A 72,089-nucleotide genomic window follows, 5' to 3' on the forward strand; every position below is an offset into this window, starting at 1 on the left:
CATTTTTTAGGCTTATAACTCTTTCTGACTGTTGTCACTGATTTTGTTACTCCTGTTGTGCTATCCTTTTGATTCTCATTTTTGGTTCAGTTTTTTTTATGCATATAATAATTTTATTTCTTGAGTTCATGATCACAAATAGGATCCAATGAAAACTCTATCAGAGGATTGTATATGTCCACAGTTCACACCTCATGGTGCACCTTTGCACCAATTTATCAAATTGTTAGTGAACAATTTAAAATGTGTTGCTGTTTTTGTCTTGGAAAAGAAATTGCACCCCTTCCTCAGACAGTGTTACTGAATGCAGAGTTCTTAGGCCTGTCAGGTTGTTTTCTTTTTGTGATCACAGGTTATTTAAATGTTGGTTTTCATGAATACTTTTTTTTTCTCTTTCTTTTGACCATATTTGTCACTGATTTCTTTTATGAATTGGGATTGGGATTGACACAATGACACAGGTTCTTGCAATGTTTGTTTTCAGAAACACTTTTCTCCCCTCATTCTTGCAATGTTCTTGCAATGCCACTGATTTCTTTTATGAATTGGGATTGGGATTAGTACAGATTCTTATAATGTTTGTTTCATGAATACTAAGTATACAATGTTGTTTCATGAATACTCAGTATAATTCAAGTCATTCTTGGAAAAAGAAGACGGGATGGCACCAACAATTAGTATCTCTAGCATTCATTTGAATATCATATAAACTTTATACAGTTTTTGTATTGGCTTCAATGACTAGAACAATAGTATACATAAATAACAAGTAAGATCAATTTCAATAATCTGATCAAATTATAAAGTTAACCAGTTTCTTCATGAGTTATCTTTTCCAAAAGAAAAATTCGGGAGAATCCATTTTCATGAGAAAGTTACATATGGTCAATGTTTCAAGACAAGCTTATATAATAAAGTCAAGAGTTTTAGAAAGAAAGACATGGTGAGACACCGAGATGGAAATAAAGGTATAAGGGATTATAGAAACTCAAGAAACTCAATAACGTGTCATTTTACTGTTACAAAGATCAGAAATTAAGTTTGATGGGCTTTTCCTGTTATTCATCTTGGTTTTTCATTTCTTTCCTTTCAATGGTTTGCATACCATTTGTGCTCTTATATTTTCTTTGCATTGATAAAAATAATAAATCTGTCTAATTGTGATGAACATGTGATTCATTCCTGGTGGTGGACAGAATATCAAAGTTACCGAGGAGAACGAGCATCAATATTGATTTTGTTGCCAAGCATCACCTTCTTTCTTGGAAGGGTTCAATGAGTTGATTCCTAGGGAGTTGATATTGATATTCAATGACAACGAGTAACAAAATTATTGATCAGTGGACTTCCTTATATTGATTGTAAGGCTTTAATTGTTTTACATTACTTTGACAAATGTGATTAATGTTTATTTGCTCTCCCCACGTGCTATGGTTAGTGGTATCTGCTAGCTAGCTGCCTGCAATTATACCTTTAATATGATGGTGCTCACTGATATGGTTTTCAAGTCTTTCGGGTTATATAAATATTGTTTCTACAGGTACATGCGATATGCAAGTCTGATTTGATATAGCTTTAATATGATGGTGCTCACTAATATGGTTTTCAAGTCTTACTTAAGTTATTAGATTTTGAGTGGCATGTTTAATTTGATACATTATTTTTTCGGGTAAATTTGTTATATACTATTTGAGTTTTATATTATAAAATTTCAACTTCTCTCATTTTTGTTTTTCTTCTTTGATGGTTGTGTGGCGGTTGAGATTAAGGAGATCAAAAAAGAAAGTTCATTGTGGAGTTGCAATTTTGACAGATGTTGGAGTGTGGTTCACAATGATGGTTGGACAAATTTGTATTGGTAATTTTTTGCGCCTTAAAAGCTTAAGTTTTGATCTATTTGTTTGTCCTAGTTTTTGATTTCTTCTATTTATATGTTAATTTTTTCTCACCCAAATCTTGAGAACACTATCTTATGTGAGAAAAAAAACAATTAATAACAACTATCGGATCAAGATTAAAAATAATAAATGAATGGGATTAAAATATTTAAAATTTTTAATTAAAATTTAATATATTATCAAATTTCTAAAAAATTAACCAAACAAACACAACTAAAAAGATCTCAATTATCACTTCCTAAAATATTTCAATCATCATCATAATTGTTGTTATCATCACTATGATAACCACTGTCATCACCATCATTATTAGCTTAGCTGCCACCACCATTTTAGTTAACCATCATAGTCTTCCTTGTCGTCTCTATCACCGTCACCATGATTATTGTTGTAGCCACTATCATGATTTTTATCACCATCATCATCAACTGTCACTATTGTCATCATTATGATTGTCGTTATCGTTACTGTTACTGTTATCACCACCATCGGCTTTGGGCGTTGGATTTTAAGTAAGTTGATTCTGAATAATAACTCAGTAACTTTCACTATCTTTATAACTAACAAAAAGCCACAAAAAAGTATATTATTTTCTTTTGTTGTGTTTGCTATTTTTATTGTGAACCATTTCTGTTAATAACTGTGATTTACTCCTCCTGAGTAAAAGTGAGATCTAAGAGACGCCTCAAAGAAAATTTGAAGGAATTATTTTAAAACATTAATTTGAGCGATTGGCAGATAAAAGGAACAATACTTCCAAAAAAAAAAAAACTAAAGCTAAACACATCTTCAAATTTACTCAATAAATTAATTGAGAAATCAACTCATATCCTTCGGGCGTCCTTCTTAATGAAACCATGAAATAGTTGTTGCTCCTGAACTGAAAGCCAACTTTAAATTAGTGAAACTAAGAAAAAAAGACAGAATTCAAGATTTAAGAACACTTACAAAATAAATCACCAACAAGGTCCACGTTTTTGTGAATTTTGAGTTTGTTTCTTATGGACTGTAACAACCTTTATCGGTCAATTTTTTCTTTTTGTAAAGGCATCCGTTGACCATGTGCCACTAACAAAAGTAAATTGGATTTGGATTTGGATTTGCAGGCTCAACGTGGAAGCACAAGTTTGATAACACAATGGGTGTACTTCAGTTTCAAACGAAGTTGGTGGCTGCAGCACTAATAACATTCCCTCAAGTGGCACTAGAAGCTCCTGCAATACTTCGTTCCTAAGGTAAACTTGGGTTGTCAAAAATTTCTTTTCTTTGGCTTCTCAAAAGAAGAGTTAATTATTAGTTGATATAATTGGGGTTTCACGTTTATACTTTATATGTTATCAAATAATTGAATATCAATTGATGATGATTGTGAGTGATGTTGCTTTGTTTTGACATGCTCGGCTAGGCCTACTTCACCACCGTCACTGATTAACATTTGGTCCTCCATTTTTTTTAACAGCCAATAAAGTTTTAATAAAGATAACGAAAGCCACAAGTTGTACCTCGTTTAGGTTTTACAAAAAGCCTGGATCAAGGAAATAAACGGTTAATATATATTAACAGCCCAAATAAGAGAACATAAATATAGTATAACCGAAAATAACAGCCCCTCAAACCCTCAAATAGTAACAGAATAGCACGTAAATGGGGAATACATCACTCCCAATCCCACCACAAAATTAAATACTGATAACCGAAATGTACCGAGAATTAAAATCAGTTTGACATTCCTCCCCCAACAAGTGCTTTGATTGGCCAACAAAATCACGTCCCCTCCAGACAATACCAAGGTTCTGATAGCCAATTAAATCAGGAATAAGAGAATGTCTTAGTCTTACAATTTCAAATTAAGTATGTCAATGATAAAACGGATCCCAGAGAGTTGCTCATACAAAATCTTCAATGAACACACATTAGCAAAGCGCTACTCCTACTGTTAATTCTATTTTTGGGTTAGCGAGTAACGGGTCTGTATAGTTTTTTTCCTTTGATTTTAGTTCCTAATTTTGAAAATATTAACTTTTGTCTCTGTTTTTTCTTCAAATGGACAAATTTTGGTCCCCCATATAAAAAATAATGTTAGCTTCAAAGATTAAAATTTGAATATTTTACAAAGTACACGAACGAAAATAATTGGTTTTAAAAGTCGGGAAAAATAAATCAAATTTTGAAATTTTTTTAATAACTAAAAACACTAATAAATTTTATTTTTATATGTATAAGAGATATTGAACCCTCCCAGATAGCCTATGTGCAAAATAGGGTCAACTTCAAGCTCGAATCAAATTACATTAATCGAAGTATATCTTTATTAATTAAGTCCTTTCACTTAGGGGTGTAAGCAAATCACACCCAATTTATGAATCCGCTCAACTCAAATTAATCTAATTATATTATTGTGTGTTGAATTTGATTGAGTTTATTTGGAGTCATGAATTTGGAATTCAAAACACCATCAAATCCAACCCAATCATAATATGCACTAAATATATAACAAAAAATACTAATATTATATTTTATGAATAGTGTGAGTAGTTAAAAGTGGTTACTTGTTTATGTTTTATCACTATGAAGGGGTTATTTAAATAAATGACAAATTTATAATTTATTCTATAAATACAAACAATGTTTTATGAGTAAACATCAATGTTACAATAAAATATTGTATTTGACTTCCTCTCTTGGATCTCTTTTCAAAAAGTTGTAAAATAGATTTTAAAAATATCCCTTATTGCCTTTGAATTTGAGGTATTTTTTAATTTTATTTCAATAATTAAAGAGATTATAATTTTTTTAATGATTCAATATGATGACTCAACCCAATTAAAGTTGAATTGAGTTGAATTACAAAATAAAATAAGGTAAACTTAACCTAACTCGACGGTATAATTGAGTTGGGTTGAAAATTAGACTAAAATTAATTCATTATAATAATCAAATTGAATAAATGGATTAAAATAATCTATTAATTTATTTAGATTTACCAAAGTTTATTTAAAAAATTCAATTCATCCATGATTCATCTAATAAAATCTATTCAAATTCATCCATATATAGTTTTTATGTATAGATATTCAATCCATTCACACAATTAATATATTTTAAAAATTAAATTATTTTTTATTTTTGAATATTCTCTCCTCCACTCTCTTTCTTCTCTCTCTCTTGTTATACATTGATCACCTAGTCCAACTTTAGCAATATTGGACCTTAGATGATGTCAAGGTCAACTTAAGATTAAAATAACTAAAGCTTAAGCTTTAAACTTACCAACCAAAAAATATTTGTTTTGAATTTTTATAAAACAAAAAAGACTTCACTTATTAAGAAAAAGGTGACATATGTTGGCAAAAAAGCTCCTATATAATCCTCTTATTTAAGGTAAAATTATTTTTTAAAAATTTATTTTAGGTCTCACTTATTATTGGACCGACTTAGATCATGTTAACTAACTAGCGTTGCATAAAGTATTTTTTTTTTTTGTAATAGTGACTATCTAGCAATTAAAATTGATCGAGAAGCAACTTCTTAACTTAAGCAATCTTCATACAACCTCTTTCCCTCGTAGAAAACTTGTCTAGCCCATCAACTCAACCTCTCCTAATGCCACCCAAAGAGACTAATCTTAAAGTAAGTGTTTCAAGTACCAAGAATTTGGCCACATAACTTCTAATTGTGCAAATCGTAAAAAGCTATCACGTAATATCATTGAACGAAGGAGAAGTTCACGAGATATCTTTTGAAGATAAAGAGCCAATATTTGATGAAGAATAGCCTGTGCATGGTGAAGAGTTCACTCTCGCTAATCATGGTGAATCATTGGTATTTAAGTGAAGTCTACACACAACACTAACAGAAGAAGGGTCCTAGCTATGCTTTTCACAACTTTTTCGCTACCAAAGGCAAATTATGCTATTTTTCATAGAGAAGGAAAGTTGCGAGAATGTAGTATCAAACTACATGGAGGACAAGTTGATATTGCCAACATAAAAGCATTCACATCCATACAAGTTGCAATGGTTCAACAAGGAAAGTGAAGTAAAAGTTATCTTGTGTCTTTTTCAATGGGCAGGAAATATCAAGACATGTATGGTGTGCTGTTGTTCCAACGGATCCATGTCATCTTCTTGAAAGACCTTGACTATATAACTATCGTGCCTTGTATGATGATTTACAAATACTTTAGTCCTTTGGTAAAGATAGAGTGAATATCAAGTTAGCACCCTTGTGGCCCAATAAATTCAAATATTGTCATGCCCTGCTTTCTACTCCCCAATTGAAAGTTGTCAAATTTGAGACTATCAAGAACTTATACCAAGAATATGCAAATCTTGTTCAACCCGGCAGAGATGATAAAGGATGACGACGGGTCATAAACTATCACATTATTACTAAGGAGGGGCAGGGCGTGAAAACCATGAATCACCATCAGTCGTTACATACAATTTTTTTTATTAACAAATATTAATTATTAGTTTATTAATTTTTATTAGCAAAAAAATTCAAATTCATCACCATGTTTCCTCCCATTCAAACAAACCCTATATCTCCTGAGTTACAAACAACTCATTGATGCACTATAATAGAATTGTCTTGTAACCTCTACTGTTGTCATATTTTTTTTACTTCTTTTTGGAGGAAAATAATCCTAGCTATAAAATTGGAATAAGCAGGGCATTTCTTATTGTGATTTGCATCCGAGAATTAAATGAAATTTTTTAGTGTTGTCTCTGAATTTATCTTGAGTTTTGAACCAATCCTGCTATTCATATCTATTCATTGGGAAAACGACAACAACAAAGGTGGGAAGGTTTCATAAATGGTTTAATAATTGTATTTGTTGGGACGAATGAAGACTACGCATGATAGGGTGCCCAGCTTCGACATGTCGGAGATTCCACGAACACTTCTTCCACAATGCTGTCAATACTACTACTCCTTGTTCTTTCATTCTTCTACACCAAGCATCCACTGCATTTCTGTCTTTTTTCTTTTAAATATTTCTCTACCTTGGCTTTCCCTCCTTTCCATTTTTCTTTGATGAAATTACATATACAATTTTGATTCATGATGAAATATAAATTATATGAGCCATTAGATGCTCTCTCTCTCTCTCTCTCTTCCCCTTACCTGTAAATTGCACACAGGGTGTGCCATATAATTGTTGCCCTGTTTTTCTGGAGTCCTATCTTGTGACAAAAAAAGTGGATGGCGGAGGAGTTTGTTTGTTTCAACTTGTTTGCTTTTGAGTGTCCTTGTCATTTGGTGCCCATGAAGTCTCAACTTTAACGTGCAATTGTTTTCTAATAACCATAAGAATCTTTTTAGATATAAGACTAGGAGTGTTCTGGAAAGTTTTTATACTAGAAAAAAATTCTCAAAAACACTTTTAACTTGTATTCAAATAGAATTGTTATTATCAGGTAAAAAAAATTATATTTTTAATTTAAAAAACTCTCAAAAACACTTATAATTTGTATCCAAATTGAAAGCTTTTATATGGAAAAAAAACTTTATATTTTTAATGAAAAAAGTTCTCAACAACACTTCTAATTTGTATCCAAACATGTTAATGTGATAGTAAACTTCTCCCAAAGCAAAAGAGAAGAGTATTTTCTAGCTATTCTGGTGGCCTCACGTGTCCTGTGTATCGCAAAATGCCCTGGATCAGGTTGTCGCGCTCTATTTGCCAGCTACAGAAAGATCCTGGGGGCCTGGTAAGCTTCTAAACGTTAATTATTTAGTGTATATTTGATTTTTCATCCAACTTGCTGCCGTACGAATTTTGAGATAAATTCAACCATCCAATACAAACTGAACGCAAAAGGAAAGATGTAGGTGTTTTTACAAACGTCCTCTGTCCTTTTATTACCAACGTCTGTAACTAAGGCCTATTGGAAGTGAGTTGAGTGACTATCCATTTTTGACTTATTGGGCATGACAACTAGTAATATATGATAAGAGATTTTTGTCAAAAAATCTATCTCGGTTGGTTGAACAATAAGTGAGTTATTATAAATTTTTGATATTATCTTTAATTTTTACAGATAAAATAAAATGATATTTTGTTATCCCGTCTATTTTAAAAGATTTAATGTTCCTGCTGCTTTGTAACCATAAACATGAAATCTTTATATCAAAAGACAATGGTTTCTAGTAATTTGGCAAACATGCCTTAGACGTTACCTACTTACCTTTCCATCCTCACACACTTGTTTTTTGACTTTTCAACAAGAGAATAACTAATAACAATCATTACTATAGAATAACTAGTTAGTCTCTTCTTAATAACTTTTTTCTCTATCTCTCTACTTTTTTATTTGAAAATATTGAAGTTTTTGTTTTTGGGCTATAGTTATTTTTGTTATTTTGATGTTTTCGCATGGTGGGTATGCTTCAAAATTGTTGCTTGAGGTCATTTTTTGCTTTAACCCCTTTAGATTTTTTTTCTCGTTATAGGTTTTTGGTAAAAAACTTCCTGTTTTTGCCTTTCGGCTATGTTTAGGTTAATTGAAGTCAGATCTGGGATGATTATGGTTGTTCCCTATTTAATTGAGACTCTAATTTTAATGTTTGTCATTGAGGTTGTTCTTTGGGAATAATCAATAAATAGGATTGTAATTTGGGGGGGCTTTTACAACTATATTTGTTTTTGAATCATGCCACACTTTTCAAGTCCAAACGCATTCAACTAGGATTTTAAAGGTACAAAGTACCTACACGCCTCCATATTTTTTGTACTTGCATGAAAAACTATTTGTTTTCCACCTTCCAAGGGACATTTCAGACTTAGTTGTTCGTTCTTCCCATACCCTTTTTGGCCTTTATCCCAATTTTGTTCTTATCTAATTGTATTTGCTTCTGCAGGCTGTATATGCATGAAGTCAGCTACTGAGGTCGTGTGCTAGAAGCAAAATCAAGAACAATTTGATCTTTGTTCAATTTGGTGGATCATTGGGCTATTGATGTGATTGTGAAGCATAAGAAGCTTTTGTTAAAAATATAAGGGGTTTCTAAATGATGGTTAGATCATGTTGGAAGCCAATTGTTGATGGTGATGAAGGAGATGGGAGTGGGAGAGTTGATGGTCTTCTATGGTACAAGGATTTGGGGAACCACCTTTATGGGGAATTCTCAATGGTTGTGGTTCAGGCCCATAGTTCATCGAAGGATCGAGGTGAACTTGAGTCTAGACCCTTAAGCTCTAATCACTTGGGTCCTCAAGGGACTTTTATAGGTGTTTATGATGGCCATGATGGAAGTGAGGCTTCATAGTTTGTTAATGACAATCTCTTCTGCAATCTCAAAAGTATGTTTTTCATCTTTTATTATGAACATATATATTCAATTTCATTTAGAATATTGTTTTTTTTTCTAGATTTTGTTGTATGCATATTTTGAAATGGATTCAAAACTAAGGAAGCCAAGCCACTTATAGCATGGTTTGGAAAAATCATGACGACACCATGATTTTTGAGATAGCCACCATGATTTTAAAGGGTATCTAAACATGTTATTTGTCTATTATGATCAATTAATTGATCATGTATTTCAAACTCTCCAATTAAAAGCATTTTTTACACAAAAAGTCCTAGTGACCCTTCAACCAAAATTATAACTTGCTATGTATATCTAAGCCTCATGCACTAGGCCACAAGCCCTTTTATTTTCAATTTGTTACACCACTGAATCAGTTTGATGCATGATATGTTAACGAATCCAATGTAGTTATTAATTTAATATGCAGGCAAACAGGGATATAACAAGGACGGAAATATTTATGTCACTTGTTTGTCTTTTGGAGCAAACGGTGAAGGGCAACACATCTTCATCCAATGCAATTGATAACATGGAATGGGTCCAAATATTTATATTAAGGTATGCATGCTTTATCTATTAAGCTATGCTTTAGTTTTATCTATTAATGTATCGATCTATGTCATATTATGCATTCTTGTAATTAATATTGGTAAAACTGAAGAGAAAAGTTAATAGAAGGAGGTGAAATAATTAATTAACCAGTTCACACATCAAATATATTATTAAAAATTAAAATGACAAAAAAATATATTAAAATGGTAAGAATAAAAATACAAACTTATAAATTAACTAAAATAACATAATTCATAATTAAATTATAAGTTAGCCAAATAAATTTGTTTATTAAACAGTAAAACACTTTCATTTGGCCAGCTTCTTATATGTTGACATGTCGAACACATATTTAATAAATTCAGCCGAGCAAAGGTACTCAGCTTTAAGAGATTACATTTACACCGGTTGTTTTTATCCTTTCCTTTTTTCCTATGACCTCAATTCTTAGACACTTCATATAAATTTTAATTATTTCAATTATTCTTATACCCATTTTTAGTGTACCTCCATTATTTTTCGTTTTTGCAGGTTCCCTTTATAATTAACACATCACACTACGTAGTAAATAAACCGCATCTTGCACGTATCTTTTCCTCGCATAGTTCTATTATTATTATTAGCCACAACATTATATATACTAACAAGGAAAATAGTTGATATTAACTTTGGATAATTTATCTTGGCTTATCTATGCTTTGGATTTTAGTCATGTTTGATCAATTAGTTTCAATATAGTATAAAGATGTCTAAGTGCTTTTGACAATTATTATTATTTTAAAAGTTTTTAATTTTTTTAAAAAAAATATTCTAAGACGATTCATTAAAAAATCGTCTTAGAATACTCAATTTATTTTTAATTTTTTTGTTAAAAAAATTCTAAACGGTTCTTTAAAAAATCATCTTAGAATGTTTTTTGCATTCTAAGATTATTTTTTAATTTTATCAAAAACTATTTTAGAATTTTCAATTTATTGTTATTTTATTTTTAAAAAAAATAATTCATTCTAAGACGATTTTTTAAAATCGTCTTAAAATTATCAATTTTTTATTTTTTTAATATTTTTTTAAAAAAATACATTCTAAAATGATTTTCATTGAAAATCATATTAAAATGTCATCATTTTAAGACGGTTATTTTTTAAAAAATCGTCTTATTAGAATTATAACTTTTTTAAGACAATTTTTTGAAAATCGTCATCATAGATATGAAAATTCTACAATAGTTGATAACCGACGCAAAATGTGAAAAACAAACAAATCGACGTAAAATGTATTTTTTTTAATAGTAAATGATACACATGAAATCTTTATATAAAAAAACAATGGTTCTTATATATATCATGACTCTTATGTGAAAGCATGAAAATAATTAATAACAACTATCATATCAAAATTAAAAATAATAAATGATTAAGATTAAAATATATCATCATGACTGTGATTATCGTTGTTGTCAACACCACCATTGCAAGCGATGACAACGACGAAGACAACGGTCATGGTAGCAGAGACGGTGACAACAATGGAGGTGACAACAACGACGATCATACTATTGGAGATGGTAACAATCATAATGATAATGATAGATTAACTATAATTAAAATATTTTAATATATGATTTATTTGATAAATCTTTTAGAAATTTAATGGTTATATTAGATTTTAATTTAAATTTTTAAATATTTAAATCTCAACCATCTATTATTTTTAATTACAATCTAATGATTGTTATTAATTATTCTCATAAAAAATGTTCTCACGTATATTATATATATATATATAGTTGGTAATCCGAGATTACTTAATAATTTCCAATTCTAAATGTAGTCTTTGACGAACCAGCTATCAAAATTTTCGAAATATTCTACCCAAGTATATTTGCGTATGGATAAAATAAGAAGCATATAACACCGAATCAACACCAAGCATTTGGAAATAATCTGGATTTTAACTACTCGAGCGTCGCACATGGGTGGGTGGGGACTAATCTCGCGCTTAGATTCCACATGTAGATGTAGGGTAGGACATGCTCCAACCAACTGATGAATGTTTAGATACATTCATACTCTTCATGTATATATAAAACTCATTTCAATAATTTTTGTTTGTTTGTGTAAATTATTAAAGTAAACTCCTTTTAATTTATAACATTTCCTCACGTGATAAGATGTTCTTAACTAAATTGTTTACGTAATTAATACTACGCCTTTAACTTCAGAGTTCACATACTGGAGTCATGGGCAATATAATTGTATAACTCAGCTGCTGGTAAATTGTGATTGGAGTTGGCACTTGGCACGGCAGTGAATGGGACGCATGGGATTCTTCTCTGAAAACAGGAATCAGAATCTTGTTCAATTGAAAACTTCGCAGCCTAGCTATGGGAAACTTTACACATTCATGGTTGGCTTAGCTAGCCTAAGCTAGAAGAAATATAGAAGCTATCTAGCTAGCACTAATCATTCTTCCAAACAAGGTTAATGTATGACATAAATGGCATTAAAATGGAAATTGTTCCAAGTTAAAAAACAATAACTAAAGGTCCCATTACTGTGGGACTATGGATGCAAGGGTAGAAACATCAGACAATTTGCGCTACACGATCTCATGCACGCGCAAGCCTATTTCTGTTTTTAACTGCTTGTGTATGATCAAGTAACTAATTAAGGCTAGCTATGATGAGTGGAAATTAGGATTATTATTATTATTGTTATTATTATTATAAGGTCATAATCTTGTCTTCACTCTTAACACTAGCTAGCTATAATTGCGTCCTCTTCCTATAATGGAGCTTAGCTGTAAGAGAAATTGTACTTGATATTGATATATAAATACATACATTTTTGCAAATCTACAAATCAATGAGATTATGTTCTTTAATTGATGTTTTCAAGTGATACATAAATTTATTTTAATTCTAGTGATGTTCTACTTCTACATGTTAGTATATATCTTATTGATTCTTAAAGTCAATTTTGTTTAAAATCACCAGGCGATTTGAATCTATTGAATGATTTAACATGAGCCTTTTTTTTTTTGTTCCCATTCGTTATAAGGTGAAAATGGAATAACGAGAATAATGCAAACCACAAGGAGTGGTGGAATATGAAAACGTCACAGCGTACGTATACCCATTAAGTATCCGTGGGATGCATGGCTGCCTGGGCTCAATGTTGGTCCTCAGTCTCACATGTTTGTATAGTGAGGAGATAACAGTGTGTTGGTGAAAAAGAGGAATATCAATTAATACTATTCCAAAGATATAAAGATAACGTGTTCCTATTCTTACGGGTACACACACCCTTTTTTTGTTACATCGGAAATGTTCATCTAAAGTCATAATCTCTCCCAGGAATGTATGAAAAGGAAGGAATAGTGGTGATATGTCGTGTCGTGCAATCTCATAATTCCTCTGAACTTTCATTGCAACATATTCAAGAGGATCAAATTAAATTGTTATGCAGGTACAGGGTTTTCAATACAAAATTAAATAGTACTTATCTCATATTCATATTTGTTATAATATAGCCATGCAACTTTTGTACGGGTAAAAAAATAATAGGGCACGTCACCTAAAGTAACAATTTTTTTTTTATCAACATTTCTTTTTTTATTAAACAACTTAAAAAATCATCTTGTTTTATATTCTTTCCTTTTTCTCTCAAATCAAACATACCCTTAGTGCATAAGTCTCACCAGAGATAGATTAAAATTCCTCAAATTTTGAGTAACTATTCATACCAAATAGCTGACAAAAATAATAAATGAAAGAGAAATGACATATTCCAAAAGTACAAAAAAGGTAGGGGAAAAGTATATACAAATAAATATAAATGAGAAAATTAATTATGTTTTTTTAGTCTATGTATTATAAGTATAACCTTATAAAATGATAAATAAAAAGAAATAGATGAAGTTCTATTATTGATTTTGAGATGAAAAATAATGAAAATTATGGCACAAGCACATCACAAGTCTGAGTAGTGGCAGTGCATGCAGGCTTCCAAATCAAGCCGGGGTAGCAGATGAAAATGAATCTCGTTCCATGGTTAGCCTCGATCTGCAACTGCAACGCATGGGTCCAAATTGTCGGGGAAGGACTCTTCGAAGATGTGGCTAGGGGAGAGCATGGGAATTGAAAGTTATAACAACAAAGGGTTGGAAAGTGATAATAAGGACTAAGTGCAGCTGCAACAGTCGTGGACTACTTCCTACCATCTCTTTCTTCTTTTATAGTGTGTTTGGATTAGATTTATAGTAAAAAATATGTCATAGTGAAGATAAAATGATAAATAATTAATTTTAATTTCTCATGTACCACTATAATTTTAATTTTATTAAGGGTAAAGTTAATTCTTGATATTATCCTAACACACTATTAGTCAGGTGTGATTGTGTATCTGAACATGGAATCACAGAATTATTGGTATTAATTAAGTAGTATTCCAGTTTGTATATTATAAGTACAAGATAAAAAATTATACATAAATAAATAATAAATAAATATTTTGAATATATAAATTATGTTCCCTTATTCTTAATATAAGGTATAATTTAAAAAAATTAATGATCTTTTTTATAAGACATTTTATAATTCCTATGAGACATTTAATTTTTTTACTAGTTGTCATTATAAATACTTTAAGCAGTCTTAGAATTTAATAATTTTACATCATCCATAATAAATTAATGATTATTAATAAGGGTAAAATTGATACATTAATAATACTTTTTAAAATAAAAATCAATAAAATCAATGGTTCTTTTTTATAAGACATTTTATAATTCCTATGAGGCCTTTAATTTTTTTTAGTAGTTGTCATTATTAAATACTGTAAGTACTTTTAGAATTTAATAATTTCACATCATCAATAATAAATTATTATTATTAATGAAGGTAAAATTGTTACATTAATAATAATTTTAAAAACAATCAATAAAATCAATTGAATTAACTATTTTTATTGGTCTGTGTAAATTTGACCCAAATGCATTACATTAAGGACCAGCTGGAGAGAATATATTTTATATGTATAATGAATAATTTAATTAGTGATATAAGCTTACTTTTAAATTAAAATAGACAGATAGTTAAGAAAAATGTTAGCAACATTTCTATCATTTTTTTATTATTGTCGACTAAAATTTGTTGAAATTACAAAAATAGTGTAAGTCTCACTCTCTTTTTTTAATAAATATCACCCATGATTTTATAGTGTTTAATGAATTTTAATTGATAAGAGAAAAAAAAGGAGACGTGTTAAAGAGTGTACAACACTTCTTATAAGATTAGAGATCAAAGAAGATAATTTGAGATGATTGCGAGAAATAAATTTTTGCTTGCAAGAGTAGTGTGTGAAATATGTCTTTCAAGGAGACAAGAGAGTATAAATTGAGAATATCTATACCAAAGTGAGCACAATGGGAAAGAGTCTTTAGTAAAATTGGAGAAAAAAGTTTCCTTATAATTAATGTGTCTCTTTGATTATATCCCTTAGCAACATAATTAAGAAACCACATAGAATTAAGAAACAAAAACTTCACACAAAGATTAATATGCTCATAGCTAGGAGCAGAAATGGATGATGAATGGTAGTGATCGAGTTCTATATTGAAGGAGTCATAATCACTAATTCATATTAAATTTATTTGTCGGGGCATTGTTTTTCACTTTATCATACTTATTGGTGTTTTGTCGGGAAATAGTAAAAATATAAAATTAAAACTGAAAGCAATATACTTGAATATAAATATAATCCAAATATTTTGTAACAAAAAAGAACTTGAATATAAAACAGGTGTTTGATCTAGTACTTTTTTTATAAAGCAAAGGAATAAAAAAAAATACTATAAGGGGTACTCAATTGTACACTAACCTGAAAGTTTTAAGCACATGTAGATACATGACAAAAACCATTTTTTTATAAAAAGAATTAAAAAAAACCATTGCTTGCCCTTTTACATTAACAGCTTAAGAATTTCGAGACTCTGCCAGTTATACTAAGGTAGGTGTAATATCAAAATGTAACAAGGAATTATCTTGAATAATTTCCAACATAAAATATAGCCCACAAAACGAGTCTTTTAGCTTCCCATTTCGCGACAATATACCTAGCACCCTAGCTAATTAATTAATTACAGCCGGGGTATTATATTGAGTTTTTCCATATAATAATGAATTATGAAAGATTTTATCTATGGGGCTTTAAGTAGCCAGTGGGTTCTCTTAAAAAATAAAAAATAAAAAGCAGACAGTGGGAAGGCATGGGAAAGTGGCCTGGTGGGGCATATGGAAAAGGAAAAGGCTCCTTGAACTTGAACGATGCTTAGAAATTAGAATTAGTGTAGGTCGTTTAGTGCCTAATTTTTAATTTATCCAAACATAACCAAGTGGTTCTCTGGTTCTCATGGTTTTTTTTTTACGATAAATGTTGATTGGCCAAGTCAAGGAAATTTTGAATTCCCGGCCCATTAGGAACAGGAGGGCATATTTTTTGAGAAATACTAATATTTTTCACATTTTAAAATCTTTACACTGCTCTTATACCCATATTTTATGGTAAAAAGATTGAAAAAGAATTTTTATTAACTTCACTCCCATTTTTTTCTATAAAAGGAATGAGTGTGGGTCATATAAAAATTGAAGGGTATGAGTTGAACAATTTTCATTTTTTGGTATATGGGGTAAGAAACAAGAATAGGCGGGCATGTGATACTACGTACACTACCTATTAAATATAAAATTTTCTGGTATATAATCGATTTTTTTAATCTAAATTTACGTGTCAAATGATCATGCGAGAAACAAGATTTTCACTTTTATCCTATGTTTAGTTTGAGTTTAATTAGTTCTTGGATTTTTATTTTGTTTTCAATTAGATCCTGTCCTCCTGAATAATTGTTATTATAAAAAATTAACGGACTCATATTTGAGGTTGATTAATTCAACTCAACTATTCTTTTATAAACTTTCACAATTATTTGATTCTATAAAAGATCCTTAACTAAAGATTAATGGTAAATTATAATATAACAATTAATATAGTCATAATTTTAACAAAATAAGACCGATCATTGACATTCAAACGTATAAGTAACATAATATATGTATATATATATATATATTAATTATGTTATAAGTTTAATAATTAATTATAAAAATTTGATGGTAAGTTGATTTACTAAATAAATTTTAAATCCTTGGTTTAAGGTTTTAGTATATCATATATTTTTTATATTTATTTTAAAATAATTAATTTTGATTCAATTATATCAATCAAATCGATTCACTAATTTAATCAAAGTGGATCATTTGTTTAATCATTAAACTAATAGGATCAAATCAGATTAATTACATGTATAGTCCAATAATCAAACCAATATAATGACTTTCATATGATAGTCCAACTCATGTTAGATCGAGAAGGTCAATTCGAATTTTATAACATAAAATATATTGAAAAAATACAATTGGCTAAATAACAAAGGGGATTCAATTATAAGTAAAACTCGGGTACACAGACATGGTTGCATCAAAATTTTAGCTCTAAGAAATCAGTCAACTATGGTTACAGGAAAGTAAAATTTCCAATTAAAAATATAAAGAAAACAAAGGAAAGAAACTTTTCAGAATCGAACCCCGATGATACCCCTTACATTCGCTACTTATTTAGGCCAAAAGTCCTTTACATAGATACTCTTTCATTTAGCTCTCTCTATTTCAGAACAAAACAAAAGATAACCTAAATTGATGCTTCCAGTTTTCTATTATTTATAACAAAATTTCAAGACTAGAGCGTTGAGCTCAGCATGACCATGCTAAGCCTAGCACGACTGTGCTATTTGGGCGGCCAAATTTGAAATTCAAACTCCTACCTCTACTCCCTTGACTAGGACAAGGCTATGTCCGTAAACATTATAGTTGTGTTTGAAAAAGTGATTTCTTAGACATTCAAAACCTAGTTTATCAATACACCACGTATATATAAAATGATATCAAATTCTACAGTGGCTTAAGTTTCAATCACTATTATGTCATTCAATAATTTATAGTTGGATAATTTTATCTTTGAAACCACAGTTGTTGTCATCCATGTAGATTATATTTATAAAGTTTTATATTAATTAATATAAAATTATTTAATATTTCATTCATATAAATAAAATGGATGCAATATATATTTTTAGATATGAATAATTCAATTACTTTTTTGTTATTGTTTAATTTTGAAAAAAAATGATATAAACAATTAATTAAACTAATATTTAATTTAATGGTTATAAATATTATATTTTTTAGAGTTATTCATGATGTAATAATTTGTATTCTTTTCATCCCATAATAATTATTTCTTAAGAAGAAATAGTAAGTATCAAAATAAGTACTAACATTTTGATTTTTTTAATGTAATATTTTGTTAACTCATTGATAAACGCACTAATTTGTCACAAGTAGTAAAGTTAAAATAAGTTCGAGTGTTGAATTCACGTGATTTTTCTTTGTATTTGAGTTGATGAATACCTAATTTATAAATAAGAGATAAATAATTACAATAAAGAGAGGAAAGAAAGAATTTGAAATTAAAAGACAAGAATAATAAACAAAATTAAATGCGAATGACAATTTAAGAATTTAAATATGTTAGAGTCTAGCATGCCTAACTACCCTTGATGCAATATTAATATTTTTCTCTATTTAATGTCATCTCAATTTTCATCCACATCTACTGATATACTCAATCCTGATCCCTCACGATGAAGAACCTAAGGGGGTATTTGGTTTGCTTGTTTCTTGTTTTCATTTTCACTGGAAATAGAAAATGGTAATTAATGGAAATGTGTTTGGTTGAATTTTTGAAAACATTTTAAGTAAAAATATTTTCCCAAACGAACCAAAAAATGAAAACAATAAAATCTCATTTTCAATTGAAAACAGGAACCTCATTTTGGGTAAAATAAAAATGCGGTGGTAAGAAATGTAATTTTAAGCAAATCTAAAAATATATTTCCTTCCTTTCCTTCACACGCTTCTCTCCTTCTTCGACAAAAAATAAAAAATAAGAAGTCAAATCAAACATGTTTTTAGAATTTTAATCTTTTGAAAATGAATATAGGAAATGAAAACAGAAAATGAAAATGCAAACCAAGCACACCCTAATTTATCTATTTTCTTTCCCAAATCACTTTGCAAAGATAGAATAATAAATTACTTGAAGTATGGAGATGTATGCAGAGACAAAACAAAATCACTCTATCCCTAGCAATAAGTTGTTTAGATGTCATTTTCCAATTCTTTAGAAATTATCATTTTTCAATGTATAATGCCTAAAATAAATGCATGGATGATCAAACCATACAATAAAATGAAGAGTAGAAAAGGAACAATAGAAACATAAATTGCATTTAATAGATAGTAAAAGAAGTTACATTACAAGGGTGTTGGCTGCTAGACTGATAACTACTAAATAATAGTGAATTAATAGTGGAAAATCGGTCTAAAATTAACTTAGAATTAATTATTTAGCAGTTATTTATACTTTAATTTGGAAAGATTTAATTAATTTCGAATTTTAATTGCAGATGTGAAAAGGGGAGGTACAACAAGCAAAAAGGAGCAGAAATAAAGGAAAAAAAGAAGAAAATCAGAAAAAGCCCAAGCCCAAGTTTGCACCTATAAATAAGACGGTCAGCCTAGGAAAACACACACTTCCTGAGAGCTCAGTTTTCAGACCTCTGGTACTCAGTTCTCTCATTTTCCTTCCCTTTTCTTATATTATTATTATCTTTCTTTCACCCTCTTCTCATTGTAAAGCCCTCATGACTATGAGTGGTTAAACCCTCTAGCTAGGGCCTGGCAGGCTTTTTCCCTCTAGATAGGGCCTGGCAGGCCTAAAAAGCCAATGATGTATGGAGCATTTCAAGAGTTATCAATAAAAAGAGAAATTCCCTTCAGGTTCTTTATTTATTTACCGTTCTTTCTTTTTACATCATGTATCTCTGAACTTGCTTTCTGTTAGGGTTTAGTTCACTCGGGAGAGGGTAAAGCCTAGTTAGGGTTAAGGAATGAATACTTGAATCTGTTTTAAGGGTTAGACCACTCGGGAGAGGGTAACGCTTAAGAGAACACTAAAAGGAAGAAATTATCGGGTTATCTTTTAGAGGGTTTTCCTTCCAGGTTCTTTTATTTGCTTTTCTTTCTTGCTTATTCTGCATCTCGGACCTTGTTTTCTATTAGTCTTTAGGCCACTCGGGAGAAGGTAAAGCCTAATTAGGGATAAGGAATGAATGCGTGAATCGGTTTTAAGGGTTAGGCCACTCGGGAGAGGGTAACGCTTAATAGAACAATAAAAGAAAGAAATCATTGGGTTAGTATGACTTAATGCCTCAATGCCCATGCTTTAGCAAACATCTAGAATGTAATCATAATGCATCTTAGTTATTGAGTCTTCGCAAAGGACATTTGGAAGATAGATAATTAAGGTAGATTTGTCATCATGAGGCATCAGGAGCAAGTAGATGGATAGATGTGGGGCAGAATTAGTTCACTGGTATTGATAACAGACAAATCCAGATTCCATATATCTAGTCTAATTAGACTTCTCAGATTTTAGCGATTTTAATATATAGATTTTATTCCCTATTTTTATTGTTGGTTATTCTTAGAAGTAGTTATTCCTTATTTTACTGTTGGGTTTTAGGAGTAAGTATTTAGATTTAGTAGATTTAGATTTTATCTATTTGAATTTCGTAGAAGTAGTTATCTTTATCGCAATTTAAATATTTTATCTTCTAATTTTATCTTTTAATCTTATCTTTAAATCTTTTATCTTATCTTATCCATTATCTTTATCTTTTATTTTAAATTTTAAATTTCTTTTATCTTATCTTATCTATTATCTTTATCTTTTATTTTAAATTTCTTATACCTTGCTAGATTTAGATTATATTTACTAAATTTACAATTTATAAACTAAAAAGTATTTCACATAAGTGCAACAAAATCCCTGTGGTACGACACTCGGCTTATCGAGAAATTATTACTACGAGCGATTTGATACACTTGCCAAAGAGCTAACATAGCCTCCCAATAGATGGAGTTTAGTCTCTCATAACCATGAAAGGTTTTACACTTCAGGGACTAATGTAGATGAAAGAAAGGTTTGGATGACTAAAAGAAAATAAGGGAAAAATGGCTAGAAAAGGAAGGTTTATCCTATTAGAGATACTGAGACTTTGAATATCTTCAATAGAGAACTTTGAGACTCGATGTGTGTTTCTCCTTTGCTTCCTACTGCCTTATAAGGTAGTTTAAAATTCACCCAACTTTGCGCTAAGCGGGCCTTTTGGGCTTAGCGAATATGATGATGAACACGCGTTTAGCGTGGAGTTTGCGTTAAACACGTCTTTGAACTTCTTTGTGGGTCTTCTTCACTCTAAGCCTGATCTGACCACTGAGCGAGGAGATGCGCTGAGCCTGTCTTGCGCACTAAGCGAGCTGTCTCAATTTTTAACTTTTTCTTCAAAGTTTTTTCTTTACGTTTTTGTATCAATTTTCTTCTTTTGAATTTTGTTGGTAAAAAATTACAATGATATTAATTTCTTCATTATTTCATTAAAAACATCGTCAAAGTGAAGAAATTGTAATCATTCTTAGCTAAAATTGATTATTAATTTAACTCAAATTTCATAGTTATCATACACTTTATGTCCTATAAACTTGTCATTTTAATTTTTTTTATGCAGATAAAGAAAAACTAATAAATAAATAAATAAGTGATAATTTTATAAAATTAATCTTATTATCTTTAATTGGATTATTAATTTTGTTGCTCATAATTAGTATATTAAGGGATATAAGTAAAAAAATAATAATTTATTTTACATAAAAAAAGTTGAAATAATGATTATTTAGACTTTTTTTACATAATAATTATTATGAGACACAGAGAATATTAATTATTTTTTTACTCTATAAGTATTAATAATATGAAATAGAAACTATAAATAATTTAATAATCATATAATTAATTTTTCTAAAATTATTATTATTTTATTTGTTTATTAAATATTTTAAAAAAATTACGATGGCAATTGCTATAAGACAGGAAGAGTATAAGTTATATAATACGGGTGTAATATAGGAGTAGCCGCAGTCAATAAATTTGACCTAGAGCTTCAACTCCGGCAGCATTTATTAACACATATACGAAATTATTCATCACTCAGATATGGAAAGAGATTTTCTGGCTTCACTAGATTGCCTACAGACAACAGTGCCTTAAATTGACAGGAGCAGCTTCTTTAGTGTCATGTTCTCTCCATATTCGACCATCAACGTAAATGAGGTTCCGTAACTACGTACTTTCATTTTCGTAATTCATTCATAAGTACTACTATATATTAATGAACAACATATTCACTGCCTGCAAGTGTATATATATTAATTAATTAATTTTTCTATCACATATATTATTGTGTAACAAATAATTATAATTTTATTATTGTATAAACTATTTATCAACTTTGATAATAATTAATCTTCCTAAAAAAAATAGACTAATAATTTTTAGTGAGTTTTTCTTTTTTTTATTTATATTTTTTTCATTCAAAAGACTTGAATTTAAAATTTTATTTTTACGGAAATCAAATTCAATACCACTCAAATTAATAATTCAAATAATATGATACTTTATTAAAATGATTATAATTCTTGAGAAAATGATCCAATTTTAGTTAGCTTCTTGAAGGTTTGAAAAATAAATAAACTCCTGATTGTTTCTGTTTCTTTCTATCCAATATTTTAAAAATTAAAACACATATATAGTAAAAGATTACATATAATAATATAGATAAAAGTAGAAATGAACCAAACGATCAATTAGTAGATATTCTGAAACTTTATCCTCGGCCAATCTCCCGGCTACTGTAGTAATCTGTGGAAATAAGCTACTTCCTGTCATTATGTAATTAAATACTGAGGGCAGTTGGGGTGCAGTGTACTTAACACATTGCCATATGTATATATCATGCGGATTTTGCAAATATAATAACAACTGCATCATCATTGTTTAGAGTATAGGGAAGATTATGATCTATTGATACACAAAAGTCCAACCATCTCTGCTCCTGGTGCCAAAAATGATCGTTCGTACACACGCATCGTTGTTACCCTTTGTGGCCTTGTACAACACGATAGTAAAGCAAACCACTAAGCAATTCTCGACAGGCTTGAAAATATGCTGGTCACGGTGTTAATAATTATCAATTCGATCTTCCTCAATAATATATGTGACACCACTCCCTTTTTTTTTTACTCTTTTTTACGGTGTTAATTATTTTCTTTCTATTATAGTCTATTAACCCTTCCTATTCATTTGATTTTCAAACACCATTTAGGGCCTTTTAGTGAATGCCCTTTACCTGTGTTAAGAAATGAGGTTTGATGGTTTTTTTTTCTCCAAAATTACAAATCCGTTTCAGTGCATGAATTGGAGTAGGATGGAGAATGTAAAACATCCCCACCCACATTCCTGATACATATTATTATTGGATGCAAGGTCATGGTTATTCTTTCTAGTCTAACTCCATTTATTACCTTTGTCTTTTGCATCCATTCTTTCTCCATCCACTCAATGCTGTTTGCCTTCCCCCCTCTACTACTATCACCTTTTACCACTTAATTATCAGCTTTTCATCACTCTCTCACTCACTCTCTTTCTCTCTCTCTCTCTCACACACACACACTATATCTGTTTGTCGCTCTCCCCTTGTGACTCACTTTCAATTAGGGTTTCCTCTTTAGGAGTGCTCCATCCTTTAACAAATCTGAGGCTTATACCTCTCGTTGGCTTTAGGCTACTTTGTCTCGAGAGGGAAAAAGAGAACAGCTTCTCAAAGACCTCCAACAAGGGAAAAAAGGTACTTCCCTTTTAGTTCATCTTATATACCAAAGAAACCTACATCAAAAACAGGTAAAATCATGTTTATGTGTTGTGCTGCTTTCTTCTCTACTCCTTTTCTTTATGCATATATAGTTCTTTCTCTGTTTGTGTGTCTTTCAAGTAAAGTAAGTAAAACGATGCTTTTTTAGGGCTTTTCCATTTTTATGGTTTTTTTTGTATGCAGTCATGAAATACTATCATGGCTTGTTGCAGAAGCCAGATCCCTACTAGCTTGATCGACTTATTTAATATTTTCAGAAGGAAATTATGACTTGCTACCTCGTCATGCAGCTCAATTAATTCTTCAGCAGAAGAAACATTTATACAGATAAAGTGTTATTTTCACCGCAGTGTATAAACATTCAATATATAATGTTTCCTGAGATAAGGTAAAAATAAAGCAGAAGAAACAAACCCATAAACTTAAGGAGAAATTCAGAGTAACACTTTGAAGATAACATGCTTAAAATTAAGAATTCTTTACTGATTCTTTTTTATTTATTTTTGCCATGAACAGAAAAAGAAAAAGAAAAAGAGGAAAGAAGGAAAACACATCTTTTTCAGAAAAGGAAATAAGCAAGGATAAAGATAATCATATATAATATTTTATACTTGAAAGCGACAACGAATCTTTGAATTTATGCTAGCCAGCATATATAATCTTGTTGCATGTATATATGTACATATGTAAAGAAAGAGTGGGAGTTAAGGGTTGTTTGTCTGGGAAGATTTTGGAGAGATGAATAAAAGCCTCAAGGGTAATCACTAATGATATATAATAGGACTAATACTATTCCAATTGTAAGTCCTTAGAAAAGCTTTTTCTGACTACTATAGTATCACTGATATATGTATTCTGCAACCATAATAATGAAGATCCGAGAACAAAGAATAGTGGAATACATTAAGGCTTATATTAAAAAAAAAAAGTGGAATACATATTAAGAGGTGCAACTAAACTTGCATCAGATCCAGTTTTTGGACCATATTCATCTTTGATATACATTAAGAAGTTAGAATATAGAACTGCTTACTGAAGAACTTGAGATAGATATGAAGTTTGTTGTTTGTTGGTTTCATGCCAGTCTTTCTCTAGTGCAGGGAAAATGGCATCATCCAGCTCTTACAACTCTCCATGTGCAGCCTGCAAGTTCTTGAGGAGGAAATGCATGCCAGGATGCATCTTTGCGCCATACTTCCCACCCGAAGAGCCTCAAAAGTTCGCAAACGTCCACAAAATCTTTGGTGCCAGCAACGTAACCAAGCTCCTCAATGAACTCCTCCCTCACCAGAGGGAGGATGCAGTGAACTCCCTCGCCTATGAGGCAGAGGCACGTGTGAGGGACCCAGTTTATGGCTGTGTAGGAGCCATCTCTTTCCTTCAGAGACAAGTCCAAAGGCTCCAAAAGGAGCTTGATGCTGCAAATGCTGATCTGCTACGCTATTCTTACACTGACATCACTCCAGCATCACTTTCTGTGCCACCAGGACTTGCTTCATTTCACCATGTTCCCCAGAGGCAGTTTAGTGCAAGATTTGGCAACGAATTAGCAAGTGGGTTTTATCGCCACCAGTCTACTACTGCTACTGCTTATTCCTTTCCTTATGCTCTTCCTTGGACTGATACCTCCTCGGAGGATATCAGTGAGGGAGCAGGAGGAGGAGGTAATTTGTGAAAATTAAGTTTGCAGTATTAACCCTTCTAGGGTTTTATGCTTTTTGAGGCGTGGCCTGCAATATTCTGATGATGGTGTGGTGTTATTATATTATATGTGTCTATTTTGGACTCTTGGCTAGCTGTGTAGCCTTAGTGCTGGACTCTTCTACTTCTAGCTATGAGACTCTTAATTTTATTTGTTTCCTTTGATGACTTTGTATTGTTTAAAAACTTGTAGCCAGGGAGTTAGGTAGTCTTTTTCTTTAGAGCCTAAAATAAGTTGGTAGAACATGCATAGTGTAATGTATGTGGCTACTAGACCTCTTATTGTGTATTGATGCAACTCTAGGCATGTGCAATGTGAAGCTGAGTTGACATGTTTCTCGGTCATATTGTTTTTTATGATTAAAAACAAGTAAGCAGTAACATTAGTTAGTTGTAACGCCTAATAAGTAAAAACTATGGTTTAGACTCTTGGTCCAACTCAGGCTATATATTCCTGCCTGGTTTTCCTAGTCTTATTTGTGGACCACCCTTTTAATTATTTTTGTGTTTTTACATCTAATTAGTAATTACCAGGTTTATATAGGTGATTCTAACCTAGATTCGAATTCTTAAACCATCCGTTGTGAGTTCACATAAAATTATAATTTTCCTTGCCTTAGTAATTTCCCCAAGTATTAATACTGTCAAGACTTTTGAGGGGATCGAGTTAATTACTTGCAATATATAATAAATGTCACAGTCACTGCAGACACAAAGACAAGATATTAAGCTCCAGTTCAGCTATCATGTATGTAGTTTTCATGTAAAAGTATGTCTTCCTGATCATATAATCCAACACATCATCATGTTGCTAGCCAGCCATATCTTTTAGAATTTTGAAGAGATACATTGAGCTAGTAGCATCGGGTATGGTGTTCGATGAACTCAACTAACAGGAAAAACGAGCAGTGTTTTTTCTGAACTTGTGTCTCTGCTGTAATCTAAGCTAGTTTGAATTGTAGTTTTCATCATGTACTGAGAAAAAGGTAAGATGATGAATATCTCGGTCTAAAACATTGTCTTCCCGTGAGACTGAGGCTTAGCTCCATCTCCACTTTTCTTTAGTCATAAAATATCTGAAATAGTGAGCCACAGTCGCTGTCCTTGTTGGATCCAATACATAAAGTAATGCTAGTAGTAGTTCATACATCCTTAGGGTTTTCAGCTTTTCTTTCTCTCTCTCTCTCTCTCTTTCATCTATATCCTTCGAAGATATATATATGTACCCTGCAGGGTAGCCCTTCGAAACTGTTGCTATCCACCACCAACACCACCTCCAGACAATACTGTGAAACAGTATGAATGTGACCCCCTCTCCCTCTCTCTCATATACTGCAGCTACATTGACAACAACTTGCATGCATTCAAATTAATATAAATTATTTTAGATTGTAACTATATAGATATAAAAATGTTATGTACGTAGCTTCATTGAATATAATTGGAAAACATTAATTGCCTTTATACATCTTCATTGGATTGTTTTTATCTAGGCAAATGTTAGTTTGCAATTTGGCAGGTAAAATTCTGATCCGATCCTGGTGAGATCAGAATCCCAGAAGTTGCAGCATTAAAAAAAAATAAAAAATCTTAATCCCAGTGAAAAAATATAGCTAGGCATAGGGTTAGGGTTTTTTATTTCCACGATCAATTCAGTTCCCTGAAGAAAAGCAACGAAACCTTTCATCTTACCAAAAGAAAGCAAGCGGGTCATTCATTTAATCCTATATACGTGTAATTATAAATCATCAAGCTACAAAGTTAGCCTAATTGTATAGTTTTTATTTTCTTCCAAAGATAAGAAGAAAGAAAGAGGAGGAGAACTTCAATTGAAATCATGAAAATTGGAACAACCCTTCGATTATTTATCTCTCTCTCTCTCTCTAAATTATGAATAATATTCATGTGTCTTTGCAGTCTCAGTGGTAAGTACAGAGCTAAATGCTGAAAACATCTTCTGTTTCTCCCTTCAGTTTTTGTCAGTCACTTTATTTACACCCTCTCTCAGCACTCAGCAGACAGCACACAGACACTGTTACTCTCATTAAAATCAAGAAAAAGTCAGAAGCCACCCTCCTCCCCCCACCCTCTCTTCTCTTGTGCTTGAAAGAATATAAGGGACACGAGCGAGAGAGAGTCACATCCATATTAAGACCTCCAATTCATAACCTTCTCTTTCTTTTCTCACTCTATAATATATGATATGACTATGACTGTGAGAGTCACCCTGACCCGGCTTTCCTCCTCGAGATCACCAAAGGCCTCAACCTTTTCTTTCTTGGAATTTTTTGTGAAGCAAATCTAATCCCTGATCAACTTTCACTCAGAATATCTCCCCCCTTACACCGTCAAGTCCCTTTTAATGGGTATAAATAAGATTAGATTATAGCAATATTGCGGTTGGAACTAATAAAAAGTTTAATAAATAATTTTTTTTTTTTGGCGAATGAATAAATAACCAAAGGAAATTAAGGGGTGTGAATGTTATATATACATACACTGTTGTGGCTCAGAGAAAAAAGTGAGTATGGCTTTCTGAACTTGTTGTTTCTCTGAATGAATGCAATAGTTATAATTTCAGAATCCATCAAACCCATCAATCTTCTTCACTCTCTGCAGTACTAAGACGTGGAAAAGAAGCAAAGAGCAGGTGAAAATTTGCAGGGTGAAGTTATTAGAAAGGACAAGCAAAGCATGTGGGGAGGGGGGTGGGGGGGTCCTATCCCTATTTAAGCCCCCACAACAAATTCTTTATGTCCTCGTGCACCTAAGAAAAGCCCACAATGGGTCCAGGGACTTGTATCTTTCGCGTTATGTGGTTTAATTTCCACACACTCTCTCTCTCACACACACACAGACCCAAACATGTGTACTAATGTACTTCGTCATTCGTCACATTATGGTCAAGAGAGACAAACGAGTCTATTGTCACCCTAATAGTATTTACAGACAGTCGTTGAGACAAGTATACGTGCACATATGATGTGTCCATTTCAATTGTATGTACCAAAAATATTCCAAGGTCTGAAAAAGCATAACTCAAACTGCTAATTAATGAAATTGGTCATCATTCATAAGGTGACTGTGAGTCTTGATAATAACGTATATATCATGACTGGGTTTTATTACACTTGCCATCTTCATTTGAACATCATTTTCATACCCTTGTAATTCATTTCAAATTTATGCATGTGAAGTTTTATATACGGCTTGAAGAATGCATACCTTCAAAGTTCTTCACATTTTGTCCTAGTCATTGAAGCATCTATAAATGCTCATGAGTGTAAACAAATAAATCATCCCAAATGCATAATTAAGCTATTGTTGATGTAAAGATCAAATAATATTAATCCTCTACATATCGCCTTGTTTATATAAAAGGGCTGTTCATAATTAAGCTATCGCATTGTATTAGGTCATTTAAAAATGAAAAATCTTCCCAATCCGGAATAAATCTAGACTAAAAAACAAAAAAGGAGGTCTATATAAGGAAATTGACTAGTTTTACTAGCACATGATATACACATTTAGATGACATGATAGTTGCTACTTGCTATTGAAATTATGAAACTTTTCCATCCTTAGGTTAGAGCAATTATAAAGCTTTCCATAATGTTATGATTGTTAATGAAATTTATGAATTTTATTTACACAAACGTATCTAAGTTTTTTTTTATTTTTATTTTAAAATGGCTGAACTTGATTTAAGGAAATTCATATATATAAATTATACCCGTTTGGTTACATTTTTTTTTGGTTGTAAAAATCACTTATTTTTTTTAATTTTTTTTATCACTTTTAGAAGTTTTTCATAGAATTGTTTCAGTTTTTAAAAATAATCATAAGTTTAAAGGAATCTAAAAATGATTAAAATCAGAAACTATTTTAAATAGTTTCTCATAAAATCAATTGTTTTAAAAAAAATGAATTTTACGTGGTAAATAAACATAAATTAGTTTTTTTTAATCTCTAAAAAATAAATACTAGATTATTTTAAATCAAAATCATTTTTTTAATTTGTAAGAAACTGGTTCTTAATTTCTGATTTACTATAAATGAAAATCAAAATATTTATTGAAGGAGGAAGGGGGACGCCGAGATCATTCATATGGTACAGTTCTTATCACTCACTTATTAAGTCGTTAGTCAAACTTTTTTTTTCTTCTTCTCTGCCTCTAAGAATCAAACAGTAGTCTTCCAATAATTTATATCAGTGCAATCAGCCTATATGATCAGTCTGATGCACTTTTTCCCACTCTTGTATCAAGTCCTTATAAAGAGGGAAGGTTTGTGCGGCTGAAATGGGTGAGTAGTTTCATAATAATTGAAAGTGAAGGAAGGATTTTTTATTTTTTTTTTGTATGTGTCTGCCAAGAGAAGTTGTTGGCCAATCAAGGCATGACAACGGAGCAGTTAGGCTCTCAGTCTCTCTACTCTCCTTCACTAAGGTAAGGCAGGTTCATATTAAAAGAGGTATGTTTGAGATTTTTAAACTCAAATTTCATATCTATCAGATTTTATGAGGTCAGAAGAAACTCACCCGCCACAATTTTTTTAAAAAATTTTGATTTATTTATGCATTTTAAAATAAATTATTATATATTAATATATTAATTATAATTTAATTCAAATGATATATAAAAATTAATAAATAACAAAGGACTTAAAAATAAAAAAATAAGAATTATATTATAAGTTAAATCTATAATTTTACATTTATTATTTAACTATTAAAAATTATTTTATTTTTTAATAATTTTAAAAAATGAAGGCATAAGAAAAATCTTAATTCATATATGTCATCAGAACAAGTTTAGGAGTGGGGAGAGATCTTACATCTCTAAACCTGACATTACTTTTTACGAGTCATAGAAAACATCAATCTGAGTACCCATGGATCTAGTCCTTGAGATCTCTCTCTTTGTATAGAAGTTTGCTGGATTAATTGGTATGAAAGGAAGACCCCTTTGAACATTATTTAGTTAAATCAGCTTACAATTTTCTACTAACATATATGATATAAAGGAGTTTGCACTCTTCTCCTTTTATCTTTAAATTTTTGGGAAGAGCTCTATTATACTCAAAGTGTTTTTACACATTATCTTGGCGGGTTATTTTGGATAGGTTGCTAACTCGAGTTAATCTATGTAAGATGAATATTGCCTCAAGTGTAGGGCATATGTCTTGTGTGATGGGATTTTCTTTTGAAGAAGATAGTCATCATGTATTCCTACCTTGTCTATTGATGAATAAGTTTTAATTTGTATCATATTTATGCATGATTTAAGGATTCTAGGTTCTCGCATGATAACATATCTTTAATTATCATATCCAATTTAGTTTTTTTTTTTAAAGAAAAAAGTTGTTGTGTTTGTCATCTTTTTTGGCATGCGTCTACATGGACTACTTGTAACAAAATTGGGTTTCAGGGTGTTTCTTAAATTTAATTTCTATTATATTTTGAATTTGATATACATAGGTCAGATCGTGAATATGATTATCTTAACATTAAATATAATTATATCATAATAAAATAAGTATAAAAATACAATTAATGTATATTTATAAAATATATTTCAAGATAAATATTTTTTTACAGTTCAAGATAAATAATATTAGTATAAATAACATATCATATATACAAAAATAGTACAATATATATTAAGTTGAGAAATTTTATTATTAATATATACCTATTTATGATCACCCAAAAAAATATATATACCTATTTAAAAAATTATACTTTTTTTCCATATGTCATTGTGTTTAATCAGGTTGGGATTGATTTCAAATAAATGCCCTATTCGATACCAACCAAATGGTCTCAATGTGTGTTGCCTAGCAAAGTAGCAAGTTTGCTAGAGCTTCGAAGTTCGTGTTGCTCTTGTCCTCCAAAGTAGCTGAAGTCACTTGCAAAGACTCCAACAAATTTGATAATGATTCATACTTACCATACTTGTTCTACTTTCTTTTTATACTGCACTTCTTGTGAGGGGTGTCATCAAATGCATTGCTCATTAATACACTTTTCCCGCCTTTTATAATTTTTGAGAGAGATTGATATTTAATATTTTCTCATATTTTTTTGTGATCCATGTGTGCATCCCCTTAATGCTTAATTAATGGGTCAATATGCTTTAATAAATTTTGTGCCTCTTAGGTATTGGCCGGAACAAACCTATATAGTATATACAGTTTTCATAAATATTTAATTAATATTAATTTATACATAAATAAATAATCTAATAGAAGGATTTTTTTTCTTTTTTACAAACAACCAACTACAGTTGAAAATACTTGTCCAAAAAATATATATTTTTAATGTTTGATTGTATCTTAGAAAAAATATCTCGTAATTTTTTTTTCTGAGAACACATGTTATGAGCTTGAAAACTGAGTATGGAAGAATTAGGTTTGAGATGTAAAAATTATAATTATTAATTTCTAAAAAATATATCTGAAATGTAAAGTATTACATCCGAAACATGAAATCAAAGATGCCGGATGATATCCGGCCATTTATATTCTGACATAATTAAGAAAATGGGTCATTTCAACGTGGCTTGCACTTGTCTCATTTCACTCGTGATTGGTGACTATTATTTGGTCTAACAAAATTTTATACACAATAAAAATTAAATAAAATTCTCCCAATTCTCCCGTTAAATAAGGAACACTTGGTTTGGACATATGGGTTCAAAATCATGAGCTTAAATTTTGCAGGTAGGGGTTGATACCATTAACTAAAGAATTAGATGGATCAAAACACTGGACATTTCTTCTTCTAAAGTTGGGCCAAGAGCCTCTTTTTTCTTATATAGTTTCCTCTGTGCACTTTTTTTATACACGTGAATGTAGAATAAAAATTATCAGACTTAAAAATAAAAAATATTGTTTATTTCAATTTATATATCTTGTTAAGAATTTAATATAAAGTATTTTGATGTTGACATTAAAAAGAAGTAAGTCCTGAAGTTATCTGACTAGTTTTTATTAGTATTTCATTCGAAAAATATATACTAAAATATATTCTTTTTTATAATTATTGCGCGACCACTTCAATTAATGCAAGAAAAATGCTATACATGAGTTTAATTTTTGCATCCTGTAAAATTAAGAATAATGAAAATTTAAAATTAAAAAGACACAAAAATAGTGAATATGTAAACTCATTTCCTTATATGAATTTATATAAAAATAATATCGTTATTAAGATAAAAAAAAAATTAAGCTTTTGTACCAAAAACATACATTAGAGCACTTCGAATTATTTAGCTCTCCACAATATATCAAAATAACAATAGATGAATCATTATAAAAACAATAATAGATGACTCCGGTGCAGTGTATACACAAAGTAGAAAGCAAATTAAGTATCCAGAGATAACATTTGTTGTATATTATGACGGTTAGAATATGGACAGGCTAAGATTATTTAAGATAAATTTTCGAGCTTGTTCTTCTTTTTTCGATTTTTTTTTCTTTTTTTTATGAGCAATTTTTTGTTTTTCTTTTATTAACAAATTTTATTTATTAATTATTGTTAGTGATGAAAAATAATAAGACAATCATCTCATAAATACAAATTATAACATGTGAGTATAATGATAAAACGTAGAAGGTTATGAAACACTAACCTCGATTCACATTCATCCCCATGAGTGTAGCTTAACCATAGAAATCCTTGAAAGGATTACTCCTCACTTTCCACGGGAGAACGTGACTAAGAGAGACCGTCATAGAGTGTTAAAATTTTTTTTACTTAATTTTATAACAAATTTATTATCCTCTTAGAATGGATAAGAACCTCTCAATGAACCATTCTCTGGATGATTCGCCCAACTCATTAGAGGGTGTCAATCTTATCTTTAATTTCATCTAAAACAATATGTAATTCACATATATTATTATTATATCTTCAATAATTCATAATAAATATTTTAATAATTAGTACATAAAAGATTCGGGTCACATAAGTCTATTGCAAAAATATGAAAAGGGAAAGATAATCAACAATCCACATCCAACACAAACTATTTAGGTATGACTATATGAGATTTTATGACCAAGAAAACAATATATTTGTCTTTTCATCAAAGGACGGTATATATAATGCGGTGAATATATAAATGAATTTGCATGCACCGATGGATCAGCATTGTATACGTTCACTGTTGACACAGTGCAACGCTAACACCTTTCCTCGCTATCAAACGACATGTACCTCTTCCCATGCAAGCCTCCTCCCAAGTGTTCATCACCCTCTCCACGTGTCACCACCTTCCTCTTCCTTAAATTCTCATCACCACCCCTCTCTCGCTTTCCATACCCCACAATCCCTCTTACACATACATAGCTAGCTTCAATTCCTCCCATGGCAGACCCACAGCAACAAGACAACTACATGAAGCGAAAGCCTTCCAATTCCAATGTTCTCGTCCTCGCCGCCCTCGTGCCTTTCGGCGTCTCTCTTCTCATCCTCGTCGGCCTCACCCTCTCCGCCACCGTCATCAGCCTCACCGTCGTCACCCCACTCTTCGTCATTTTCAGCCCCGTCTTGCTCCCCGCGGCCCTATTCATCGCTCTCGCCGTCGCCGGCTTCCTCACATCCGGAGTCTTCGGCATCACCTCCATCTCTTCCTTTGCTTGGTTAGCCACCAATCTCCGCCGCTCACACTCACCGGAACACCCGCAACGTCCTCGGGACGACGCGGACCGCGTGGCCCAGAAAACCGATGAAGCCGTGCGTCAGGCCCAGGAAACAGTCCATCAGGCCCAAAAAGAGACCGCAACCAAGGCCCAGAAAGACATTAGTGAAACAAGAAAAGCCCACAAAGAAAGCGTAGCAACCTCGTGAGTGAGTTTGTTCGGTTATGCTATGGCCACGAAGGAGTCATGTTCATGAGGGAGGCTTTTGCTTAATGCACTCCCAAATTGTTTCCTGCACTTCCTATTTCATTATGAAAAGTTCATTCTGAAATGCAACTCCTATTTTGGAATAAGCTTTTCATAATACAACAGGAAGTGCAGGGAGTAACAATAGGAGTGCGGAAAGTTTTAACCCATGAAGGAAAAGAGGGTTTCCTTAGTGTAACTATTCTAAAGCCTGCTTTACTGTGGATTGTGATGTCAAAGTGTTGGTATTAGTATGTAGTAAACCTAAACCTAGTGTGTTGTATGCAATAGAGTTTAAATGCAATGCAATGCTTATGCTTTCCAATTACTGTTACTTAATTTGTAAAGTGTACTACACTTCAATTTCAATTTTAGTTGATTGAGATCAAGTTTTCACAAAATTATCAAAAACCTAAAACAATAGAGCTCTGCAGATATTTTATATGAGAACTTTATTTCATACAGCAATTTATTACGGTTAGAGAAATATAAAAAAAAAACTCATTATTGTTCACTTAAAATATGATCGAATAACCACACTAAAGTTCTATATATCTTGAACACCAAAATAAGTTTTTAAATGATCCAATCAGTTGTCTCACCCATCATTGATTTTAAATCCATAGCGTGACCCAGAACATATAGTCTTTCTATTCATTGAGATGATAACTTCCATATGTTGTTAATTAGGATTGTTTTGATTCTTTAGAATCGGTTAAGCATCCCATATTTGAACCCCAAGAGAAAATATTCTTATGTATGGAATGAGAAATTGCACGGCCGAATATTTATATTTGAACTATGACTTTTTTATTCGTTATACATATACATCAAGGATAAATTTTTCATTATTCTCCTTGTTGTATGGCTGATAGTCTATCTATTAACTGTATAAAAGTTTCATCAGTATCCAGCATGCTAATTCTTACGTATTTTGGGCTAGCCCCAAAGTGTTTCCCACTTCTTGATATAATTTTGTGTTCTCGAAGCAAGCTTTCGCAGTCCTCTATATCTCCCTCACACTTCAGCCATATGAAAGCTGCAAGGTAGGTACAAAATAATTAACAAAGGAATAAAAAATCACATCCACACATGAAAATACATGGTGAGACAAAGTTTCTGAATCAAATTTGTTAATTTAATTACCTGGTTGAGGCTCCGTCTCCTGACCAAAGAAGGTGCAGAATGCAGGAGAAAATTGTGGCAAAGTGAACAAATCACCGGCCTCAACTACTGCTCTCAGTTGCTTCCATCTTTGTGACATTATGTTGTAGCTGTACATGAAAAATGATTCCTCATATTGGGAGTTTTCATGTTCGCAGCTGTCAGACACTGCCTTTAAAACTTTGGCAGCTCTGAGTTGAGAATCCTTCGAGACACCGATTGTACTTATCTCTATGAATTTAGTCATTTTCTTTGCTACCCCTTTATCTTTGACAAGAGCCCACCTAGAAAATAAATGCGAAAATTTTAATTAAGAAAATTATTTATATCATCAATTACATTTCAGTTTAATTTTGATAAAAATCTTATGCACTATTATTTAAGCATTTGTCATGTTTTACTTCATCATTAAACAGTATATTCCTAGGGGCTAGGATGAGTATTATTGTATTACTATTATCATAGTCAAAAGGTTTTAAATGAAAAGTATTTTAATGATGTAATAACAATAATTGTGTAAAACTATACCAGATCTTTACATCGTAATTTCCACCAGATCCTAGTCATGCCCAGATGGCTATCCTTAATTATCCTCTTTTATGTTATTGAGTTAACTTCTAAAAAGGAGTAGTCCACATGAACAATTGAGGCTGAAAAAGTATTGTTATCAACTTACCCTATGCGCATTCCTGCATGACCAGTGGATTTTGAGACAGTGAAAAGAGTGAGATCATGATCTGAAGGGGATGATATTGGAGTGTATTGAGGCCAATAATAGGCAAGGTCATGAATCAATAGTCCTTGGCTTCGGTTGACCATAGCTTCCCTTCTATGTCCATCAGGGTTATTGGGAGAAGTAACAAGCTCAATATAAGGACCCTCTTTGTCAAAATTCTCTGCATCACCAGCCCATTTGTAAAGGCCTGATTTCTGATAATCTGCCATTGATGGGTAGGACTGCAAGTAATTCAATACAACATTAAACCATGAACTTATTATCAAACTAAAAACAAGGTAACAAATTTACTTTTAATATAGAAGTAGAACACTCTTAGGATTCTCCAAGGAGTTTTGCTATGTCTTCCTAGCTAACAAAACAAGTATAATCCAAAACAAAATGGAAGTATTTAATTGAGATGTTAAAAACATGAAAATATTTAATACTACCTTTATTGAATTTTAGAAAGATTGATTACGAAAATTTAGAGTTATTCGATCTTCTGCAAGTGCATGTACAAAATCAGAAAGAATAATTTTGAATGGTGATAATCAATACATAATCATTCCCCTAAATATAAGTAATAGAAATATTGAACGCTTTTATGTTGTCCCCAAATATTAAATGCATCTAAATTTGCCACTTGCCAGTCATATAAACCTTTTTTTATTAAAAATTCAGGGGGTGCATATGCATAGCTTGTTACTTTCTAAATAATTAATTAGCCAGACCCTTTTTTATCCTTTACGTACTTTATAAATTGCAAGAATGACCGTTTAGTTTGGATTCAAAATATCTTTGATAGTCTGGTAGCTAAATTTTACTCCTTTTCAGTTCAGCACATGCGACTGTTCACCACAAGTCTTCATGTGATCAGATTCAGGCCCATGCGAGAGATAGAGAGAAAGGGAAAGGCATTGGTGAAGCAAACAACGAGAAGGACCAAAAGTGGAGGCAGATTTGGTATGAGCACATGAGAAGCAAACAACTTCAAAATAGTAACGAAATACTAAATTCTATCAAACACTTTTTCTTTTGCCAGAAATACAATATCTCTTAGGTCGATAGTCGAAGACTAATTCTTCAAACTATTACTGAGATCTATTTAAACAATTCATCTCTCTTAATATTAAATCTTTGACCACATGTTTAAGAAACATAATTATTTACTTTTCTACTAACTATAACACATGATGTTGGTAATTCTCTCAAACACTTTATACTACCAATTTAAACAAAAGAAATGCTGTTTAACCTTTTAAAATATAAAATGCCGAGTCCTTTTTTATTATATATTATTATTACTTTGGTTAGTGAGCACATTATAGAATTCCTTTAAAATAACATAAAAAAGTTTATAGAAATATTAAATTCTCTTAAACAATCACCCTAATAGCATACTTTTAGATCATGCATATGACTCACCGAATAATAGGGTGCGGCAGATACCACACTGATTGGTTCAGCAGCATCAGGCGAGGACAGGGCATAAAGGGCAGCCAGAATTAGCTGAGAGGAACCTGTCCCAACAACAATATGGCGACCTTCTGTCACAGCATTCCCCACCACTTTATGTAACCTCACTACTTCCCTTGCAAACTCGGTCTCTAAAAACCAGCAAATGTTTGAGCCATCAGAAAAATAACTCAAGGATTGCCATCCTGGAATTATGATTGTGGTCTTGTCACCCACTTGTCTCCAAAATCTTTCATATATGGTTGGGTCTCCACTGCATACCATCAGCATTTTAAATTTAATTAACATCTTGAATCAAACTATATAAACAAAATGTCCTAATAGGTAACAGGTTCATCATTAATTATATTTATTAAAATTCATGGCCGTGAAGGGAAAATAATCAAAACATAAAACAGGTGTATGTACTAAAAGAATTACCAACATTTTTTTCATTATTAATTATGTTGTGCTCATCATCATTTTCTATTATTACAGATAAAGTTGGCATATGATTGCACCGTGTTTTGTTTTATTCCATCCAGCATGTAGCAATGTAGCATGCTGTATCTGTCATTTCCTTCTTGTAAAGTGCCTAATATAATATAATCGACCCATGTAGATGTAGGGCATGATCTGATATCTGAAATCTGAAACAACGTGGTGCTATGAATAAATGGCCTAGAACAATCTTTACTTGGCCCTATAAAAGTAGTATATGTTAAAAATAAGCTGGGTAGATTTCAAAACAGTAAAAGCACAGTGGGGCAGGTAAGAAAAGAAAGGAGGAGGAGTGATCGATGAACTCCTTGAAGAAAACAACGTTGAGTTAATGGCTGCATGGATTATGGATGAGGGGTAAGGTACTGGAAAAGAAAAGATAAGAGAAAAAAAAGGGGAAAATGTTGGGTCGAAGGATCTATAGGATTAGATAGAACTTAGAAGAATAGATAATAGTAGATTATTGATAGATAGGTAGATGATTGCATTTGACATTTGAAATACATCATATCAATGGGCTGTGGCATGGTATGCTAAGGACATTTGTTTCCTGCACTCCCACTATCAAATTTAACACCTCTTATTGTATTCTGAAAAACACATTTTAGAAAATATGTGCAGGATAGAAATAAGGAAGTGCAGATGCTAAGGTAAGAAAAGAAAGACAAAATACGTTAGACATGGACTTCCATTTACTTAGGGCCCACGAAGTAGTTGATCCATATGGACAGAGGGAAAGGAAAGGAAAAAGAAGACACATATAAACAGCAACATTTGAGTGTTTCACAATTGGGGCGGCCAAAAGTTGTAAAGATCTCTCTCATCACAAATCACAATTCACAATTCACAACCCAATGCGCACTTTCATTCATAGCAAAGGGCACCATAAGGATGTCCTTATACATACTTAATGGTATTGCAGTGTGCGCATCAGGCACATGGCCCCCACCAACTGAATTCTTCTTCCAAGAACTATTATGTTATGTTTGTGCCAGTCCATATTGCTATTCTATACCCTTCTTGTGCTCTTAAAAGCCCCAGTTACGATGTGTAGGCTTTTAGTAGTTTGAGGTCCACGACTACCTTAACGAACATAATAATAATATTAATGTTGTTGGTAAAATAAAAATACTAGAACCTCCCATGGTGCTACGTTAGACTCCACATTGCACAGCACTAGTGTTGTGTCTAGTGCTGCTAAGACATATTGTCTGCACGAGGCTGTTTCTAGGATATTTAATTTGCTACAATTGTAAAAAAACTGATTAATATGAGTTCCAATTTATCCTTGTCAAAATTGAGTAGTATAATCAATAAATAAATATTTTATAATAAAAAAAGGAAACGAGTGTTTTAGTTTATTTTAATTAATATAATTATCAATTTTATTTTATTTCTTGTTACTAACCGAAAACAATCAAAATATCCCCCCAACAAACTTCCGACCCTCCAACTCGGGAACAGAGATGACAAAACACTAACAATGGGTGGTGCGCTCTGATCAGGGTCTATTTTCATGGCTGATCAAGTTCCAATAAGCGGAGCAAATATGGGTGTTTATGAGTATGATTAGTCTAAATTTATAATAAAACTAAATTTGAATCAGTCGTATTTAATTAGATTGATAGATTTTGAAAATTATTACCACTAATTCAAATTCCACCAATCTGATTAAAATTATATTGGTTTAGTTATTCCAATATATATATATATGTTTAATTCAGATAATCAAACTATCATAATATATATTATTTAATTTTTTACATCTATTTATTATATGTTTTATATTAAATTTTAGCTTTATATATCAATAGTTTAATACATGTGAGAGACTGACCTTTTACTAGACTCAATTTCCCTTGCGGAATATTTTTTCAATTATAAAATTTTGATCTTGAAATTCAAATTCTAAAATAAATTTTTTATTGCATTAGAATTATAAAATATTTAATGTTTTTTAATAATTAAAAAGTACAAATGTATTGAATATTAAAAATATCTTTAAAATAAAATTCTTATTAATTAAATAACAATATATTTATAGTTAAATTTAATGGCATGTATTTATGATACATTCTAATTTATATTAAACTGAATATACAAACATTCTCATTTATTCATTTTTAAAATAAATTCATTGGACCAGAGCATTGTTCTTAAATGCAACTTAAATGGAGGGTATTTCCTTAGTAAGATCTTTTCTTTAGTTATATATATATAGGGTCAGTGACATTTTAAAAAAGTCATTTAGAGTAAAGACTCTAGTTGTCCCTGTCTTTCCCAGGAACTAGAGCAGGAAGCAAAGCACAGACGAACGACGTAAGCAATCGGGCCCTGTGAGAAACAGTAACAGAATCGCCAAATCTCTCTCTCACCCACATAAGAAGACGAAAACCAAGACTTACAAATTTTAATCATAAAATAAAATATAAAACGGAAGCCTTAACTAAGTATTAGTATTAAGAAATATCTAAATACTTTTAAGAAAATAAGAAATATTTTTATATTTTCAATACTGAACTTAATATTTTTTAGCCGGAGATTTTGCTGAAGAAGAAAAAGGAAAAACCGGTGACATCACCCTAATCTTAATTCCCTATGCTTTTGTCACCGGGAAATACACACCCGTCACCCCCTCCCCCCAAAAGGTAAAAAATGTTTACTGTGTATGTGAAGATCAAAAGGAATTCTCAAAAGGGTATTAGTGAATATGCAAAAAAATCTTAAAAAAAGTTGCTTTGCTCACCCAAACAACACTTAAATTAGCTACCTTAGGCAACCTTAATGCAGACATTTCGACATGATCAAAAGGAAACAAATAAAGAAGAAGAAACATTAATCATAGGTTGCACTTACTGATCCAAGTTGATCACTGTTTCCCTTCCTCCTGGATGATCTGCACGAGTAGAATTAACGAGAGACGAAGTAGAGGACATAGCCAAACGTGATTTGTGGATAAGATGCCCCTCTCTATCATCAGAATCTGCATCCGCCATCATGTTTTTGTTCAAACAAAACCCTTTGCTTCCTTTTTCACTCTCATAATACACAGTCCTCAGAATCAAACTCACATTCAAAGCAAGTGATAGCACCAGCAAGTGCCTTAGAGAAAGCAAAGGTGGAACTGCAAGCTTTGCCATCTTCCAACAAAACACAAAAGCACTAGAAGAAATCTAAAATCTGAAATCGATACAGAACAGAACACACAACTTGTGAGACAGATAACACCTTGGAGTGAACAGGGTCTGGTCTATATTTATATTGCTTTTGAAATAACTCACTCAATAAACAAACTATGGCAGCAATAAAGAGCTCTTGCGACAAGTGTTCGGTGGAGATGTTAAAAGATAGCGGTTCGGGGCGGTGATGCTGATGAAATCCCGAACCAAAAGCGTTATTCTTCTGAATGGTAATTCAAAGGAATCGTTTGTGAAACGGAAAAAGGTTTTGAATTAATTAGAAAGCCTGAAATTCAGAAAAAGTGTGAAAGAGGGAGCCTTAGATTTTGAATCCAGTCTTCAAAATCTTCAGAAAAGTTTTGCGGGATTTGATGATCATAAGTGGCAATGGACAAAGAAGATAATATTAAAGAAAGCATGGCTGAAGCAAAGTAAGGAATAAAAGTCACTTCATAATAATACATTCCTAAAAATTAAATGAGGAGGTTGTGGTCTGAGGGAGGGAGGGGGAATGGTTGTGAAGTGTGAGAATGAATGGAAGCAGAAAGTTTATCAGACAGTATAGTTGAGTATTATTTATCACAGTAATAAAAAAATCCTGAGTTGGATTTACCAGGAAATTCACAGCTTTCCGATGCTGGTTCTTGAAAACAGTAAAGCTATACTTGTCATGAATTGACTGCGTGGTATTACTACTATCACAGCAAAACAAATATTTGACTGAGTAGTGAGAAGCTATATATAACACCGGGAAAAAAGGATAGATATACATGCTTATTATTATTATTCTTTTATTTATTATAATGTCTTTATATAGTTATTATAATTTAAAAGTAATTTTTTTTAATTTTTATAATTTATATTTTAATTCTCTTTTAGTTCCTATAGTTTGAAAATAATATTTTAGTTATATTTTAATTATCTTTTGGTTCTTATAATTTGAAAGTGATATTTTTAATCTTTATAATTTTTATTTTAATTACTTTTTAATTATTATTATAAAAAAATATAAAAATAATTAGTTACAAATCAATTATAAATTATTAATTATTTTTCATTACAAATTATCATGTGATAAATTAGTTACGAATTACGTTAATATTTTTATAGTTAATTGTAATAAATAATATTAGTATGATAAGGACTAAAAAAAATTAAAATATAAAGCATAAGAACTAAAAAAATCACTTTCAAACTATAAAGATTAAAAAAGAACTAAAATATAATCTATAAAGACCAAATGAATAATTAAATATTATTATTATTATTATTATTATTATTATTATTATTATTATTATTATTATTATTATTATTATTATTATTATTATTATTATTATTATTATTATTATTATTATTATTATTATTATTATTATTATTATTATTATTATTATTATTCAGTAAAAGGTTTGTCCTGTTCCTTATGTTTTACGTTTAACATTAAGATGACAGTTTGACTTTTGATATACTTTTTTTTTATTCAATGAAATCATGTGGAATGCACTAAAAATGGATTAAGAACCACTTTATAAGAAGTGAACCCACCTGAGAAATGAGAAGGATATAATTTTTTTTTAATAATTAAATAGGACTATGAATTTAATAGTACTTCTAGTGTGAAATTACAATATTAACCAATGCAAAATCTTTGTATTTGAAGGTAATAATTATTATAAAAGTTAATGTTAATTATAAGAAATTAGATATACTTTTAAATGTTTATTAATGACTCATTCATTCTCATGAAACTAAATGCTTCCATTCCGCTATTAACGATACTCTCTCCATTGCAAAAAAAAAAAATATGTTTAAGTTTTTAACACGTATTAAAAATAATAATAAATAAGTTATTTATTGAAACGATTTTACTAAATTGTTCTTATTCTTCATAAATTTATTACTTATAAACCATTAGGTGACCTGTAAAAAAAGAAAACCATTAGGTGACCTGTAAAAAAAGAAAACCATTAGGTGATTAATAGTGGTGGTTCAAAAATTGATGGACACGATACTTAAAATAATTAGATTGATGTAATTTATTTAGGACAAATTTGGAAGAAAAGTTTTAATATTTCATTAGAAATTGAAAATTGAAAACATTACATTTTTTTAATGTTAAAACATCGGTCATTTTGAAATGGAAAGAGTATAAGTCATACCCGTTAGTTGAAAATATTACCCTTTGAATTATGAGTAATACTAAATATAATAATTACTAATTAAACCATCGAATGCTATGAATTTTTTTAAATAAAAATTAAATTATGACAATATTAATTACTATAATTAACTAGTTTCATAGGTCTTGGCAAATTATGTATTTGTTTTTTATATATAAAACCGAAAGTAGTATTAATTAATAAACATATATTATTTTATTTATCAAATTATATTCTTACCCATTTTCATATTTTCGATCTTAAAGAGAATCCTTGAATGGTTTGTCTTGAAAGAGAGAATACACCTTTTTGCACTCTCCCTTTTTCACATTCGTCGAAGCTGTTGGATAGAGGGAGTGGTTATATTCCTTTTAAAGTTTCATTTCATGATAAACTACCAAATTCTCGGCATACATTTTCCAAGATGTGATTGCATTGATCTTATTTAGAAGTAATCTTATTAACATATAGAGTTTAAGGATGGCGATAGGATCAAGCCTAAATGTTACAACAATGATAGTATGTTTCAAGAATAATGGCTATCATGGAAAGATGTTGTTATGCAAGGAAAATGACTAAACAAATCTCGCTAACATGATAAAAACACCATCATACTACAAGAACGAAGTGATCCTAAAATGGGTAAGAGATGTGGCAACTATGGTCATACTACAAGGAATGGTGGCCAACTTAGTAGTGGCTAAAGCATCCCAGTCAGGTAATAAAGGCAAGTCAAGCATGTGCATATGACAAGGGTGAACAAGCAAACCCTAACCATGAAAGTAATAACAAAAGCTAGAATCATCTTTACGAGCATTGTCTTGTTCTTATGCAAAGAAAACAAATAAACAAATCTTCCTAACATGATACTAGTGTACTTTTAAAGGCCATAACCATAATGATGGGGCGTCAATCAAGCGTGTCAAAACGGATAGTAATGAATTCAATATGTTAAATAACAATAATGGGGGAAATTAAGGAAGGAGGTGAAACTTTCGTTAATAACAAAAAAGATGGTGCAGTAATTGAAGGTAATTTATCTAAGATAAGTTTATTTTCATCTACCCTCATGTGGTTGGTGTTATGAGGGGGAAGCTTTGAGAGAGAAGGTTGTCCAGCAATTCAAAACTTGTTATATAAAAAAAAAAATCACATTTTCTTAATCTCAAATATAAGAAAATCTTGATTAAATTTGCCTCATTATATGTTATTATCTCTAAAAAAATATATTTTATTTAGTTGAAGTTTTAATTTCAATAACTCATTTTTATTCTTTATATCAACAAGATTTAAGAAAAATTAAAAAAATAGTTTTTAATTAAGAATGTTATAATTAAATGTGGTTAATTAACTTTCTTAATTAACCTAAATCATTTTTTACTTCTTATAATTGAGGCTGAAATAGTATATCATTCTCCTTGATACAATCCTATATACTTAATTGACAGAGGAAGCAAGACAGAATGACATTAACTCATTTGGTTACAAAGGAAAAGGTGTATAGGGTTTTTCATGAGCATGAAATCATATAAAGCTCCAAGATCAAATGTTTTTTTTAAGATTTTTCATATTAATATGGAGATCATGTTTGGCTTCTAGCTAATAAAAGAAGGCCTTAATTTGGAGATGATTTTTAAGAATGTCTTATTGAGATACATAGTAAAAAAAAAGCAAGAGACTTGTGATCTAAAATGTTAAGACATTACAGCTGCCACACACAAGGATCTGAATTAATAAAAGATAATTTTGCTATATGGTCTACAACTAAATTAACATTTCAAGTTTTCAACAACTCAATAAAAATTGAAGTCTAAAGTAAAATTTGAGAGAAACTTTATTTATTTTAAATAAAAAAATCATCTGTAAAGTCTTTTAGTTAACCTGTATAAAATTTTTTATTTTAAAAAATCAGTAATAATTTTTTTTAATAAGCATAAAACTCAAGCTATAATTACTTTGCTCTTTGGCCTCCCATGTCAAAGGCGAGTGACACAACTAGCTAGATAAATAGCTATATGAAAAAGCCTTGCAGATGAGTTGGTTAATGTCCACGTACGCCTGATAAAGAAGGATATCAGTCTCAAAAATCGTATTTTGAAAAGACCTAACTAATGCCAATTGCATATATATAGCACAACGTAATGCTAGAGCTTCTGTCACTTTAACCTCGTAAATATATATTAGATAATCAAATAAGTTGCTTATTTGAGTGACTTTTTACTTAATTCTTTTAAGTAAGATCTACCGTTTAAATTTTGTGGATTGAAAAAAAAGTAGTTAAAATAAGATATTTCACTAAAGATGATCAATTAAGTTTTTCAACGAATATAAAATTGATAGATACTTTATACCAATATTATAATATAAAAAAATTTATATATTTTAATTTATAATATGTGAGTAAATAAGTTTTTAAAACTTATAAAGAATATAGGATAATTTCATAAGTTTATTTGAGCCTTTTTTAATATATCGATAATTATTTATAAGAAATTCAATGTCATTATTTTGTATGGTGTGGGTGGGCTCACATTTTTTTCTTATTTTTTAGGTTTAATTACTCATTTAGTCCCTATAATTTATAAATATATTCATTGTAGTCCTACTGTTAATAAGTGGATGTTATAGTCTCTTAAGTTTAATAAGTAGATTTTTTAGTCTATGAAGTTTACATTTTAATTCTCAAAAGGTTACTGCTATTAAATTTTTTTTAACTCTATTAGTTAAAGAATTTTAACGACAAAGACCTCTTGAGAATTAAAATGTAAACTTCATAAGTTAAAAAATATACTTATTAACTATAAGAACTAAAAGAGATAAATTTAAAAATTATAGTAACTAAATGGATAATTAATTTTTTTTAATCTATCTACTCTCATACTTTCTTTCTTATTCACGGGCCCAACATCTAGTTTATAAAAGGGCTTTTTTATTAAAAGGGGGTATTTTTAAGGATAATTTTCTAATAGGGGTGAGTTTTAAAAAATAACTCAAGAGGGAGTAAGTCGTAACAGGTGTTACGACTTCTGAGTTAGAAGTTGTAACACTTATTATGACTTTCTATTTTTTTTACTGAAGTCGTAAAATTATTATCACTTTAGTTGAAATTTTTTTAACAACTTTGAAGTCGTAAACCTCTTTTTTTTTAATGTTTAAGTTTTTAGTTTTTTTTTTCAAAGTTTATAATTTTTTTACGGTTTATTTTTTCTAATTTTTTAATTTTTTTAGAAAATTATTTAAATGTAAAATAAATAATTTTAATTTTACTTATTAATAATATATTTTTTATGGTTTTATTATTTAAAATATGTTATATATTTTTAATATTGTTTTATTTAAATGTTTTTATTTATTTAAAATTTAGATAATCTATTAATAAAAAACATAATAAAATTTAAAACAACATAATTAATACATTAATATAAAATGCATAATACAAATGAAAGAAAAACATAAAAAGTATAAACTATATTAGTCATGTACTTGTTTGTATGAATAGTTAGTACGATTATGTCATTCACTTTTACACAAGGAACATTTTTAGGTCTATTTAGAATTGGTTCGTCTATCTCATGTATTCAAGTAGTGACTGACCTGCTTGATGTTTGTAGTCATTTTGAAGGTAGCAATGTGTTAATTTTCTTGTATCATGGCATATACGTCTTTAGAGTACCTATGTTCTGCCTTTATCATATTCATGATTTTGATGTCATTAGTAACAAATGAATCATTTATTTTATTAAATGTTTCATTGACTAAGGCAGTAATAGATAATGCTCGGGCTCCTTTCAAAACTAAATTCATACATTCGACAAGGTTGGTAATCATATGGTCATATCATTTTCCTTCATCGTAGGTTTGAGTCCATTTACTCTTGAGAATTTGATCCAACCAATTTGTTACTTGTGGAAACTCTACTCGCATTGCATGTAACTTTGTCTCAAATCGTGGTTTCTTCATCTCATATTCTATGCCAAAAGATAAAATAATGAGTAATAAGTATAGTGAAAATGTAATAAAGCAACTTTGCCTCGTACCCATATTGATGACTTCTTTTTTTGAGTCAACATTTTTAAATTGTTTGTTAAAATTTGATGCAATGTGGCGAAAGCAATACACACAAAACAAAATGAACTTGAAGATATAATCTCTGTTATCTGTGTGACAAAATTTGAGTCAATCTCATTGCCATGATTATAATTAAGATGATAAAATTAAAATGTAAAGTGTAAACAAGTTCAGAATTTTTACGAAGTTGGTCAAGTGAGGTCCAGCTTAAGGCATCAAATGAGAGTTCATGCTTTTGTTGTTGTCTCTTTAATAACCCCACCCATCGATCTTTCTCCTTCCACTCTCAGGAATTATGGTGAAAGGGATAAGACAACTGCATTCCTAGAGAACAAAGGGCCTGGACCTCTGGCAGATTTAGGGTCCACGAAATCAGCCCTATGAAAGCACCAGAATGGAGGAGCACAGACCCGGGACCAATTTTATTATGGCCACGGATCAGTACTGCAACTTCACTCATGGTGAGAATTTTGAACCCAACCCCCCTAATTACAATTGGTTTCAGCCTCAACTTTGCTGCAATCAAGATAGGTCACTATCTCCCCTCCCAAGTCCAACCAGCGGTCCAGTATGTTAGACAATAGATTGTTTTTCTTTTTGGGTTTATGGCCTTAGGATCCTCCACGATAGACCATTTAATTTTGCTCTATTTGAACAAAACTATTTTGTCTATACCAAAAATTTCTTTTTAAGTACGAGTTTTATAGATAAAAAAAAGGTAATTAAGAGAAAAATTTCATTCAAGATAGTCATTTAGGTTTTTAGCGAAATTTAATCATTAATACAAATAATAAATATTTTGTACCAATAGTATGATAGAAAAAATAAATTATTTTTAAGTATTTAATATAACGATATATATTTAATATTAAAATTTGATGTGATTACTTAAACTAGAATAACTTCACATCATGATGCTAAAAGAACAAAACTTAACATCCATAGCAAACCCTTTGATTAATTTGGTCGTTGTCAAGTTGCACATGCCTTCATTACAAAGTATACGTTTCTGATCCCATAATCACACGTTGAGGTCCAACATGGCAAAGTGTTAATTATTCCACAGTGTCTCAAATTTATTTGGGGGCTGAAAAGGCATTTGAATAATTCTTAATAGAGCAATACAAGTTAATTAAATTATGTAATTTGTTTTAAACGAAATTAATTCATTTTAAATTCTCGTATAAAGTAAATTTGACTTGTCAGTTTATTATTATATATAAGTTGACAAGTCTACTAAAAATCTTCTACATATAAGGCAAACTAATAATGGCCAACAAACACATAAAACTGGAAAGAATGTGGAGATGCAAAGAGAAAAGGAAGGAAGAAAGTTGGAGGTGGACAGGTGAAATTGGTCACAAACGACACTACGTACGCAATCATGGCTCCATTGAGTTGGGTATGTCCTCATTGTCCTGTCAACTAACTAGCTACTAAGGGTGCTTTATTAGTTTAATGAGTAAAAATCTCACGTGTCATATATATATACACATGGCATAAGCATAAGCATAACCATTCTCTTCGAAATATTCATATAAAGTGGAGTTGAGTTCATGAACTCAAGTCATACGACTCATTTTATGATTAATTTACTGAACTTGCGTTTCAGAAACTTAAAAATATCATAGGAATATTCCTTCTTCCACAACTATCTTCTCTTTTGAATATGATATACAGTTCTCTTGTTTTTTTCAGTGGAACGTGCATTAGTTAGACTTTGCATCATGAGATTCTGTAGCCACTTATGGGGAAGCCGTTGAAAAGAAAATTCGAAATTGCTAATGTTTCATTGAGCACTATGTATGTTGATCATGAGTTTTTTATTCCAACAACTACAGGAAATGTTCTAAATCTTTATACTGACAACCAATTATACCAACAAACTGCACAATCTACTTTGTCTGCATTTAGAACATGAATTCCGAAGTCATTAGGGGAACAAAGAATATTCATAACAAACGTACATAAAGCGTGTCAGCTCGGATATATTTGTCATTTTAAGTGAGAATTCTTTTTATCGTGAGAAATAAAAATTTGAATATCATCTAATTATACATAATGATTATTATTAAAAATTAGTTAGTAGTCACATATTAAGAAGTTATGTGTATTTTTTTTAATTAAATAATATTAACCATTCAAATAATTATCATCTAATTATATATATGAAAATAGTGCTTATTTCAAAAAATATAAAAAGTTATAAATCTAATTCATGCAATCATGCATATATGTAGATAGTAAAGATTAATATGAATAAATTTTGAGTTAGATTATAAAATGAGTAAAAAAGAAACAATTCATTCATTCATTTATGATATGTTAGAGAAATGCAAAAAAATCCAATCTAATCTATTTAATTAAAAGTAAACTTAATATTATACAGATTAGATTTTTAAAGTCGTAAATAATTTTGTTTAAATTAATATATTTATTTTTAGTTATATTTAATATACTGTTTTATTTAATATTTTTTAGATTTTTTATTTAATATATATATATATATCATTTAATATTTTTATATTAAATAAATCCTTATTATTAGAAAAGAAATATCAAACATTAAATAAAATATAAAAAAATATTAAACAAAATAACATAAAAAATATTAAATAAAAACAAAATATATATATATATAAACAATTAAATTAAATAATATATGAAAATATTAAATAAAAGAAAAAATATTAATTTAAATAAAATTATTTACAACTTTAAATCGTAAATTTTAAAAAATTACAAAAATCATTTTTTTACGATCTCATTAGAAACAAAAAAACAAAATTTATGACTTAAAAATCATGGGATACCTTATGATTTATCTCTTTCTTCGTATTTATTTAAAATTTATCCCCATTTAATAATTTAGAAAAAAATTACCCCTATAAAATCGGTTGACCAGAGTAAAAGGAGTTCAAACTTACAATTACAAGTGCCTAATTAATGGGCCACCATGATCTCAATGCATCAAAATGACGTGTTACACTCAGTTTCTGCCAAGTGTAATAATGTAATGTACATCAATGATCATGATCACAGCACTTTCTAATTCTAGGGTCAAAGAGGAAAGAATAGGCCGTAGATTTCCCGAACAGGCACAAAGGAACCTTGGACACAACAAAGTTCGGTCATTTGTTCCTTTTGCCACTTTAAATTTTGACGAATGCCATCTGCAGGCATACACATACATAATATAGTTCAACAACTAAAAAGAACCAAAACTTGGGTTTGTGTCCACTTAAACGTTGTGGGCATCATGTGTCGAGCACAGCATTGCAATTGCAATCTGCGAGCACTTGTCGTCTATTATGCATCCACTATTAGCAACAAACTAATAATGATTCAAATGCCTAACAGTAAAAGTATCTGTGATTTTTGAAATTTTTTGCTAAGATATCACTGAGCGGAAAATAAGTAAATAGTTATAGAAAGAATATATATTGGATTCAATTACTTTTTATAGGTTTCATGATGTCATATATAATGCAAAATCTTTTATCATTTTTGCTCTAATGATATAACCCAATTTGAATTCTTGGATTTTATTTGTACCAAAAAAATAAAAAATAAATAGAATTTTCTCTCTTTCAAATAACATTAAAAGATTTTTTTTTTATAACAGTGAAGTTTTTGAAAGTTTTTTTTCTAAAATCCAACCTCCAACACGAAGAATTCTTGAATAAGAATAATTATAAATTTAATAGACTAAGGATTCTTGAATTCAGGAACCCCTATTAAATATGTTATTACAAACTTAAAATCGTATCTAAATTCGGAGTTAATATAATAGTACAAAACTTTATTGTATTGACCATGTGACGAAATGAAATAAATTTTCTTTGTGTGTAAAATGCTGGAATTAAAATAATTCCTTAGATGAAAAAACTCTTAAGTGTTCTCTCTAATTATGGGATGTCAGAAAAGATGGGAATAAATTCATTATGCCCGACGAATTATAATTAAATAATACTATAAAACTGTTATTATATATACTGCTTATTATGTTTGATCATCACTCACTGTAATTCAACTTTCCACACATCGCAGGAGCATTAGTATTACCCAGCAGTGGCAAGATCATTCCCCATATTCACAATTGCACATTTGCCAAGAAAATAATTCGAATGATATTTTGAATTTAAATATAACTATAGTGAATTGTAAAGGAATAATTGACGGTAAAAAAAAAAATTCACTTTACCTAATTCGATCCCCAAAATTTCATCAATTTACACTCTTGAGGGATGAAATGATCATTTTCCTTTTAGGGATCAAAACATTCCCAGTGATTCTCAGGACTAACTTGAGTATTTACTCAAACTTCTTTAAGTCTAAAGTTATACAATTGTGTTTGGCTTAACGTTAGGCTGAACTGACACATTCTCATCTTGTGAAAAATAAGAATTTGTAACTTTTGATTCAACTTCCAAAGGTAAACCAAAAGCCCACATTAATTAGCGGCTTCAGTAGGTATCGTTTCATCATCATCATTCCTATTAGATGCTGGATCTGTTTTCCCGTCCTCCACGACGAGGCTTTTTGGTTGCAACTCATCTTTCAGTCTTTGGATCTCCTGATCCTTCTCTTCTAATTTATCTTGCAACATTAACACCTGCAGTAACACCCAATACTCACGCTATTACCTTAAACACGTCAATAAGAAATTCAACATAACAATTCCAAAAAACATAAATGTGTTCTTGGCGGAAAATATAACTAATAAGAAAAACAACTTTCGTAAGAAAATATAATTCTGAATTAAGGGGCGGAAGACTTTAAAAGAATTGATATCGTGTTTACATTTATTTCTTGAAAAGTAATGATATTGGTGGTATCGGTTTCAAAAATGTTTTTAATAGTACTTTGAGCCAAGAACTTTTTTTTTTTTTTGGAAAACATTCTCAGTAGGATAAACTTCAAAAGAGTGAAACTTTGCAAACTTTTCCTATAGAAAACTCAACTCTAATTTCTTCCAATGAAAGACCAAAAAATATTTTTAAAATTATAACAGAGCATAAATAAGTTTTCAAATGCCATTATTTGTTTCATAATTCTAAATTTTAAAAACCCGAGCTCCAATAAAAGTTATATGCTCATTTATCTAGTGTTTCATTTACATTTTCACTCATTAGAAACAATGAAATTTATTTCCTCTAGTTTGTTAAATCGTTCGATCATACTAAAATATATTTAATTATTTTTACTGTACATAAGCATTTATCTGTTTTATATCAGCATTTGTGATTCGTGAATGCCATATAAGCCTTTTCCTAACACAAGTTTTGTTCAGGTCCATAAATGGTTTTTCCCTACAACATCACTAATCTCCATTTCTCACATTGTTTAGTAAGAAACAAATAAAGCATATGGCGAAACAAACATGGAGTGAAAAATAACAATAAAAGGTAAAGGAAGGGATAAGGGAAAACCATTTCATTGGATCTATCCACATCATTTGTCAATCCATCCATATGCTTTTGCAACCCTGTAGAAAATTTTAAGGATTAAGATTACACAATTGCAAACGCATACAGAAAAAATAACAGATCACCAATAGCATAACTCTAAATCCCCCTAATCTCCAATTCTATGGACCAACAGACCAAAGATTCCTCCTTAAGAAGCATTAACATGTTGAAATGCCCCAAGTTCTGCACATTCACCCATAACAATATCTCTAGTACTTCAAATTTTAGTTTTAAGGTCCGCACAATAATATTATTTATTATTTATGTTTGTATTGCAACGAATACTAATCCATGATTATATGAATTTCTTTAATGAATCTGACAAAGTGACATAGGAAACTAGCAATCATTGAGAAGCTAGTGTAAAAGATCAAAGCATAATCAGATTAAATCACTCAACAACCAACCTTCAAATTGACTTCTGAGTTCTGCATTTTGGTATTTCTGCACTGAAAGTTTCATTGCTAATTCATGCATCTGCACAACCAATAATAATGACAAATAAATTAGGTTACATTAAGCTTTGCAGTTGTGTTAATAGTTAACTCATGTAACATTACTTCCAGTCATTGAATACCATTAAAAAAAAACTTCCATCAGCTCAACATGTTATATGTATTAAAAACATCATAAAGCACTGGCACACACCCACACACATTGTATCTCATAACTTGGGAGGAATTAGGGTAGGCAAAAACCAGCTCCCAGACAAATGAGGTAAAAAAGGAAGAGTAACAGAAGCATAAAGCAAATAATAGAGCATCACCTTGCCCTCAGAAGCCTGATTCCCAATCTCCTCATTTTCCTCCTGTAGGGTTCTACATTTAGCCATCAGCATCTTCCCCATCTTGCTTTGGGGGGTAAAGTTTACAGCCGCAATGTTATCTTGCAACTCCTTTACTTTTTTATCCTTTTCTTCAACTAAATTCTATTATGTTCAGATAAAAAAAATTGTAAGTCTTAATGGAATCATCACCAATGTAAATAATATGTCAATAAACTACTAAAACAAATTGCAAACATAAGCAGGAAATGAGGGCATGTGGCATATAAATGAATTAAATAAAGCATGTAAAATAATAAACTATCTAAGTCATCAAAAGAAAAAGATATCAACAAATTGAATCTGAGCCATAACACATCAACAGTAGGCATACTTAAAAGGTACACAAATTTCAGAAGCTTTGTTACGCTCCCTCTGGATTCATCACTGAAATTTGAAAGTGACTGCTAATAATTGCAGCTGAAAACCCCATTTATACATTAAACACCACCATATAAGTTATCCTCTCTGTCTCTATGGTTTGCATTTGAACCACATTCTAAAACTAGGAAGCTTTTTTACCCTCTTCCATTTAAAGAAAACTGTTCCATTTTGTTTTATTACATCCAAGGTAGTAAAATGTCTTCATAAATTCTCCGATGAACAAAAGATGGAACTACAATTATGAAATAAACAGAGCATTGTTCATCATAGAGGAAGACAAGATATTAATCCTTCACTATATCTCTGAGGAGATAAAACTACAACAACAACCCGAACTAACATTTTCCTAAGACAACCTCAGTTATTGCAGATAATCCCCACTCCCTTAAGTGTCAGAACTCAGAAGACCAAACTTGACTCAATAAAAGTTTAAAAAAAAAAAAAGAGTTTAATAACAAACCTTTAATCTTGTGAACTCTTCATGCACTGCTGGATCTAATAACAACCTCCTTGCCTGCAAATTAAATTGCAAAAGGAAATACAGTACTGCCCATTTCAGGGAGAGCTAAAAAAAGAAATTGATTTGGAATTTGTACAGCAACATTTAATTTTGAAGTTCCAACTAATACACATGTGAATATTAAGATTTTAACAAAGATGCCACAAATACAAAAACGATATTGAATTATATTAAGTTGTAAAAGTACAATACAGCAACCTTCATCAAATTCAATGTCAGTATATTATTTTTTGTGACAACTATTGAATTCGGTATGTTTGCAAAGAATATCCCAGAAGGATCATTTCCTAGAGTCAGTACCAGGGTCATTACAAATCTATTACATCAATTTAATTAAACAGCACACTGGCAACTGGCATGTTGTGATTTTTCTACAACCCACCCTTTTTTAGTTGATACACAATATCTAGATAAGTGGGCAGTCAAGATCCCCAAAACCCGGAACAGTTTACAGCTAATAGTGATCTCCTAGATAATTTAGCATTTTAAACTTATAGCTTTTTCCATGTAATACAAATGATTTTAACAATCCAGTTCTAGTAGCATACAGTAGCAAAAGCCAAATGGTCCAAAAGATAAGGGAAGATACAAAAGTAACAAAAAGGATTTTGCAGAATTAGAACCAAGAAAACTTTGCAGGTTTTATTTACTACAGAACATAACAGAAGCTCAAATCAAGGAAAACTTCTTGAGGAATGATCTCTCCTTTTTCAAGGGGGAAAAATATAAATCTTTCCTGATTTAAACTGAAATTTTAACTAAAGTCAATTAGGTTATAAAGAACTTTGCAAATATACAAAACAATGTAGATCATCATCCATGCTGTAAACTAGATATCTCTATTCAGCACTTGATTGCGTAAACATTTCTGCTAAGATGAGACGTATACAACATAAAATCCAATAAAAATTTAAGAAACAGAAGCAATGAATCAGTAAAACATTATTTAAATGGCTCAAAGAAGTTGGAAAACTATAGTGCCTTCTGAAATTAATTGATAAAGAAGAATGAAGAATGATCAGTGAAAAAAATCATTTTTAGAGATGCACTTAAAACACTGGACTATAAACAATACCTGCATAGAAGCTGGCTTGAGCTGAGCTTTCAGGTCCCGTACAGCAGACTGAAAAGTTTAGAATGCCACATGAACAAGATAAAATTAAAACTAGTACTAAATAAAATTTTAAAATATAAGTATATAAACTATTAAAATCTGTAAATGCAACTGGCTTTGAATCTTCTGATCAAGGAAACATGTAATCATATGGCAAGGTTAAAATGGTCCAAACAGAATGGATCAGTTTCAAGCTTTTGTTGACTTTAATACCAAGGTTTTAAAAATCGTACCAATCATTGAACCAATAAAAGCATTGCTTCATGGTTCATTGGCATTATTGTGAACTTATGATTGAATCATGGGTGAACAATTGATAATTAAATATACATTTTTAATTTTTAATATATACAAAATATCAATGCTATCAAATGACAGTTACGACAACTTCTGCCCTCTAACCTTCAACTCTCTCCCATAGTCCCACTCTTGAAAATTAGCCTAACATTCTAATATATATATAGATCATCAAGGTCGTCAAACATGTACATCCCACCCAGAATTGGATGGGAGGAGTTGACCAGTAAATCATGAAATTGTAATACAGAAAACAATATTCTACACTTAACAGAGAATTATATTTTAAAAAATAGATACACCTATAAAATATTTTGCACAAGTATGCAAAATACCTTCAAAATCACAACTAGCATTCATATTCAAAATACAAAATAGGTAATTTATATTTATTATGTGGCCCATTATCTAGTATCTCAAGGGAAAAGAAACTATTGGAGATCTCATGTTAAATATATTTTTTCCAAGGGAAAAAAGGGAATCTACTCTGGTATTATAGGTACACACAAAATAAATAAACATAAAAAAAATATGCACATGCTATAAAGAATAAGAACCTTATTTTCAGAATATTATTACCAACCTTCAACTCTGCTATCTCTTGTTCCCGTTTTGCAAATGTGACAATGAATGCAGCTTCCTTTTTCTTTGCTTTTTCAAGCTGATAACCAGTAAAAAGGTGAATGGGGTCAATGAAATATGACCAAAATATATTGAATTATTTTGAATCAGAAAAATGGAAAACAAAATCCTGAACCTGCTCTCTTAAAGATTCTTCAGATGATTTCAGAGCTTGAAGATAATTAATCACCAATTTCGGGGCTAGAAAGTAGAAAGAAGAGATAACTGCTTAGCTAAATATTTAAAACTTAGGAAACAATTATTAATAAAACCACATCATGAATAATAAATACACAACTCTCTTGCTTAACAAGCATAAACTAACCTGGAGTGGTCTCAGCAGGTATAAAAGGTTCATTTTGAAAAGAAGAATGCCACTTCTGAATCTCAGATTTTGCAGCCTCAAGTTCATTCTGGAATATACAATGATCCAGGAAACGTTTTTAGGAAATAAAAAGGTACAAATCAACCTATATGCAAAACTTTGGGCCAGGCTAGTAATCTTACTCAACTCCAACAGCTTAGAGTCTGCTATGTGAATTATCTCTAATCTCTAACTTGTATATGGGCATTCTTCTATCCCACATCAATCATAACCATAGAGTTTGTGGGTGTATACTCACAGAGTTAACAGAAAAATTATAACTAAAGTACGCTTCCCTTAATAACAGTAGTTCAAGATTTTCAAGCAAAAGCAAACAACATTATTTGTTAAAGGGGAAAAACATACTTGGCATGTAACAAGCATGTCCTTACAGTTCTGAAGACTGCAAAAAACGAGAAAAAATTTAGGCGCAAACAGTTTGAAGCAATTTTAAGAGAGTATAATACTAATACTAATATTCCACATTCCACACCAGCTGTACTGAGAAATACCTCTCGCGAAGAGACAAAATCATTCCTGTTGTCACACCAGAAGCAGCTTCTTCAGCTTTAGATTTGGCCTGAACGAGGAACAGCCCAAATTGCAGTTTTAGATTTTCATAACTCGAAATATTTGATAAAAACAAGTTATCAAAGATTGACTAACGATTACCTTCTTGTGTCCAAAAGGATCATTTTCATATTCATCCTCGTCATAGTCGGGAGATGACCTCTTATTACCTATAGTATCTACATCAGAACAATGAAAATAATCGCAATTCGCGCAATAATTACAACGTGCGTTTGAAAACAAAAAAGCACCACCTGAATGCGTTCCGCTAAAACCGCCTCCAAAATCAAAGTCCTGCGTTTGAGAAGAAAAGGAAAAATATTAAGCAAATTGCGCGTGAGAAAGCAAGTGGCGAGGGGTGAAAAATCTTGGGACTTACTTCGTCGAAATGAGGAGGCGAAGCCATCGTCAACTTCAAAAACCCTAGCGAAGAAGAGTGAAGAAACCGAAGCTGCAAGTGCTCACGAAACAAATTGCTGCTGCTAGTACAAACTACAACTACAAGGAATCAACACTTAATCGTTGAATCTGCATTCCAAAATTGTGCACTTGGTTGCTTGACTTGCTTCTCTCTCTCTCTTTCTAATGTAGGCAATTACTTAATGCACCCTATTCTTTTTTCTTGGTGCACCTCCAACTTTCTTTATATCCCCTTATTACCCTTCTTCTCTCAGTTTATATTAAATTAAAAAAATTAAAGAAAAAAATATTTTTTTAAATTACAGTTCAAACTGGTTTCCTGCACCGGTTTTCACTGGTTCTGAAATGGTCTAATTTTTTTAGCAAGCTGAGGGAATTATTTTCCATACTCTTGTCTCGGGTAAAACTTCTTGCACTCTTATTATTGTTTCGTGCGCTTCTCATTGTATTATGTAGAGCTCATTCTGGAATGTCATTTGCATTTTGAAATGGAATTTTCCTAATACAACGGGAAGTGCAGAAAGCAACAATGAGAGTGGGAGCGCACGAAGCAACAACCTTTTATCTCACCCACGCAGGCCCAAATTATTTTCCATCTATAGCCTTCTGATTCCTGGGCTTCGGAGTGGGTCCGAGGTTTTCCAAAACCGAAACCACTAGAAAAGGCCCTTTGTACGGATCACATGGCTTCGTAAAGATGAATTTGGGTCAAGCCCTCAACTAGCCGCAACAAAAGAAAAAGCTCCAAAATGAGGACTGCATTTCCTATAAAATTTTTATACAAATCATTATGTGAGGTATGTGTCATTTAATTACTTAAAATTCAGAAAGTAAAGTTTCTGGCATTTAAAATCGCAGATTTAGATTTCTTAAGTAAGTATCTCTTTTGAGTGTTATAGATTAAAAAAATATAATTGAAAAACTGACCAGAAAAAAAGTTGATGAATCAAAATAAAAAAAATTATAGATTATTTGACAAATCAAATGTTAATCATCCAAAAATTTGATAAAGATTTCATATTTATAACATTGATAAAAATAAAAACACAGGATAAGAAGAAAAGCATATCGCGTTAAATATGATTTTAGATATTCTAGGCATTCTTTTTGGGTTAGATGCCTCTACGTGTTTTTTTCATAAATACACTCTTCATATTCCACAGTAAAACGCACTTCGGCAATGGCAAACACATGATATTGTACCTGGAAATATTGTTTGTAATTCACTTGCCTCCTTTACCCACCAGTTAATCTTCTTATGGAACAACTCACGAAATCATGAGTTTTTTAAGAATTATTTGTTATTCTTTAATTATTATCATTATTTTATTATTATTGTGTTGCTAAGGTGGAGGTATATGCCATTGCCCATTAACCATTATCCTCAATCAACTCCTAGCAACTAAAATCAACAATTTAATTTTCTCCTTGGATTGTGCGGACATATTCTTTTTGTTTACACTTTCTGCATATGACGATAAAGACAAACAACCTTTTATTCAAATCTTACCATATATATATATATATAAGCGTTCCATGCCATAGGAAACATTGCTCATACTATAGATTATTAAGTTAATATTAGTTATATTATAGTTAATGATCTATGCGGGGTATAATTAGAAGGCGAAAAACTAGTCTGGGTGTGCCCACCACATCCATTTGTTCCGTGATTGGCTCGTGTGATATGGGTCCAACTTGTGGTGTATCACACGTGAGGCTAACACATATTAAAATGATGACGCATAACCAAATACATTCTCTATTTTCAGCAAATTTTTTCATTAATGTTGATATGGATGAAAACAAAAACACGAGCAGTAATGAATTATGATTGATATAGGAGGGAAAGTTTCAGGATTTGTCGGCATTGTTAAATTTCAACTTTGTGGAAGGCATACATACTCAGGTATTATGAAATTCTGGCTATTATTATTGTAGCGGACAAGGTTAGGGCCCTATGATCGTTTAGAGGTACTATATTGTTCTTTCCATCAAAGGTAACATTGCACACGTCACTTGTATTTTGTCTAGATTTATTCATCTTTACTGTGTTCCTACGGTTATCATTAAGAATAGCTAGCTAATTAAGATTAAAAACACATTTTGTATAAAGAAAATGCTAATCTTCTATTGGCTATATTAAGTGTGATGTGGTTTTACATAAGCTCGAAGGTATATAAATCTTTAGCATCGATAAAGTGGAGCTGTTGGTGATTTGATACGAGTAATCAAGACAATTAGGACTTTAATATATCCTTAGTTCTATATAATCATGGAAGAATACAAGACATCCCTAGATGTGTGGTGGATTTAATATTTTTTATTTATTTAATCGCACTGTAATTTCTGACTAATCAATCAAATTGAATCTATTCTCTATAGTAATGTTAGAGTGTCTAAATATCATTATCATATCACTTTAGCCATAATATGTTAATTTCCATTTTATGAAAAAAATGTATTAAAGATAATAATTTTCTATTTGATTAAGTTTGACCTTTAGGCAGCTTGTACGAGATTATATATTCTAATTTTATATTGTTGTTTTCATTTGATTACAATACATGTATGAATTTGATTAAGTGTAATTTTACTCGAAATAACTGACATATTGATTTATGATCAATTTCTTAATTTAATATTTTTTATAATATTGCTTTAAAAATATTTATTAACTTTATTAATAATTAATTTTTATTAGAAAACTAACTTACGACATTTAGTAAAGTTTCTTTTCTTAATCAGGATTTTTTTTTTCATTCCCAGAGGCTTAAATCCAATTACATGTAGGTATCCTAGTTTAATGCCTTGATTAAGCATAAGGGCTAGAATTAATGAAGATATATTTTATTTTTATGCTGAATCAAGATACACCAATATACATATATATATATAAAGTTCGAAACCACCTAATCACAATTTTAAAAATCGATTCAACAACTTCGAATAAATACACCTTTTAAACAACATGAAAGAAAATAAAATCACTCAAAGATGGTAGCTCATATTTCAACCTTTAATTTGCAAAACTCCACAACTTGTGATCCTATTTCGTTAGCAAAAGAAGTACATACAAGTTATAATTACCCACTTTCACTTTTGAATAATGGGAAGAAGCCTTTTGTGTCATCCAAGCAATGTATGTCATCAGCATATACATAATGCATGTAGTCTATATATATATATATATATATATATATATATATTTCATGCCACATATATTGTATGTAGTTATGATATTTGATATATTGATATCAGACTTTTACGTGTGAAACTAGGAATTGAGATTGAAAGAGTGGTGGCAGTGTGATAAGATGGTGTTGGCAAGTTGGGAACAGAATAGGACCCTTATGCACAGCCCACACTACTTCACACTTCTCCATTCCCCTCGTTGAAGGGTCACTCTCAATGTCCCGTCAAACCTCCAACACTGCCCATCATTCTCTATGGGCCATGGATTGATAAAGACAAAATTGGACCTCTCTATGCGGCATAAAACACACACGTGAATACCACTAATTTACGTACAATTATTCTAACTTAGTTAGGTCTGAATTTTGAATCTTAATATCTAGTTTTATTAAATATTTGAAGAAAAAAATTTGTGATTTAAAATAATTTTATTTGACTTAAATAAAATTACTTTCAACAAAAAATATATGTGGTATAGAAAATAAAATAAAAGAAACTTAAAAAAAGACAGGCGTGAATCCCACGGTATGCACGCATCAAAAGCATCTTTGTCACTCTATACACACGACATAGATATGTGTCACTCTCTTCTCATTTCTTCTAAATTCAAATCCTCAATATGCATGCTGTAGCTGTAGCTATTATCATTGGTTTTTCTAGATGCACACGTGTTAGGATACATATGTATTCATAGTTTATACCTATTTCTTGTTTCTTTCTTCGTGATCAGTGCATGCAAGCATCATTAAGGAAAAATAGAAGGGATGATTGATGAAAGGTATTGTAATTTATAATTTTTTTACTTGAAGATGGGGATATATTTCTTGATCAAAACTAATAATCTTAGACGTAGGGGTCATTTTTTTTGCATAGAAAAGATATATCTAGGGGTCATTCTAGAAAACGTTAAACAAAACCAAATTGACATGCATCAGTGCATGAGTTTTGCCACGTTATTTATACATGGTTAATTAATTAGTATCAATTTAGCTATTAATAAAGACAGAAATTCATTACCTTTTCTGAAAAGTTGCACCATTTTTTCTTCAAATCATCGATTAACGTTGGCCAACGCGATTGGATACCTTGGCGTATCCTAAACATTTCGGTGACTGTGACGATTAATTTTATATATTATATATACAGGGGCATAGTCAAATATTTTGTTTAGAGGGGAAAAAATAATAGGCTTGTGATTCTTATACATAAAGAAAATATAACTACTATGCGCACAGCTAGTGTACGTGTGTATAACAAATTTAACTTGCAACTAGTAATACGTAAAAACCACCTTAATATATTTATAATTAATTAGTAATGGTAAATATATAATAATTAAGAAAATATCTTTTATTTTACAAGTTGTGCCTTTGAGCAAGAAATCAATTGCAGAATACTTTTAAATAAAGACTCAATGTACGTGGTTGCTTAATAATTTGTTACCAACATTTCTACAAAGTCAGAGAGACATTTTCAAAATAAATATTAGTAATAAATTATAGTACAAAATGATATGAGGATTTGTTTTCATTTTTTTAAATAGAGACGTGATATATATGCATGAATAAATATACAAAGAAATGCAAAAGGGGGACAACATTAATAATTTTTCTTTCCTTCAAATATTATTAATAAACATATATACAAAACTAATAACCAAGGGACAATATTTTTAGAATTGAGTTGATGATTAAACCGATAAAGTAAATTAATTATCATTTATTAGTTTAATCACGACAAAATCAAATAATCAAATATATATTTTATATTATTTAAATATATTTCAATGTTACGTTTTAGTAATGATAAAAAGAGATTAGTATAATATAAAATTTATTTTCACTATCTTGAATAAGTAACAAATAGCCAAATGGAGGGTATAACTTGGTTTGCTGTGATCTGGAGCTTATGGTTGCAGAGAAATAGCTTGCTGTTTCGGGGAGGGAGCATGGATATGGAACAGGTCTGGGAGATGGTGAAGGTTAGATCGTGGGCTTGGTTACATAGCAAAACAAAAAACTTCCATTATTCTATGTTTGATTGGTGGGAACAGTGGATGTTATGCATAAAGGACTATAAAGGCTTTCTTTAAGAAGGTCTATTAACATGGCATCATTTATGTGTAGAGTAGGAGTTGTATTCTGTTTGACTATTTCCTAGTTGTTTTGTTTTATATCTCATCTGCTCTTGTTCTTAGAAACTTGTCTTTGGAACATTAGCTCTGTTAGTGCTGCTGTTCTAGTGGTTTCTAAGCACTTTAGCTATACTTTTGTTCTATTTTTGGGTACCTCTTATACCCGTTTTCTATATATATTATATTGTGTTGGTTGATAAAAAAAAAAACAAATAGCCAAATATATCTTATCTTATAATATACGTATATAAGAGACAATATTTGCGACATGTTTCCAACCTAAAGATGCGAATTTGAAAACACATTTTTTTATACCTTTTTCTTTGCATTTCTTGATGTCAACGTATCGTAAGAAGTAGAAAATATAATTAGCTCGTGCAAAAGGTTTTGACTTTTGGTACAACAATCTATATTTATGTCGAACACCGCACACTGGATATATACCAACAGTATCTTTAGGTTGAAATTTGGAATAATAATTGTAACCCAAAATAAGGGAAAGGAAAAAAGAAGAAGAAAAAAGTTCAGCGTGGACTATGACAGTGATATTTTGATTTTGTTGAACTAAAACCTATTTTTTGAAATAATATAAACGGACTTTCAAAAAGAAGTTAGGCAAAGCAGATCACGTATCTTGCTGAGCAATGGAGACTGGATCTTGTTGTCTAGTACTCTTTGTCCTTTCAATTGTATAAAGCATAACATTCTGTCAGCATATATATAGAAGAAACAAAAAACTTAGCCATAGTTTAATTTTATTATACTTACTATAAATGACTATTTATTTAGCCATATGTAATGTAACAACATATATCACTATTAGTTTCACTATATATATTTATGGAAGGCAAAAGTAAATGATGGAAACTCTTCTTGCTAACCCTTTTAGCTGTTAATTATTGATATACCAATATTTGTAAGGATTTTAGAGGCGACTTGTTGTCACTAAGGTAGCAACCTATTTTCTGGCTGCGATGTGATGTGTTTAGGGGTTAAAAATGAACCTCCATTGAAGCAAAAAAACTTTGCTTCAATCCTGCAAAAGATGGCAAAGCGGGTAAGATGATCGTTTTAGATGGAAATTAAAAAGTACAGAAAATTATGAATATACACATTCACAAATTGATTATCGTCGGAAAAGTGAAAGTTAAAAGGAAGAACTTGTGCAAAAGAAAAGAAAAAAAATACTCTCAATATTCTAAAATATAAGTCGTTTAAAATTATTATAAAATTATTGATAAAAAAATAATTCATTTATTAAATTTCATAAAAAATATTAATGATTTTCTTAATATATTCTTTTATCTCTAATTAAGTAATATTAATATTCATTTACTTCCACTATACATAATTCTCATTAATAATAATAAATTTCTATACAAACTTGATGAAAAAACAAGTAATTTTTGAAATTATAAGAAGTATTTATTGTATTTGGTGCTATCTATGGAAAAAGAAGCCATTTTTGGGATTGATATAAATGCATGAGTAAGTAATAATGACTTAAAAAAATGAGTTCACAAGAATTAAAAAGATTGTTATATTAATGCATCACGTATTGATTGAGGGTAATTTTGAAAAAAATATTTAATATAATATGAATTTTATAAAATGATTTATATTTTCGAACAATTCATTTTTTCTAAAATGATTTATTGTTTGGAACGGAGTGAATGAAAAAGAGGAGCACAGCACAGGTACCGCACATCATTCATTTACACGTAAGAATTCGGTTTTACTTCAGAAATAATCTTCACATAATTAATGATTCACTGTTACTCTTGATTATGCATTATTACCTACTCGAAAGTTTTACCGAAAAAACACCAAAGTCCACACCCCACTGGAAAATGCAAGCCACTTAATAAGGACAGCAGTAATTATGAGAAATGAATCGCAAATAGGGATCATCAATAAAATATAATTAACTAATATCAACCGTTTTGGTAGGTTCAGATCACATAGTTTGTGGACCACATAGGACATGGGTGGTCTTAACTCTCAATCAATCAATTATGTTACTTGAAAATTAGTGGGCACTCTAATAGGAAGGAACTGTGTACCATTGAATGCACTAACTCAACGATAACGATACATGCAAAATAAACTTAAAATAGAATAACATGGGGGGTTAACAAACATATATTTTGGCCGAGGGAATAATCAAGGAGAACATTCCGTTATGTATGTGCTGGCCTACACTCTAAATATATAGCTATGTGGTTTTGAGTTCCACCACAAATGCTTTGTCCTTGAGAGATTCTAAAGCAGGCCAATCCATGAAGGCAACACTACGGTACTTAGCAGGACTTGCTGGGCCAAGTGGTTTCGGCTCAAATTCAACAGCTGAGCAAGTCACTCAAGATTGCTCTTCCTTGCTCCCTTCAAATCTAACCGCTCTCATCACTGGTAATTAAGTGACCCTATAATATATCATGAAAAAGGTTTGATATATTTAATTATTTATCATATGGTTCCAGTTCCATTGATATTGGTGTGACCAAACATATGGTCTTGTCTATAATAAAGAACCAAATACGGTTAAAGTTTTTCTTCCGTGTATCAACAGTATTGCCTTCTGATCTTTCCAGTCTGTTTTTCCAGAAGCTGATCAGCGCAAGTGTGGTGTTATCCATCACTTAATTTTGAATATTCTTTTGAAGACTTTCTTGTTTTCACTTTCTTTTATGATATATAGCCATAAACTGTCGTATGCATCTTCATTTGTACTTGCTCAATTTCCATTTGTTTTGTCTGTGTCAGAAATCTCTATCCATTTGTTTTGAAAATTTTATTAAATATTTACTAGCTCTAAGCAGTGCATACACTACACTCTAAAGTATTTGATAATTTACAAGTGGAATATAATGTGGGGTTAGCATAATTAATGAAGTTGAATTTTTAATTGAAGGTGGGACTTCTGGTATTGGAGCTGAAACAGCTAGAGTGTTAGCAAAGAGAGGAGTAAGGATTGTGATTGGTGCCAGGGACTTGAGAAAGGCCAAGGAAGTGAGAGAGAAAATCCAAAAGGAAAGTCCCCATGCTGAGGTTATTCTGTTGGAGATTGATCTTAGCTCTTTTGCTTCTGTACAGAGATTTTGTTCAGAGTTTTTAGCTTTAGACCTGCCCCTTAATATTCTCATGCAAGTTTTTTTTAATCATCTCTTCCCTCCTTTTCATTGTATATTCGTGATTCACTAGAAGTATATTCATGAAGGGCTAAAAGTTAGAGTTATTGTTTTCCACAGAAACAATGCAGGAATGTACTCTCAAAACTTGGAGTTCTCCGAAGAGAAAATTGAAATGACATTCGCTACAAATTACTTAGGTACTTAAGTTTTCCATTCTTTCCTATTTCTTGCAGTCCTTAGACACAACACAAGACGAACGCTCGCACACTAATTAAAGAAGCAAAGTCAAGCCTAGATAAAAATGAAATAGGCTCAAACAGAGTCCTCATGAGCACCATTAAGAGTGGATGGAATTTTACACAAGTCTTCATATTATGGATAATATATAAAAAAAATAAATTATTTTCACTCATTCTAATTTGGATGGAATGCTTTTAAACATATAATTCTGATATTCATCCATATTATATAAGTAGGGTGGCTCTTTTTTTAAAAACAAAAAGAGAAAACTTAACGTGATAAATTGTACAAAGGTATATTTTGAATCAATCCAAGTTCTGATCTACTTCAATAATCAGTAACGGGGCTTTTTACTTTGCTGATAATTTTATATATGCATATATATATATATATATATATATATATATATATATATATATATATTACGAGTATTTTATATAGCTAGATTGAATATCGTTTTGGTCAACAAATACCAAGCACAGCATGCGCCATTTTTAAATGGGTTGCAACTTGCAAGTCCAAAATCTCTCTCTATAGCCTGTTTCTAATATTTAATGCTTCTGTTGATGATGCTTTCTTGTCATTCTTCTAATTCCAACATATTATCTTAGAAGAAATTAACGAAAAGGAATCAAAAAATAAAATGGAAGTTTAATATATAATTTCTTTATTTTTTCTTCTTAAATTGCAGGACACTTTTTGGTAACGAAGATGCTACTAGAGAAAATGATAGATACTGCAAAGAAGACAGGCATTCAAGGAAGAATAATAAACGTTTCTTCTGTGATTCATAGCTGGGTGAAAAGATCTTGTTTTTCTTTCAACGACATGCTCTGTGGAAAAAAGTAAAATTACCGTACCACTTGGTTCCTTTCCCTGCAAAATTAAGAACAAATTTGGATACTAATTATCGTAATACTCTTTTAAATAACAAATGCAGTTATAATGGCACACGCGCATATGCTAAGTCAAAATTGGCCACAATTCTGCATGTGAAGGAAGTAGCCAGACAGCTGAAGGTTAGAATGAGAAATAACTAATTAACTCCTCAAATTTTAATTATTGTATTTTTTTAAAAAAATTATTTGTGATCATCGCGATATTAAAGTAAAACTTTGTATACGTGGCTAAAATGTTGTTGGAAATTGGGAGATGATCGCAGGAAAGGAATGCAAATGTAACTATTAATGCAGTGCATCCAGGCATTGTGAAGACGGGAATTATTAGAGCACATAAGGGCTTAATAACGGGTACGTACAAAGCTTAAATAATTTGGTAAGAGGTATCCTATGTCTTCTTCTTTTTAAGGTTGAGCAACTAAATATCCTTAAAATTTTCTTGCAGATTCCCTATTTTTCATTGCATCGAAGTTGCTGAAATCGATATCACAGGTTTGTAAATGTTTTAGTGCTTATTTGGTTAGAACACAAAATCAGTTTCACATGTCATATGATATCACACATTCTAAAATAAAATTTGTAAATCAGATTAACTTAAACACTCGTCTCGGCTATGTACTTGACAAATATTCAACAATTCAAAATCAACTCCACTAAAATAATTATTTATTTAAAATAAACAACACGCGATACATGTTTAATTCAGCTTATTTTGAAGAAATAATTATTTATTTTGAACACTTTCCACGAAATATTTTTAAGTGAGCAACTATTTGCTCAAGTTTAATATTCTCAAAGTGATGGAGAAATTTAGATGCATAAACTAATGGTGATAACACGAACAACTAGGCAGATAGGGTTTGACAATTATAATAAAACATATTTTATACTAAATATAGATATAGATTAAATCTGCTTGACTAAAATAAATTGTAAAGAAAGCATAAAAAATGTCTCTGTAATTTTCCACTTTGAGTTGTAGTAATTACATTAATGCGTGTTCACAATCACAGGGTGCATCAACGACGTGTTATGTTGCTCTAAGCGAACAAACAGATGGAGTGAGTGGGAAATATTTTACAGATTGTAACGAGAGTAACTGCTCCAGTCTAGCAAATGACGAATCAGAAGCTAGAAAGCTATGGAATGACACCCATGCCTTGCTTCACAAACGGCTACGTCAAGCAACAAATTCAAAGTGTTTCTTCCCCACCTAGTAGTCTTCTATACCATGTATATATATGTAATTATCTATTTACGTTATTAGAGAATTCTATAAGGTAGCCCAAAACAACACCATAATCAAGGGGGTTTATAGAGGAATACCCTTCTGTGTGAATTTACGATTATTTATTGTACAATCTACTAAACAGAGGAGAACCCCTTTTTCCAAAAAATAAATAGTGGAGAATCATTGTTATACCATATTTATTTATTATTGTAAAATATTAGTGATATTTATTGTCTAGATTTTACTTATTGTATTTATTAAAACATTATTGTTTTATTTATCATTGTTTCATGTCTAACCCATTTTGTGGAGATCATGTTATAACAATGACAAATATTGTTTGACCCATTCTGTGGAGAGATCATTTGATCAATATGTACAGATTCAGACATCTAGAATAGAATGCAGAAATGTATGTGTAAGATTTGCAGCAACAAAACTATAAAGAGTTCTGCTCAATGGTAGCAGAAGAATGCAGAAAGAAAAGAAAGAACACAAAGATTATACTGGTTCAGATTTGAATCCTACATCCACTCTTCAAGATACTTCATGGACTTTTATTGAGAGATTACAATAACTTTACAAGAGCTAGATTGCTCACACTTTGATCTCACACATACTCGAAGGTATCTCACCAAATTGTTTGTGATTCACACTCACATGAGTTGCCTAGCTAAGACTTTATATAGAAGGAATCCACAAGCCTAAAGTTAGTTATAATAGAAATAACTAACTTAACTACCAAGGCTCTTCAACTAACACTTAGCCAAAAACAGCTATGGCATCTAACTAACTAAGCCTAATGGTGATCCCCTAATCCTCACAAATCTTCACCTTGGATCTTCATTATCAGCTTCAGCTCCAATAAATGTCTCAAGTTTCTGAATTGAAACTTCACTCATTAGGTCTTTGAATGCCTACTAAGTCTAGACAATGCTCAAACCTAGCAGCAGTGAGAACCTTGGTCAACATATCAGTAGGGTTCTCTTCAGTTGCAATTTTCTTCACTTGGATCACTCCTTTTGCAATGATGTCTCAGATGAAATGAAACCTTGCATCTATATGTTTTGTCATCTCATGGAATGGCTGATTCTTAGAGAGACATATAGCACTTTGGCTATCACACATAACCTCAGTCTTCAGTTTCTTTCCTTCCAGCTCCTCTACAAATCCTTTCAGCCAAAAAGCTTCGTTTATGGCCTCAGTCAGTGCAATGTACTCTGATTCAGTGGTTGACAGAGCCACAACAGATTGAAGATTTGCTTTCCAACGGACTACATTGCCATATAGAGTGAATATATAGACAATTATTGACCTTCTCTTGTTTATATCACCTGCATAGTCAGCATCTACATATCCAGTAATTGGATTGTTGTCAGTTTCTGATTTGCTGAAAATAAAATTCAAACAATAACAATCATACAATGTTAATACTTAATACACAATACAATTACTAAAATAAAATTCTCAGCATCTACAATGCCCATATCAAGGACAAAATAGTTGTCTTAGATAGTCTGAGCCAAGTAGTTAGTCTAACCATTATCGTCTTTCTCTAGGCTAAGATTGATCAATCACACCAATAATAGATAAAAAAAAAATTATATAAAGGGACTTCTTAATCATTCATGTTGAAGGTACAATGGCCAACTACAACCGGGGAACATCTTCTGTGAAGACCATTATCTTGGGATAATACCGTGTGCTGAGAAAGGAATTTTATTGCCTTCTGTAGGTTCAGCTTGATGCAGATCAACTCATACCTTCAAACGAGGAGACTGGCAAACAGATGAAGCAGATCCAGGAGATAAAACTGATGATTTTAGCCTTCTGTGCACATTTTGTTTTTTGAACTGTTTATTGCCTTCTGTAGGTTCAGCTTGATGCTCATTTTCCTTGCCTAGAAAATCTCTTCTAACAGATGACATTGATAAAACTGGAGCAGATGCAGAGTTAAAGGCAGATTCTTCATGTTCATCAGTTGTCACAACTAAATTCCCTGTTATGATGTAATTTTAAAACATAACATTCATAAGAAGCAGCCTCTTCATCAATGTTCCAAAAACAAGACAAATTGTTGAAATATGGTTAAGGAGATGATCACGGGTATAGATATATGTAATAGATCCTTCCTAATAACCATGTGATCCGAGCAAGATTCTTTCTCCAGACAAAGGTTGCCAAGTCTACAACAATGGCCACAGATAAACCAGCAGAATTGGCAAAGGCTTATTGGTTTCAATTTTTTTTTAAAAATAATCAGACTGGGCAAACGACTAATTAACTTATTTTTCAATTGAAGTGCTAAATTCAGCCTGCAACATACAGAACTCTTGCATCACATGAATGCAGTCATATAAAGGAATGAAAGGAGCATTGTTGTACCTTGTGCCACAACTTCTTGGAACTTTTTTCCTCATTATTCTGACAAATTTAAATAGATCATTTGTCATGTTTAATTGGTGGATTATCTAATATCCATTTTTTGTAAAATAAATTAAAAATATTTTTATTTAAAAATAAATAGTTTTTAGAAAAATAATGAGATTTTTATGATTAAATAAATAAGGAGAAATAACTTTATTAATTAAAATAATGGTTTGAAGGAAAATAAAACGGATATTTTATTTATTCGTTTGATATGAAATAAAATAGAGTTTTTGTTTATAAAATAATAAGAATAAAAAAATAGAGCAAATAATAGGCACAGAGTACCCTAACTATAAATATAAACGTAATAGGTCATTTTTTACATTTACGACACGTCTCTATGCTCTTTACTCCTCTCAAATTTATTTTCCGTACTTCCTTTTCCAAAACCCTCTCTTTTTCCAGCATACACTCAAACATGTCTCAGTAAAACGATCCCAAACTCGTTAACCGTTGGATCATCGTGAAATTTGAACATGAAGTTTGTAACTTATTTTCGCATAGACCCACCGTTGAAATTTTTAAGATAATGTCTATTGTGGAAGACATATCCCTCACATTGAACTTTCTTTTTTAATCATTGGATCTTTGTGAAATTTGGACACCACCTTCGAAACTCATTTTCGCACATTCTCATCGTTAGGATTTGCGAAATAATGTTTTGCATAGAGAAATTAGTCTCGCACGTTGACAG

At 30.8% G+C, this 72,089-nt stretch overlaps 6 protein-coding genes across 11 annotated transcripts in view; 3 read left to right on the plus strand and 3 right to left on the minus strand.

Moving 5' to 3' along the window:
• The first annotated feature begins 23,216 nt into the window (after positions 1-23,216).
• Positions 23,217-25,760, plus strand: LOC100775922 (LOB domain-containing protein 25). 4 transcript variants are annotated; one of them, XM_041011114.1, is made up of 2 exons: positions 23,217-23,743; positions 24,810-25,760. In XM_041011114.1, the coding sequence occupies exon 2, from the start codon at positions 24,820-24,822 to the stop codon at positions 25,387-25,389; it is 570 nt and encodes a 189-aa protein (XP_040867048.1). In that variant the 5' UTR covers positions 23,217-23,743; positions 24,810-24,819; the 3' UTR covers positions 25,390-25,760. The 4 variants fall into 4 exon arrangements, with proteins under 4 accessions (XP_040867048.1, XP_040867049.1, XP_006600622.1 ...); XM_041011115.1 differs by having other exon boundaries at positions 24,815-25,760; XM_006600559.4 differs by having other exon boundaries at positions 23,218-23,690; positions 24,815-25,760.
• Positions 25,761-33,416: 7,656 nt separating this feature from the next.
• Positions 33,417-34,635, plus strand: LOC100776469 (oleosin H2). The gene has a single exon (XM_003549560.5). It carries the CDS (start codon positions 33,790-33,792, stop codon positions 34,270-34,272), a length of 483 nt encoding a protein of 160 aa, XP_003549608.1. The 5' UTR covers positions 33,417-33,789; the 3' UTR covers positions 34,273-34,635.
• Positions 34,636-35,082: 447 nt separating this feature from the next.
• On the minus strand, positions 35,083-41,981 carry LOC100818522 (tryptophan aminotransferase-related protein 2). Its single transcript, XM_006600563.4, has 6 exons — positions 41,430-41,981; positions 41,005-41,328; positions 37,618-37,921; positions 36,151-36,431; positions 35,457-35,758; positions 35,083-35,349 (listed from the first exon to the last, which is right to left on the minus strand). The coding sequence occupies exons 2-6, from the start codon at positions 41,286-41,288 to the stop codon at positions 35,159-35,161; spliced, it is 1,362 nt and encodes a 453-aa protein (XP_006600626.1). The 5' UTR covers positions 41,289-41,328; positions 41,430-41,981; the 3' UTR covers positions 35,083-35,158.
• Positions 41,982-51,726: 9,745 nt separating this feature from the next.
• Positions 51,727-58,277, minus strand: LOC100776997 (FKBP12-interacting protein of 37 kDa). 2 transcript variants are annotated; one of them, XM_003549561.5, is made up of 14 exons: positions 58,095-58,277; positions 57,970-58,009; positions 57,818-57,885; positions 57,658-57,725; positions 57,512-57,548; positions 57,107-57,194; positions 56,918-56,982; positions 56,744-56,821; positions 55,825-55,872; positions 54,690-54,743; positions 53,789-53,950; positions 53,430-53,499; positions 52,984-53,039; positions 51,727-52,166 (listed from the first exon to the last, which is right to left on the minus strand). In XM_003549561.5, exons 1-14 carry the CDS (start codon positions 58,119-58,121, stop codon positions 52,005-52,007), a joined length of 1,023 nt encoding a protein of 340 aa, XP_003549609.1. In that variant the 5' UTR covers positions 58,122-58,277; the 3' UTR covers positions 51,727-52,004. The 2 variants fall into 2 exon arrangements, with proteins under 2 accessions (XP_003549609.1, XP_014625557.1); XM_014770071.3 differs by having other exon boundaries at positions 57,818-57,894.
• A 7,263-nt stretch (positions 58,278-65,540) lies between these two features.
• Positions 65,541-69,254, plus strand: LOC100819058 (short-chain dehydrogenase TIC 32 B, chloroplastic). The gene is made up of 8 exons (XM_003550670.5): positions 65,541-65,873; positions 66,376-66,607; positions 66,713-66,792; positions 67,527-67,680; positions 67,776-67,854; positions 67,998-68,085; positions 68,180-68,226; positions 68,748-69,254. Exons 1-8 carry the CDS (start codon positions 65,744-65,746, stop codon positions 68,949-68,951), a joined length of 1,014 nt encoding a protein of 337 aa, XP_003550718.1. The 5' UTR covers positions 65,541-65,743; the 3' UTR covers positions 68,952-69,254.
• Positions 69,255-69,508: 254 nt separating this feature from the next.
• The window catches only part of LOC100819597 (kinetochore protein SPC25 homolog), a 9,119-nt gene continuing 6,538 nt past the window's right edge, over positions 69,509-72,089 (minus strand). The window contains exons 3-4 of one of the 2 annotated variants that reach the window (XM_014770153.3): positions 70,729-70,964; positions 69,509-70,314 (exon numbers count right to left, since the gene is read on the minus strand). In XM_014770153.3, the coding sequence (XP_014625639.1) occupies positions 70,291-70,314; positions 70,729-70,964 (260 nt within the window). In that variant the 3' untranslated portion in view covers positions 69,509-70,290. Of the gene's footprint in view, positions 70,965-72,089 lie in introns of both variants that reach the window. The other variant, XM_014770154.3, reaches the window with a different exon arrangement.

Source organism: Glycine max, chromosome 17, assembly GCF_000004515.6.
Source record: "Glycine max cultivar Williams 82 chromosome 17, Glycine_max_v4.0, whole genome shotgun sequence".
Classification (NCBI taxonomy): Eukaryota; Viridiplantae; Streptophyta; class Magnoliopsida; order Fabales; family Fabaceae; genus Glycine; species Glycine max.

What these genes read in the sequence shown, in the direction of transcription:
- LOC100776469 (XM_003549560.5), top strand. Translation starts at nt 33,790, where the DNA reads ATGGCAGACCCACAGCAACAAGACAACTACATGAAGCGAAAGCCTTCC.
- LOC100818522 (XM_006600563.4), bottom strand. Translation starts at nt 41,288, where the DNA reads ATGGCAAAGCTTGCAGTTCCACCTTTGCTTTCTCTAAGGCACTTGCTG. An exon ending in CTGCCGCACCCTATTATTCG is followed by an intron (nt 36,432 to 37,617) that starts GTGAGTCATATG and finishes AATTACTTGCAG; the next exon opens with TCCTACCCATCAATGGCAGA. An exon ending in CATGCAGGAATGCGCATAGG is followed by an intron (nt 35,759 to 36,150) that starts GTAAGTTGATAA and finishes TTTATTTTCTAG; the next exon opens with GTGGGCTCTTGTCAAAGATA.
- LOC100775922 (XM_041011114.1), top strand. Translation starts at nt 24,820, where the DNA reads ATGGCATCATCCAGCTCTTACAACTCTCCATGTGCAGCCTGCAAGTTC.
- LOC100776997 (XM_014770071.3), bottom strand. Translation starts at nt 58,121, where the DNA reads ATGGCTTCGCCTCCTCATTTCGACGAA. An exon ending in AAGAGTTCACAAGATTAAAG is followed by an intron (nt 53,951 to 54,689) that starts GTTTGTTATTAA and finishes TGAACATAATAG; the next exon opens with AATTTAGTTGAAGAAAAGGA. An exon ending in ATCAGGCTTCTGAGGGCAAG is followed by an intron (nt 53,500 to 53,788) that starts GTGATGCTCTAT and finishes TTGGTTGTGCAG; the next exon opens with ATGCATGAATTAGCAATGAA.
- LOC100819058 (XM_003550670.5), top strand. Translation starts at nt 65,744, where the DNA reads ATGAAGGCAACACTACGGTACTTAGCAGGACTTGCTGGGCCAAGTGGT. An exon ending in GACATGCTCTGTGGAAAAAA is followed by an intron (nt 67,681 to 67,775) that starts GTAAAATTACCG and finishes TAACAAATGCAG; the next exon opens with TTATAATGGCACACGCGCAT. An exon ending in AAGTAGCCAGACAGCTGAAG is followed by an intron (nt 67,855 to 67,997) that starts GTTAGAATGAGA and finishes AGATGATCGCAG; the next exon opens with GAAAGGAATGCAAATGTAAC.